Raw genomic sequence first — 61,133 nt, 5'->3', positions numbered from 1 at the left:
ATAGCAGTTTGTGCATATTCTACTTACATGCTGTAGAGCCTTATACGCATGCATTCCAGTTTAGTACTATATGGTACAGAAGTACTTGATCTTGGGACCAGTGATGACTGTTCATGCTCTGAGACTGGAGGGCTAAAACCTAATATGTATTAAAAGCTTGACAAAGCAACTATTAGGGTTGAGGAATGCATTATATAATTAGTTCCTGGTGGCAAACTAATACACACACACACACACACACACACACACACATATACACACGCACACACACATTTAAAGACAGACAAAGCTGGTAATGTTCTACTAGGTTCATGTCGTGTTTACACCGAATACCAAATATGGTAAACAGGAAAGTTGTCACCATTCCTTCAAACCAAAACCACTAAACCTACAGTTCTGTTGTCTGCCCTTTTGTGTAAGTTGTATTTGTACTTAACTGGACAATTTGTACTTAGTCTATCTATTTTTAGCTTCTCCCCTAAAAGCATTTTAGGGAGAAACAGGATGAAAGAGTAAATAATTCACCTCATTTGTGTTCATTACACCAATTACTGTGTTTCACATGCATCTTCTCAATCAGATCAAATCTAGAGTGTCTTTTACGCTGTGTAATCACCTGACAACACTGTCAGACATTGCATGAATCTAAGGTCTGTGCTATAGAAAAAAAATTAGCCTCAGCCTAACTTCTTCCTGCCATGTACAGTACAGTTTCGGTGTATTTCTTCTTAAAACCATTGGCGGTACTGCTGCGCTTGGTTCCGCAAAGGCCCAAAATAATCTGCTTTGTGACATTTGTTTTAGATAAATATCCTATGGTGTTTGTGACACAGCTGCATATGGCAAATTATATAAACAATTAAAAATTATCTACGTTTAATTCATATTCTTTCTTATAGAGCATGTCTGATTTAGTTTACCCTAACATATTTATTAATACATCAACTAACAAACATGTACTAGCATGTGCTTAAGGTGGACGTTATTCACGCATGAATTCACAAGACTCACGTCTTATGAATGCAAGCACTTAAAGTGTAACCATATACTGTACTAATGTTTTATATAAATACTTAAAGTCCAGTTTTGAACTATATAGTCTTATATGTAGACATTCAAATTAGTCTTAGATATCTACTAGTAGTCTATTATACTAACATACTTCCTAAGGTATGTAAAATATAGACATATGCAAGTGAACTAGTTTGGTACTATATAGTCCTAAATGCATACTAATAGTCTAGTATTGTAGCATAATATCTTTTATCCATGGTAGTCTAGTGTGTTGCCATGTAGTCATATACTGTATGCATATATTTATCATTTTGCACTGTAATATATAGTGTTATATATAGTGTCTTATATAGTCGTATCGCTCTCTCTCCCTCTCTTTCATACATGGTTGGCATTAGACTAGGTATACAAAATGCACTGAAAAGTAAACCAGGAGAAATAAACCACTTGGAAAGGGAAGAAGTTTATGAGAGTTGAAGTACTCTTTATATCCAAACATTTCCAGTGATATGTGCCATTATGAACAAACTGGGACAACAGTGTGTATCCACCATACTCTATTTTCTAATAATAGACCATGCACACAAACAAAAAGATGTCATCTGCCCTGAATCCTCTTAAACAGTATTAAATATCATGCACGTGGACTTACTCTGCCTCTGATGGATGCATCAAGCCTTACACAGGCGTACGTCCAAGCACAGCTGGCTAGGGGGAAGAAGGAGTCACTGTAATCCTTTAACATCATCATTACCATTTAAGGTGACTTATCAGCTCGAAGAGGACACGAGCCCATATTTTACTAGGAGCAGTCATTCTAGAGAAAAGGCAATGATTTTACAGCTGTACAAAAACACTATTACATTATATCATCAAGTTTGAGATAGATGGGACTGATGACAGGTCAGCACTAATGCATTATTATTCTCAGGTCAGACACAAGGTTAGAGGAGAATTGAAGTCCATTAGCCTTAAGCCTTTTTTTTTAAAGCTCAATAATAAATCGTCATCACCTCATACCATAAACCTTTTCAGATACGCTAAGAGAAGACATAAACACCAACAGCTGCACATGTAACATATGGAACTATAGCCGTAAGAGCCAGTTTAAACAGCATAATGTGTGAGTATAGACTAGAGACCACTCAGACATTTATCTTGTCAGATGTCTGGGAACTATTGTATATGCAATTATCGTAAATTAAATGTAAGATAGGGCTATGTCGGTAATGTAAAGAGGTTATCTTGTTACAGCTGTCAAATTTTAAGACTGGTTTATATACCAAGATATATGCCTGTGTGATAAAGACTGTCCTAATTGCTGTCTGCTGAAAGAGCTAAAGTGACTCATGGCGTGCAATAATTTTTGTGCTGTTTTCACCTTTTGTAAGCATGAAAAATATATTGTGTATAAATTATATACTAATTCTTTTCCCTAACATTATTTTTTAGATTGCATCCTCATATTTGGGATGTTTGTGTTTTTATAATATATGCCGTTTCAGAATGTAACATCAGGGCAAACTCTTTAAAATAAGCAGCCTATTAGATATGCCGTAATTGATTTTCATTCGGGGGGGGGCTGAGGATGCCACAGTCAACTGTGCAATGACACAACAGCATAATCGTAATTGCAGATAAACTTCTTGTGTTGTAGCTGAGGGACAACAGTGTCTGGCACGGTTTCTGCTCTCATTAAGAAAGTCTCAGCTGTTTGTAGTCACACACACACACACACACACACACACACACACACACACACACAGTGATGATTCAGCAAGGGTTGGATTAAAAAATATGTCATAATAACTGTACATTGTAATATCATTTCTTTAGCCAAATAGCCCTGTTATATATATATCCTGTGAGTTATGTGCATATTGCCTTTGTTCTGGAAACTTTTTTCAAAGTCTTCTTTCCTTCACGGTGATACATGATACAAGCCTTCATGGTGATAGATGGCAAAGGGATTTTACGTGTAACCTCATGTTTTGCATGTAACCTCAAAAGAATGTATTACTGGAGACTTATTAATGGAGTGAACTTATTTGCATGTATCATAATTATTTATGTTTGTAAATGATGTGTTTTTGAATGAAAACTTTTCTCTTACTATTTGAGTGGACAATTTCATTGTTTTCATAGTTATCATCTTCTATGCTGTATAGCATGTTAACAGTAGGCTTATAACAATTTCATTGTTGCTTATTATGATACAGTGATGCTAATATATCATCTTTCCCCCATAAACACTGCATATGAACATGCGATATTTAAAGCAGAAAAGATATCTCTGCAACAAGGACAATACCCAACTGTTGGTTCCACTTCAACCAAATTCCACCTCACTTTATCCGTACAAGTGTACTTAAGTTCTCCGTGAATAACCACATCCCTTGTAATAGGTGCAAACCTGCTCCATAAATTTGTGCATCAGGAGAAAGAGGTATAATTAGGGGATTTCCACTTCCTGCCAAGCTCTCACTGTACAAACCCTGAGGCTTTTAAATACATCCTCTCTCAGGTCACTAAAAGCTTCTCTCCTCTTTTTTTTAATTGCATCTTTGCGCTCATTATCACAGCTCCAAATTTATCATTCCCGTGGGACATGTTGTGTATAAAATTAAGAACAGCCAAGGCTAGACCAAGGTTAGCGGTCATATACAGTATATCATTCAAACACATTACAATTTTTAGGAATTTGGCATGACATTGGGTTGTTGTAGCTTTCAGACCTGCCAAAACCTCCTACCATGAAGCCTTCCCTCCTAAACATAATCCTTTACAGCTTTGTGACTAAGCTTGGGTCTGTTTTGTACAATGTATTATAGCTTAACTAAGGTCAAGCTAAAGTCTAGACATAAGCTGCAAGCAATAACTGAGAGACCAGAGCGAGCTGTTAAAAACAGAAGTGGGTGGATCTGAAATTAACGCCACACCCATAAGGCTGCACAAAATGTCAGACAATAAAAGTGTCTTCAACAGAGAATGGGTATATGGGCCTCCAGGGTCTTATAGTCATTAAAAACTACACAATCACCAGCTAACAGATCAACTGATCATCATGTATTGAACATTGTAATGGGTTCATTTCTAATTAAGCTAAAAATTTTGTCACCTGACAAATTAAAATGTTTTTCGATGTTAAATAGTAAGAAAGACGGAAAGGAAGAAATAAAGATAGAAAAAAAGAAGATACACAGCCATCAGCCTACTACAAATATATCACAGAATGTGTACTACCTAGTGACATGTATAAACCAACATTCTTCAGGAAATTCGTAAAATGATGTAACTTCCTGTTGAACATGTGACATGCAGTACTGTGCAAAAGTCTTAAGCACATGCAAAGAAATGCTGTAGAGCAAAGATGCCTTCAAAAATGATTAAATTAAATAATTCTATATTTCAAAAATACTATAAAGGGCAATAAACAGTAATAAATTAAACAAACTCAGTATTTGGTGTGACGACCCTTTGCTTTAAAAACAAATAGTAGTCTCAGGTATAATTTGTACAGTTTTATAAGGAAATTTGCTGGTAAGTTTTACTGAGCATGTTGCAGAACCAGCCACAGTTATTCTGGAGACTTTGACTATCTTCATTGTGTTTTTGTCTGAAAAGTGGTCTCTTATAAGTAATATACCGCTTTCTTTACTAACATACAAACATTTTTCTGTAACATTCAATTTTGTGCTGGAAAACTAATGTTTGGAAATCTAAAATGTTTTTGTACTGACTCGATCATGTAGAAGTCATAAAATAAAAATCCATAACAAAGTTTGTACTTAAAAAAGACTTTTCCACAGTACTGTGTATTTGAAATATTTCATAGGGGTGAATGTGAATAATGAGATAAAATGGATGACTCATGGAAAAAGTTGTTTCGAAGTTTGTTCTAATCATGTTGGATTCACAGATTAATGCAAATCGCATGATTTTGTAGTATTTTAATAATGTGTGTTTATATTTAGTTAAAGTGTAATTATACTGATCTGGTAAACCATTTTATAAGTGAAGTGTGATAGGTTTCATTAATGTTTTAAGTTATTTATCTTAAACATGCACATAGGCTGATGTGACACTTTACCTGTGGTTTAAATGTATTTTTAACTTTGTCTTACAAATATATTTGTAAATGTAATATCAATGTGACACTAATGACAGCCCAAATGTGTTTGAAGAGTTAATATGACTTTGCAGGACTACATTCAGTGTTTAAAATCCAGATGTACTGATGGCCATGTCTGGTTAATGTGGAACAAACAGACAGCAGACAGGTCTCCTTCAGTAACGAGGCCATTATGCCTCTTTCATGTGCTCCAACAAGAGTTACTATGGAAAAGATGGGACACGACAAGGTCTTCTTTTGAAACCTCTATAAAGAACAGCCAAAAAAGTCCATATGCTAGGACATTTAAACTGGCAGGTGAGATGTGGGAACTGTACTGTATGAAGTGTAAAAACAATGTTGTGCTAAAGTTACAAATAGTAAATTAATGCTTGTGGAATAAATGCAGAGTATGATTTGTTTGTTTAGGAAACTTGGAGACAGTCATGTGGTGGTCAAGACGGTGTTTGGGCAACTTGTAGAAGGGTAAGTGATGTCTAATGTGAATGGCATGCTTCTGGAAAACTCATATAGGACATTTATAAATCAACTGAGTCATCTTCTCAAGCATACAAACACAAGCTTAAACCAGTTCCCTTCTAGATGGGTAATGACTTTGTTGCAATGTAAATTATGATATGTTTGAATATTGAGTAAACAAGCAGATACAAGGAATATTAAGACTATAATGAACACATCTGACCATCTGTTGTTGAGTTTTAAACCGTTTTGTAATGCTCCATGGGGTTCAGGGGTGAGTTTTATAGAACCATGATCATGATGATGCGGATCATTGTAAGGGAAATGAAGGGGGTCGTATAATGATTTTTAATGTTTTCTTTTCCTTTAGTGTGTAATGTATCTGTTTGTGCATGTATAAGTTACAAAGCTCATAGTCTCCTACAAAAAGATTTATTCTATCTAACAGAGAACACTGCTCCAGACCTGCTTAAAATGCCAGACATTACTTAAAAAGTCAAGATATTACTTCCGCAAACATCTACATCATGATTTCAAATAGCAGCATAAGGCCGCCCAAAGGCAGTTGAGAAGAAAGAAGGTGAGGCTTCAGTGAATTGTAGTGTTGGTGCCATGTCGTGGAGATGCTGTGTGTTTGAATGCGAAAGCAAAACCCCTATGTTGGACAAAAAAATGGATGAAATTAGAAATTAGTAATTAACATTTATTTATAAAGTTGTTCCTGAGCAGTACAACCCAAAAGTTTGCTTGTGCACAGCGCATTTTACAGAAGACAGCTTCCTGAACCTGCGAGAGAACAACGCAGGCTATATACAAAGGCTATTCATGAAAAATGGGGCAGCTCCGACTTTGCTCGGACAATCTTGCGCTTCTGAATAAGAACCTGTAAGTGTTTCATTATTTTATGAAGTATCGCCTATTGACTGTTCAAATGCAGTGTTTTATGTTGTGGCCCAGGGCTCAGATAGTGTCCTAGCTAAAGTTATTGTGTTAAGTAGTTTTGATATTCAGCTGTTGGAATTTTTACCTATAAACATGCAGAGACCGAATCCACTGACGTTTCTGTTTGAATTTTTCCAATGTGAATGAAATGATGTTTTTCTATCAGCCTTTATGTGGACATTCTGAACAGGGCATAACAAGACGTAATCAAATGCTCATCTGCATATTGTTTGTCGTTCTTACAATGCTCACAAGTGATTATGACCTCGTATCTGAAAGGTAAGAGAGTTACAAAATAAAAACTTACCACTGTGAAACGTTCTGCTCAAGGTGTGCTTGCAAAGTTGTTTCTGGTTGATCTGCTCGATCATCTGCATTTTCAGAATTTGACTCGGGCTCGAACCAATACAGTAAAACCGACGACATTCTTAACTGTGTTTATAATTGCTTTAGAAACCTTGGAAGCTGAAGCTCATGATTATGGTAAGGGGTGTTACATTTCCGACACACGCTTCAGGTTTTTGGCCAATCACAACGCAATGGGTCAGCTGGCCAATCAGAGCATGCTGGGCTTTTCAGAAGGATTGGCTTTGGAGAAACCGGAACTCAATCGGAGCGTTTCAGACAGACTGGGAATAGATGTTCTGCACTAATGTACAGTATGTGAAAAATAATGTGTTTTTTGAACATTAAAGCATGTCAACCTATTCTATTACACCCAATAAACAAAATAATGAACTTTAAAAATAGCATCATATGACCCCTTTAAAGCTAAGTACCACTCTGTACACCCTCTAAAGGTGTTAATGAAGTGATTATAAATCATTCCATTTTCTTGTTTTCCCTAATCTAATATATAATACATGGTTCAAGCTGTTTATTAAGTCTTAAGTGTGTTCGAGGAGGGAAAATAAAAAATTGTGCAAAGCATTTGCTCCTCAGGACATCAATTGAGAACCATTACGCACATAGACTCGCTAGGAACCTTTTAGTTCCCCCTGATCTCACCCTTATAAAAATTAACCATGTTTTTTGTTGTTGTTGTTGCTAGGATTACTATTGTTAAGTTGGCATATTTTACAATTAATAGCATTTAACATAAACACAAGAACCACAATGATAATGTCATGGTCTAACAACCATAGTTATCATTAGCTACTACAGTAAACAGTGTTATAGTTTAAATACTATATAATTAACATAGCACAGGAGTAAATACATAGTAGTATTAAGGCTTATCGCATACTAACTGTATTAAAATTACAGTTACATACAACAATGCAGTAGAAAAGAACAATCACAGTACACAATAGTACGGTATAAAAATGCAGTGGACATGTTTAAAATTTAATAACCATATAAAACACCATATTAAAAATAATTGTGTTTTGTAGTAAATCTATGGAAACTATAGTCAGATTTGATAAAGATTTGCTTATGTTCCCATCTGTAAATCTGAACACTATTTACAATACTTAGCTCATTGTTTCTAGCCCTAGTCTTGATTCTAGCTTTGCTGTTATACATGAATTTGCCTGGGCTATCCATGTTTGCCATCACACCACACTGCAACTGCCTTTGACCTTGTTTCGATTCTGTGGCCCTGTTGCTATGGAGACGGTCGTGGGAGATTGTTTTCAATTTCACTACTGCTGACCTCTGAACTTGGTCTTGATGGAACACTGACATTCATGATGCAGTGGAGTTCTTATCATTTTGTGTGCGTGTGTGTGTTTGTGTGCATTCACATGAGGGCAGTGGTGGCTCAATGGTTAAAGGATTACTGCTCAGAAGGTTGGGTTTCAAGCCCCAGCACTGCGAAGGTGCCAGTGTTGGGCCCTTGAGCAAGGCCCTTAACCCTCTCTGCTCCAGGAGCTGACCCTGCACTGGGATATGTGAAGTGAAGTGAAGAATTTTACTGTGCTGTAATGTATATGTGACAAAAAAATTTAAAGGATGAAGAGTGTATCGGTGTGATGTAGCAGAATGTACAAAAATGTGTGTCTGTTGAACAATATGTATCCATGAAATCACAAAAAAATGCACATATACCCACACAATTATTGTTACACTAACTATTATTATACGCTTAAGTTTGCCTCAGAGATGACCGAATCCACTGACGTTTCTGCTTGAATTTTTCCAATGTGAATGAAATTATGTTTTTTTTATCAGCCTTTATGTGGACATTCTGAACAGGGCATAACAAGACGTAATCAAATGCACATCTGCTGAACAATCGGTGTCATAAAGAGACTGTAACATAACAGATTTGCCAGGCACATCCCATCCACGGTGTTTTCCCGCCTCTCACTCAGTGTTCCTGGGATAGGCTCCGGATACACCTCCACCCGGATCATGATAAAGCAGTTACTGAAGATGAATAAATGAATTATCACTCCCCCAGGCATAATTCAATTCAAGTTTTTCTCATATGATAATCTCCTATTTCAGGCTCCACCATAATCTGAGAAGCTTTAAAAGGTCTATCAGAAATGGGGTGACATAATGTGTATAATCTAGGACTCTTGAGTTTTTCCAATCAGGACATTAAAGGTAACGCTCTGCCACAGTGACCCATTTTAGACTCTATATGTCTCTGTCCTTCTATGCCCAACCCCATCCTTCGCTCCACCCCCATTTCAGCTGTCAGTCATTCCATAGTTGGATATAAGTAATGTTTGTATCACATTTTCTATGCTGAATTTGATAAACATCATCAATAGAACACAGAATTAATAAAGATTGCACTCAAATCAAAAAATATACTTTTATATTAACTTACTAATGACATACAAATAACATACTTTTTTAGCTTGTAGAATGTTTGCTTGTAAAATGCTTAAAAGTGGCATAGTTGCTTGCTGGGTATCCAAAATAATTTAGGAGATGTTTGGAGCACCTACAAGACTTTTTCCCCTTCTGGTTCAATACACTTTCCTTTTCTCTAAATCGCAATCTCCTCACCACACACACACACACACACACACACAAAGAGAGAGAGAGAGAGAGAGAGAGACAAACAGCTGCTCCTGGGTTCCCCAGACGTCTTTGTTTTTGTTTAGTAAGCCGCATCATTGGAGGAGGCCTTGGTCTGGGGGGGAACAGGGAGTGACAAACACACAAAGAGACGATGGAGATGGTTGGAGGGGGAGGGAATGGCACATGGGCCACATGCCATGGGGCCAAAGCACCCCAAAACCCATCAACCCCAAAGCCTGCCTCCCACTAACACCATTCTGTGTTATAATGGACCTGTCAGTCTTAGAGATACTAAATACAGAGCGACATTTGTCTGTGTACAGTGTATTCATTTTGTTAGCGAATTTAAATCTGAATTAGTGTAGTTATGTTTCCACAAGATGTTTTTATGCAAATAATGGCAGATTTTAATGCTGAATGAAAAGGCAGTTAAAAAAAATTGCATAATGTTGAAATGGATGTAAGCTGAGTAAGACAACCAGTGCTGAAGAATGTCTCCATGTTATTCACCAATGCAAGCTGCCTTTATATGACATGATTTTTTTTTTAAAAAAAAAGCAAAACTTTTCAATTTTTTTTTTTTTACCGTCATTTACAATAGGTATTTTACTAATTATTCATTCACACACATAAGATATATATTTTCATGATTTCTTCCTGACTGTGTAAGTGCTTGCCTAAATTGATATCAATATATAGATGGAATCCATAATAACTTTGAGTAGCAGCAGCTTGCCATAGAATTTAGCAGGGCAGAATAACATTAATCTATATAGTTAGTGAATTTTTAGAGTAGCCCTGTAAGAGGCAGGTGACAGTCATCCAGCAAACAGTCTATAGCGGCTCATTTTGTGCGGTTTTTGGTGTACCACTGTTCAATTGTTATTGATACAGCAGGTGTGCTTTCTGAATATCATTAACCAGGGTTGCCAGGTTTCAGAAAAAATATCCAGCCCAACTACATTTCATAAACCACTCAAAAGACCTGAAAACAAACCAGAATTTGGGGAGACACATTTTTCTTCTTTTTGTTAACCACTGCGAACACATTTCTGATTTACGGACATTATCCACACCATAATCTGACCACGGATTATTTTTAAACTAGTCTAATTTCAGGTAACAAACCACAACACTGGCAACCCTGTCATTAAGCACCCTTTCCACCGCTCCTCCTCCAATGAAAATGTTCATAGAGAGCAAGTATGGGGCAGCCTGATTCCTGCCCCAATAGAGTGCTGCAAAAATGATGTAATTTTGTAGGCCAACCCGGAAGTTTGCATCACCCTGGCAAAAAGCCAATAGGATTTTCCCACTGTCGTTTGGATTACTGCAGAAAATAATCTCTGTGACCAAAGAAAACGTCTTACATGTTTTCTTCATCAAGATAATCTTCACAAATGAACACAACATTTATGAATTTTGAAGCCTAAATACAATCGGCAGAAGTAAAAAGCTAAAGTAAGGCTGTAAACTAACTAAACCACATGACTTCACATGACTTCAACGTCACCACCACTAAGTTTTTTAGCACTAATTTTTTTTTAATCCACTACAATTGGAAAATACTATTAATTGATAAACTGCATGAGTGCGAGTACAAACACAACAAGGCTGTAGTAGATGAGTTTTTCTGTTCGACTTGATGACGTTTAATGTCCCTGACAACCTCTGTAGTCCCATTTAGCCACTTTTTAGCAACCGCCTTTTTCAAGAAATATAAAAGCTTTAAAAAATCACAAGTGTGTTATTACTGGTGTATTTTATGTCGTGGAATAAAACGTGAAAATATTTTGAGCCTGCGTTAACCACAGACCTTATGTCAGGCATTTAACCAAAAACCCATTCAAAACACCTATGGACCTCGATGAAACCGTAAGTGCTAAAATGCTAACTCATTTCCGGGTGTTAGGACTCATTTTTGCAGCACTATATGGACCTCTATCAGTGCTTGTTGCAGTTCCTATTTTGACCACTAGGTCAAAAATAACAAAATAACTCTTTGGAAACTAAAACTAAGTCGTCGTCATCGTCGTCGTTGTCGTCCCCACCCCCCACTGCACAGTATTTAGAAAGGTGACCAAACCAATGGAATATGACATAATGTCAATATAACATTTTTTTTTAAATTATTGTTCTCTCAAAAGGGGCAATGAGAATTTCAACAGAATTTAAAATGTATGTAGTGGTGAATGAGGACTTTATAAGGTTAACATGTTGATATGGGGGGACTATGCTCTATAGACAATCTGCCACTGTAAACAACAATAAAATCTGTGGTGCTTTTTGCTGCTCATGCAAAGGTGTTGTTTTAAACATTCTTTTAAACCTGAGTGCTCAACTGCAGCAGAAGATTCTCAAGCACAAGACACTCATTGCCCACTCATTGCTTTGGGAGGATTCCACTGACATGACGATTACTTTAGTTTATTAATGCTATGCCTAAACTTAAACCTCACTCTAACCTTAAACTTAACCTCAGTACCCAAAAAGGTTTGCCCTTTTTTGTAAAACTTTTTTGTGAGGAGCAGGTGATTGTGAGGACATTTCATTTAATACTATCCTATCATTTGAGGTCCTCTTAGGCTATACACACACACACACACACACACACACACACACACACACACCAGTCATCATTGACCTTAAAGCCTCCCAACAAGTTGCAATATCTCTCTATTAAACAAGAAGCCTGACTCTTACTCTCTCGTGAAATTATTATGGTTGTTAAGTTTAAATCCCCTGATCCTATCCCATAATCCTTTTGGACCAGATTTGCAAGGGTGGAGTCACATCATGACATCAAAAAAATGGGCATGTCTAAACTCCCAATACTAGCTGAAGGGAGTATTTCAAAATTAATAAATAAATAAATAAAACCTCAGACATGCATGGTTCTGCACCATTTACCTTCTAGAAATTCTAGAAATTCTGCCTTGATTGGTTGAAAATGCATTTATTCAGCTATGTTAATGACAACCATGTGTTTGCTGCTTAGAAGGAAAGCATGTCAGATGAAAAAGATGAAAAGATCTGGCATTACACTCTCCCAACTGCTACTCAGACAGCAAGCATTGAATAAATAAACGGACACTCTTTCGGAATTTTTTCGTGTCATCACTCATAAAAAAACAACATCCATACAGAATAATATTCAGCAATTATCTGGTCTGAATGATAAGCCTTTCGTAAGAGAATGTTTGTCCATAGAGCAATAGACTTACTCAAGTAGAAGGCTACATGGGCAGTAATTAATAATTATAAACCACTGTGCAGTAAAGAAAAAAACAATACACAAATTAAAAGGCATTATATGCTTCACTGCACAAGGACAGAACCTCACACATCACAGTTTTCCACTCAGCCATGTAAACCTTAGCCACTCTGAACAGAGAAATACTGAGGCAGCAACTCTTTTACGCTAATGAAGATGCTAATGAAGGATCAGCTTTTCGCATCAATATCTTTCCTTTAAAGGAATATTTCAGCAATTGTTTGTGCTTCTTTTTGTTTTCTATTTTGCATTGTACAAAAGTTTGGTAGATAAAGTAAAGCAAGTCATTTTTTGCAGCACAATGTTAAGGATGCTAACAAATAGCAAAAGTGGATAGCTAGCTGGGGGGCACGGTGGCTTAGTGGTTAGCATGTTTGCCTCACACGTTGGGGGTTCGATTCCCACCTCAGCTCTGTATGATGGATGGATGGATACCCAGCTAACAGAAACTTTTATCTGAACATTTAATAATGTATTTGACAAGTTCTAACACAGCGCCACTTCAGTGTTACCAAATAACCTTCTGACAGTGTTCTGAAAACGTTACAAGGTTCACCTTAATGTTCAACAGTCAAAAGCTCTAACACAATACAAACATGCTGATGTTCTCATAAATGCCCAGAAATCTAATTCCCAGATATCCCAACCAAAAAAAACACCAATATTAGCATTCAGTGAACATTTTGCTAACCTAAAATTAGCCACCATTTAGCATGATGCAAGTTGCAATTCCAAAGTTATGATGTAATTGCTTCACAGCAAAAAGTGAAGTACAGTAACTCTATTTAATATGCAAATCAGCAAAAGTAACATAAAGAACATAAAGATATAGTATGTTGACCTTTTTTTGGAAAGAAACTATTATTCTGAAACTACTATTATATTCTCTGTTCAAAATAATAGTCATATTATGTAACTTTCCAAAAGACACTGTTTTAGGATGAAAGGAACTGCAGTGTCCCTGGGAATTGATATTGACACCATCAATAATAATATATCTTAGTATAACTTTCTACTGCTTGGCAGTATGTCCTCAGCCTAGCTTTCACAGACTGGAAAACGAATGCCTACAGCTTCTGTTTTATAGCACCGTTGCTCCACTGTTCCTGAGGTAACAGCAGGGATACTTTGGCAAGCATCATGTACAAGATAGCGGTCCCAAATATGGAGCAAAATTCTTTTGCAGCCATCGTGATTCTGTGTGCGTTTAATGCTAGGCATCGAGGCGAGATGATGCAGTGTGAGTGAGAGAACGCGTGGGTGAACTGTTGCTAAGAAACTGACGCGGCAAAGGAGCTAAGTGGAAAGTCACATGGCTCTCAGTGGCAATAAGAGCGGCCCTGGGGTGAAGGCGCTGTCCGCGTTTGTACGGTGGTTCAGAAGCAACTCTCAATCCCCGAGTTCTAATCCTAGCTAGAATGCAAAGCTGATCTCAGCTCAGCAAAGAAAGAGTGTTTATGTTACATTTGAATAGAAAGCGAACCAGTTATGAGATTTCCAACTGGTAAATATCACATGGAAACTGGAACAGTCTGGTTCAACCCAATCCGTATGCATTCCAGATTTCAGTAGCTTTCTTCTTGTATAGTCTTTTATAATTAGATTAAACCTGTTGAGTTCAATCTAATTTAATGGTCAGTGAAAACAAAACATATGCACAGAATATTTTTTTTTCCTCCCCCAGAGAGAGTGAAAAGAGCAAAAGAGAAGGCGAAGCCCAACATGAGGACAACCCTTGGTCTTAACATTTGAAAAGAGTAGATGGAGATCTCCATGGAGAGTTCAGGACATAATCCAATTTGAGTTGTATCTTAAATCGCTTGGCCCACGTGGGTATTATGTAAGATCCTGGACTGGGCGTTTCTTAAGATGGTTAATGGGATGTCACCTGCCACCATGGTAAGTAAGTTAAACGCTGTAGGAACAGCTGGAGGAATGTCTTCAGTCTCACCCTTAAATCAAGCAAGGACCTTTAGCTTTCACCTAAGAGACAGTTCATTTATACTTTAAGATAAAGCAGGTTTCTTCTTACACACTTTGCACTTTCTTTTCCAGTGAAGTATGACATATTGTCGTTAGGATATACTAAACCCAAATGTGAGATCGATCAATCCTCGCTGCAAAAGTGCTGGTGTCAGGTTAGCACAGCCAGCAGCCATAAAGTCTCGATGTGTATCTGTGTATAGAGCGCTGGCTGAGGGTGGATGGTGGGAAAGTTATCATTCCAAAGACACAGTGAGAACAAATGAGGCGAGGAATTCTTTCCCATGAATCTGCTCCATTTAATGTGATTAGGGCCAGCAGCACACTTAAGGACACACACACACACACACACACACACACACACACCACCATAGTAATGTTATTAGCACATGAAGAGAATACATAATGCATAGGTTTCTCAATGGCTGATACAAAAAAAAATGCATGAATCATATGTCAGTTCTATGTAGTCCACATCTTATTAAGGATTTGAATGAAGGAGACATTGGGAAGCTAATGTGCGTCACAAGTTAAACATACAAATGCAACAAGCAATTACAAAATCCATTCACAGGGAGCCTTAATCCTAACAAACAAGCTTTTGAATTATTTAGTCAAACCCAAATACTCACTGGAAGGAATGTAGGAAAAAGTGAATCAGTTATGCAGCCAAGTAGCCAACAAATACATTGCGATTCCACTATGCTTCATAAATAATACTGGATTATGCAGAGCCACGTCGTTTAAAAGGCTTTATGAAAGGACAGAACTTCAGATTGATGATCTTTAAATATGAAAGAACTTACCCATGGTATTAAGTTCGCAGGAGTCTGGGAAGCCGGTGCTTTAGTGAAGCGAGTGGAGGTCCTGCACAACAAAACAAAAAGTGCTGCTCCAGTTTGTGCCCACTGTCCCGACTCGGGTCACTTCAGTGACGTCGGTGCTTGGGGGGGACCCACATGGGGCCTCTTTAGGCACAAAGGAGTGTGGTGGGGAGCTTGGGTATTGCAACAAGTGCTATCCTGAAGTGCTTTTGAGCCTTAAAAGTGCATTCCATCAGTACATGTGATAACTAGATGTGATATCTTGATGTGATGTGATGTGATATCTTGGTTCTGGTATGCTGCCCTTTTTGTGATGAGATGCACGCTATTGCTGAAAACTTGTAAGGATTTACACTTATCATGACAGAAACAGTATATTCATGAACTTGGTAAAGGAGATCAAATCCTAATCATATTCAATGCATTGTTTCTAGATGGAGCTCAAATGCAACCCACTTTACAGCCTGAAACACTCAGGACAAACGAAAGTCCCCTCTCTTAGTAGCCAAACACCACCCCAAGTAAATTTGGGTTGTGAACACACACGAGATTGTACGGGGTAAGAATGACTGCTCAGGGAGTGCAAGGGAATATAAATTGCCGGATGCTCAGGAAAAAAAGTAGCCATGGAAACCAGAATCCGGGCAGGCTGGGAACTCTATTCAAGTTTGGGCCGTCTGGCATAATGCCGAAGGTTCCCCAAGTGGGCAAACACACTGATGAGCCAAGGCTCCTAAATACTGCAGTTTGAGGAGCAAATCTCCACATTTCTATGTGCCTAAACACTGTTTTTACTCACTACACAATTAACAATCACTTATCTCCCAGACTTACAGCTTTGCAAAAGCTTTCATTTTGAATGAAAAACCATTACGTGTTAATGTTAGCACCATTAATCATCCAATTGTAATAAAGCATTATACTGAACTTCCAAAATTTCTAAAAGATCCTTGTTGGGTTTTTTTTGGACTGGCATTCCATTATTAAACACACCCAATCCATTTTCAAATCAACAGTCATACTCAAACTAGAATCCAATGAATTTTATTACAAAACTCACCATCCAAACATATACAAAAAGTGCTTTATCATACAATAACAACATGCCAAATAAACCACCAAAGAGCATCCCAAGCACAGGAAATGTGGAGAAGAGGCACAGACAGGATGGACTGGAAATGTTAGGGTGGTTCAGACCTAGTTAGTGGGAATCAGCTCTGTGGGGGGAAAAAGGAGTTGTGGCTCGATGTATACAATATCTACATAATTCATTGTCTTGGGGGAAGGAGGAAAAAAACATAGAAGAGTGATCTATAGCAATGTGTGAAATTTAAAAAAGAAAGAAAAAAATGAGCAGGACAGAACTGTTCCATCAGTGGGAAAAAAAGAGGAGGATTAGCAAAGTGAGAGATCAGGAACAACAAAGACTAATTTTTTAATGGGACCAAAAATCTGACTATTATAAATACAAAAGGATTTACACAATAAGGCAGAACATTTTGATGAGCCCCTTAGCATGTTGTGTTTATGTAAAAGTGGTTTGCATTCTAACTAGTGAGCATTATTAGAGCTTTAATGGTATTACAGGCCAGTATTTGGGCTGCTTGCGGTCACAGTTGCGGTCAAAGGTGAGCTGCATGGCTGTTTCCATGCCCTGGATCTTGGCCGCGTCTTTTCCGTAGAGCCGCTTCATCTCCGCACTCCTCCTCTCTCCTGGGCGCTCAGCTGGAGCTTCGGCGCTCCGCCGCCAAGAATGGTGCAGGTCCTGGTCGGCTGGTACGTAGGCTTCCTGTCGCTCTGCTTCCATCTGCTGTTGCCTCTCTGTAAAACAACGAGAAATAAAAAGTCTGACACTGTAACAAGTGCTGGTGTTATGACCACATCGATCAAATTTGTTATATTTTGCCAAATTATATAGGAATATGATAGAAATGATAGAGAAATATGTATGATTTATGGTAGTGTTTAAAGTCAAAGTAAAAGGTTGGCAAAGAATCAGATTGACATAACTGTTACCAACACAGAGATATAGTGTCCACAGTGTACAGTTTCCCACCCACCAGCCAGATCTCCTCTATCATACATCTGCTACCAACTTGGGAGGCTGAAGGCAAACATGTGACACGTGAAGCCAGTCAACCGGATCTTCTCAAATTGCTGCTAATGCTGTGTCACAGGGCAGAGTAACAGTGCAACTTGGATTGAGCTTACAGACGACCACGACTGGTTAATGTCACTGTGAATGACAGGGGAGAGAGAGTACGCCAGCCCTCCCACCCAGAACGCACAGCTAATTTTGTTTTCAAACGTGTGATCTTTGGGATCTAACTTGTAATGATGTAACCTAAACAACATTAGCAAGCTTGTGGGACTGTTACTTGATGCAGTGTGTGGCATATCTACAGCTTCATTACTCTAGTACCTAATGTGCTAAACTTTATTTAAAAAAAAAAGTTTAAAAAGGACATTCTTGCTATTTCATGCACACACATACTCAGTTCTTCTTTGTGGCGCTCCGTCTGAGCGAAGTATTGCCGCAGCTCGGCCGTGATGTCCATTTTGCTGACGTCATATTCAAGCTCACTTTCCTCCGAGCTCTCAGACTCTTCTTCAGGCTCCGTGTTGTCTTCCTCTTCCTCCCTCCGTCTCCTTGTTTGTGTAGGGATTCTGTCCACCGTCTCTTCATCCTGCCAGTCAGCGTAGCGACATGAGGAGGTGGGAAACACAGGGTACAGAGCAGGGTCATATGCAGCCTGTATGGCCTTGCTGTATGCCCAGTGGTGCCTCTGGTACCAGCTCATAGCCTGCTGGTAATGCTGCCAGTAACGGGCGTAGACTGGATGGGTGTACCACACGTCTGTGTCCTCCCGACTGTCCTGTTCGGGGAAAAATGACCAACAAGGATTATATATAAGTAAACCCAAAGAACTACTTTATTATTCCTTTAGGAGTAAGAACAAAACATAACACTTAATTAAAGTGGGTTGTATTAATATTAAAACATGTCTTATTTCATATTCACACCATTTACTACAGAAGTATAAATAAATAAATTGAGTTTTTACTCAAACACACAACTAGACTACCTATTCTATAGCTATTTTTGCCTATATGCTGGCTGCATCCCAATTGCCTCCTTCTGGACCCTGTAGTGCACTACATAGAGTGTGGAAGTCGTTATATCATAGCCAGACTAGTGCACTCACTCTATAGGGAGTGTGGAGACTTATGAAATGCGGCCATGTTTCTCCAGGCTAGGCTACTCTGGTTAACAAAACGAGTAAAGCAGTTCTTACCATAATGCCGGTGTGTTTATTTGCTTAGTAAACTGGGAGGAACTGAAGATAAATAAATACGTGTTTATAAGAGGAACGTGGCGCAATAAGTTTTGTTTTGTTTTTTTTTCCCCGCCGAAGGTAAATATATCGCTCTCTCAGCGCTGTAAACTTGTGTGTTTCCGGTACGCTGGAATTATGGGAAAATAACCGACATATTAAAAGACTAGTCGCTGAATCTCCGTTGCAAGATGTTTTTTTTTTTTGGGGGGGGTGTTAGTAAAAATGAAAATATATTTATTGCTAGTATCTCGTCTTAGTGTGATATAAAATGTGTATAATGTGGTCGGTTTCACGCAAACAGATATTAACGCAAACAGAAGTTTACGCAAGCTGGTGGTTTTTGTACCAGAGGAGCGCCCCTTGGCGGTCAGATTAATACATAACATCTACCACAGACAATAGAATTAAACCAAAAATTGTATTCGGATAAAAATATCTAAATCTTTAAATCGCTCGGTGTTGAGAGGTGTGCTAGAATCACTCATCTGTCTCTGCAGACTGACTTTACTAATTCAGTAATCATTACTAGGGTAAAATTAGGCATGAACACGAACATGGTCACAAAATGTGTACAGCAGCCATAAGGCTAGGAGCCACCGACACATATTATGAAGAAATACAGGGATCTGCTTTTTATTCGTTTCTTATTAAAAAAAAAAAACATGAAATAGGCTAAAGAACCCAAACAATATTTATTATACGGCATGGAACTAAATATGCAATACGTACAGGCCTATTAAATGGTTTTAACAGCTTTTAAACTCCAGTAATATAAAAGCGCATAATATAAAAGTTGCGAGCAGATTTAACTGAAATTTACAACATATTTATTACAATTTTCTACATATATTCATTTGATAATACTTTCCCACCCGTATTCATACGAATCCCGCTAGAAGGGCGTACTCACACGCAGCACTCTGATTGGTCATTTCAGCGCTGCCGATGAAAGTTTAGCCAATAAAGTACAGGAGGCGGGCTTTATCCGAATAAGATTAGTGAAGGAAATTAACTTCCCCACCCGTATTCATTTGAATCCCGCTAGAAGTTCGTACCCACACGCAGCGTTCTGATTGGTCAGTTCACTGCTGCCTGTGAAAATGTATCCAATACAATGCAGGAGGCGGGCTTTGTCGGAATAAGGATAGGGGGGGGGAAAATAACGCGCGAGGCGTGGAATCAACGCAGATACGCACTATTGTGTGACGACAGGCGCGTAACTTGATGACGAAGAACACAAGTGACCCGACGACGGGAAGATGGCGGAGTACCTAGCGTCCATTTTTGGTACAGAGAAAGACAAGTGAGTGAAAAAAAGAACCAAATTCTTGGTTAATGTCGCGCCGCTTGCTGGAAAAGCGAATCCCGTTAAATAAATTGTAATATTACCAATGAGAAGTGAGTGTACAGTGAAGCAGTAGGCAGAGAGGCGGATGTTTTAATTGTTCGTGTGTGGAGAGCGATGCTAATGTAGCGCTAGCTAGGGAGCAGGCGGAGAAGCGGTGCAGGGGCGCGTGCATTTCATTAACCAGGACTATATTATAATTTAACGCTCACAGGGTGTTCTGGCTTTTATTAAGCGATACGAGATGATAATTTGATGAAAGTCGACTAGAACGCTGTTTTTTTTGTTGTATTTTAATTCAGTCTAGACCTCTCTCTCGCTCACACACACACACACCCGGTTAGCTATGCTATGCTATGCTATGTTAGCCCACTCTTAGCTCGTTATGCTTTTAATTTGCTAGGAGTCAAATATGCTAGCGGTCTTATTCTAAAAACGTGTTAATGCACTGCAACTTATTTTAGTTTGTATAACTGTTAATTTAATTTAACCCCCGTTTGTATAATGTATCACAAAGCTTCCTTTATTGAATGAAACAAAAACGAGTGAAGTGAGATTTAGATGTTGGAAAATAACATCTGGTAAAGTGTTTTTGTTTTGTTTTTGCATCTCATGTTTCTCCATCACCCAGGGTCAACTGCTCCTTCTACTTTAAGATTGGAGCTTGTCGACATGGAGACCGCTGCTCCAGACTCCATAATAAACCAACTTTCAGCCAGGTATACTGTTGTTTCTGTCAGTGTGAAGTGAAATGAAATCTGTTGTTGTTCATCTTTACCACCGCCTTCTCCAGGGTCTGTAGATATCTATCATGTTTCCTGATTACAACTGCAAACGCACTGGTCACACTTATTTCAAATTTATTTCAGTAGAGAATTGATCCAGGTTTGTCCAGATTTCTATCCTGTATGGACGTCGTCGTCTTCGAGCAATTAATACCACCGATTCATCCAAACCAGAGCCAAACCCAAAACACAGTGTGATTAGTTCACTTCCTGCAGTTGGGTCGAGTCATTTTCTTCCTGCAGGCAGACTGTGCTAGGGTTAGACTGGAACTGAATCAAAACCGTCTCGCTCTGCCCATCTCGGACCAGGTTTAGTGCGATTGCTTTATTCTCACTTGCCTGAACGAGCCATATAGAGGAGGATACGCAGATCTAATTCACATAGACGAAACACAGCATATGTGAAAACTCGCTCAGGCAGCGTTGACATCACCGGGTTGTGGTACGAGTGACACACATGCCATTTTATTTTTTTTGCCTTATTGTGAGACAAATCAGATTTTTCAGGATTGTGTGAACACGAAATTAAAAAGATTTCATAACAGAATTGCCCCAGTTTACGTGGTGCCTGGATGTGTTGGATGCGTATCCGAGATGTGGTCATGTGTCCAGGCGTAACCTATCCTGGGAATTCAGGGCTGTAGTCACAAAGATTTTTTCTTTAGCCCTGAATAATTCTCCACTTGGAGCAGTTCATCACTACGTAACTGAACGTCAGTAAAAGAAGACGATGGTGATGTAATTTTAAATCTTCGGTGAACGGAGGTGAGACCAATCAGACAGGTTTACAGGAAAATATGTGGAAACACTGGTGTCTTATTTGCTGACAGTCTCTCAATTCTGCCAAATGCTCATAGTCAGTGTGAGGAAAATAGATAAATGCCTTTTTTTAACCAGTAAGAGGGTTGAAACTGAAACACTAACATCCTCTGATGCTGAGTAGGAAAACAAGGTGTGTAAATGTCTGAGTTCCAGTTTATGTGAACACGATATGAGCAGAGCATAAGGAAAGATAATATGCTTTGCATGGCACTGTAGCAGCTAAACCCATACAATGATACCTTAACTGTGCCTCCCCTTGGCTAGTGACACCAAACAAGCCTAATTAGAGAAGTTCTATAGTTTAGCGGTCTGGTAGTCCTACAAACAGTGACAACACCTGAGTCAAGTTTTATGATAAATCCAACTTTTTCTGATCATGTCATACATTGACAGCTACGTTACCTCAGCTTCCATAAAACAAAACTTAGGCGACTATCTGAGCTCAAAAAAAAAATGCATGGAGAAGAATCTGGGCTCAGCCCCAGATGATTAACAGTCCAGCTAACCCCCCCTGGTCAGGAGTGACAACCATCAGATTCATAATTCGAACAAAATTGAAAGGAACCTGTCAGAACCGAGTAAAGTGTCCAAAACAAAAGACAGCTATCGGTCAGTTGTGTGGTACGAATGCGAACCGGTAAGATCCGATGAAGGAAGCTCATAATGTGAATGCTTGCTCTTGCTCTTCACAGGTTCTAACAGTATAAAGTACATTAGATCAGAAATAAGGTCCAATTTAATCCTATACCGAGCTAATAGTTCAGGCTTTTGGCACATCTTTACTTTTAGTTTCTTATTTGAATGTAAACTTACCCAGTGCCTTTCTTCTTGTTACACGTGTTTTATGGGTTAGGGGTCTTTACTCATCTCTTGTGACTAACCAGTGACTCCGTCCTATAAATCCAAACAAACTACATGCGCCCAACTGCAAGTTTATTAGGCACAACTGGATTACCCATACAATATAAGCTTCTTCTTTTTTGCAGGTAAACCTACCATACAGTTACTGACTGTCAATCCGCACACGCTATGTCCGTCACAGATCAGTGACCACACTAAGACTAGAAATCAATTGCCAGGTGGATCATTCTTAGTATCCAAATAACACTAACATGGTTTTACCATGGTGTGTATCCTTACTGTCTGCTTTAATAAATACTTCTGTCTTGTGACCTTGTAGATCAGCAATAGGCTATATCGGGTGTTTTTGACGATGCACGATTTGTTAATCGTGCTCTAGTGCACCATCAGCATCTGGTCTTATGACGTACCACTGACTGGCAATTTCGGATGAGGGACTTTTTGCAGTCTTGCAGTGACGTGATAACACTTGCACCATTAAGATGACACAACCACCTCAACTGAATGATTCACCACCCAGATAGTATTTGGACAGAGTTAATGTCCTGGCTACATCTGCTAGGCATTTAAGCTACACGCCAAGCCCTCGACTGCTCGGCTCTCTTATAAGTCACTTCAGGTCAAAGCTAAGTGTCGTACATGAAGTGGATTTTATAATAAGATAAGATAATCTTTATTGATCCCACACTGGGGAAATTCCCTCGTTACAGCAGCTCAATTACACAAAAAACAGATAGGAAAGAATACACATTAAATAGAAATAGAATTGAAATAAAGTATCTAAAAATATATATATATATATATATATATATATATATATATACATACAATAGGAATAGAAAAAAATAAGAATTAGTAAAAATGAGTGTACCTATTAAACTGACAGCTGTGCATATGTATGTATGACATGGAAACACTGCTAGTAGAATCATCCTTTATATCCAAAACCAAGCTCTGTATATTAATCATTAATTGTGTTTTTCCCAATTTCACAAGAAATGGAAAAAGGCCACATAAAAATAACGTAAGCATTTTTTTAAACAAGCAGCAGTAATTATATATCTAAATCATTAAGAACCAACATGGGGGTGGACAATGAGTAAATAAAAAATTGTCATAAATAGTTTGAAAGAAAAAAAATGGAACAGAAGAAATCATTAGAAAATAGTCTGTAAAATATCTTTAGCTGCTTTTAAAAATTGAGTACCGTTTTAAAACTCTATTGTCTGACTGCTTTGCATTTTTATTGTTGCAGTGATCACTTGTAGCGCTAACGTAACATTGTTTTTTTTCCTTCTTTCTACAGACCATCTTGATCCAAAACATCTACCGTAACCCTCAAAACAGTGCTCAGACAGCCGACGCCTCTCGCTGTAAGTCCCGTTATTGCACAATCGGTTATTCTCGCATTACTCAGACAAACTCATGTTCAGCTGCAACTGTGTGAATAATACGAGTCGCCTCATCGGTCCGTTAAATATCTCCAGTTCCTTTTCTTTTTTTTGTTGTTGCTGATGTGTATGGGAAAAGGTGCAATGCTAGTGTATGTTTTGCAATATTTACAGGTTCTCACACCGGTCCAGCTGCAGCTCATTACATTATACAACAGGAGACAATTTGAACATGTAGAGATCAGGAGATGTTTAGAGTAGAGCTGCAACAACTAATCGATAATAATCGGTTATGGAAATCATTGTCAACGAATCTCATTATCAACTCGTTGGTCTGTGAATGACACGGGGCACGTTTAATCATTGCGTTACTTCTGTTTCGAAAAATAGCTGTCCCAAATGACTTACTACACACTGTGCACTTACACTGTGTTCTCTACCGTCTAATGTATGAAGTTTAGAAAGGTAATATCGTCTCAATTCGAACAAGAGCGTTTTTTTACTAACCGGAAGTATAAACTGTTTCCCAGTCGATGGCGCATGACATCAAACGCACGTAATACGCTGCTACTAGCTTTAGCAGATACCCAGAGTCAACGAAAATGACCTTCTTCAGTTTACTGTTTGTCAAAGTTACCTTTTATACCCACTATAACCTCAGTCGCCATCAGACGAAGGCGTAATCAAGTGACAGCGGACAAAAAGTGTGCGACTTCCGAGTCCTCTAAGGCAGGGTAGCATTTTATATTAAATGTACTGTGGAAGATTGTAACCTGTAAATTTTACAAAGCAGAATTTGTGTAGCATGGAAGCACGACAGTGATCCACGAGCACAAACTTGTTTATATTTACAAACTGGTGCGAGTTGGCTAAAATGTTTTGTTTAATTCTGTCATTTATTATAATGGGAGCGATCTGTTTGTAACGAGGCCACGTCGCTTCTCACTCCCAGTGTAGAGGTGGTGATAAACAGTGTAGCGCAAGTAGGATCTTTAACGTCAGATTAAAACGCTACGATCAAAGTAAACGTATTTAAAATGTTATGCCTAAAGGCAGTGAGTAAGAGAAACCGTAAAGTGCAGTCAAAGCGAGTCTTTTATTATTAATCTAGTTTAATTATCAGTGCTTTTGGGTTCATGTCACGTTTTAGTCTGAAGTTTAGATTTGTGACACTCAGTTTGTGGATTTTATTTTAAATAAATGAAAAAAATGGTATTGAAAATTTGGCTTTAATAAAAAAAACCAATTAATTGGAGGGGAAAAAAAAACAACAACTAATCGGCCGATTAATCGCTTATGAAAATTATGGTTAGTCGCAGCCCTGGTCTAGAGATTGAATGGTGGGTTGTTTTTTTTGTATGTGTGTGTTTATTGCTTTAATAACATCTTTACAATAGGAAATGTTTTAGATTCATATAATTGATTCATTTTTAGGTTTGGCAGTGCAGGCAGTTTAGCATTAAATATGTAGACGTTCTCTGAAAGGTCAGTGAGGGTTTGTGGTGGTATGGAGGGATTAAGTTGTACTGAACAGTCTATGACTGGAACCCAGCTCTTTCTGGTCACCAGTGCAGAACCTGAACCACTGAGCTACTCCAGTCCCCAGTATTCCTTCACTTTACAGTTAGTTAAGACTTTCACAGGTTTACTACAGTCTCAGATTCTGTAACCTGAGATAGATGCTTATTAAATGGGCAGGTCGTAGTCTTGCATTGTTGCTGATGTCTTTCCCAGTTATAGAGGCTACAGCTGCTGTTTTTGATGGCGTTCACAATAAGAAAGGATAGTCTCCAAAACCTTTACAGTCCAAAATATGATTTACAAATGTCTGAGGTCCCTCACCTTTTTCTTGTAGACGCTCAAGTTTGAAACTCCATCCTAAATGCAAATTAATAAAGCGCTTTTTCCCAGGTGCCGTGAGCGATGTGGAAATGCAGGAGCATTATGATGAGTTTTTCGAGGTGAGCCTCAAACATGCACACAACTGCACTTCTTTTTTTTTTTTTTGCGCCACATCCTTTTTAATGACATCAAACCTCGTTTTTAGGAAGTCTTCACGGAAATGGAGGAGAAGTACGGCGAGGTGGAGGAGATGAACGTGTGTGATAATCTGGGCGATCACCTCGTCGGCAATGTTTATGTGAAGGTAAGAGACACCTCAGATCCAGGAAACCGTGTACTGATGTAGCTGTTAGAAGAACATGCTGCATATTTCAGTCATATTTTCTCGCTGCAGCAAAGTAACTTAAGCCCAAAGTGTAAGTCACTTTATTACGCGCTCGCTAGGAACAGCGTACAGTACGCGTGACACAAACTTTGTCATCAGCAGAGTACGCACATACTGTATGCGCGCTGCCAAAGTTAGGTACGAGCAGGTCATATGTGCGCATTTAATTCTTTTGCTTATACCACGGCGATTTTCCCATGATCACGTCTTTAAATTTCTTCCCAGCAGAGACGTTTAACTTATAGTTGCGTTCAATGTTGTGAAACATCCATGAGGCAAGTTAGTTCCTGTTCTCACTTACCTTACAGTAGCTATAAAGTCACTCCCTCACCAGCCTCTCTTTTTCTTTTCTTTTGTCTTTAAACATTACGATTTTCCTTTACTGATTTGTTACTTGAGGCGCCTTCCATAAGTTATAGAAATGTCTCCTTAGAGAAAACTTAAGCATACTTAATTAAATTAAAACGTGTTTTTCTTTGTTAAATAGCTTATTTTTTTTATAATTTATTATTAGGCTTGGACTATGTCCCTGTGAAAAACTTGCGCATACTAGAAAGAGCGCATTAATATAAACTTTTCAAATGATCAGAGCTGCTGTTATAGAAACTTCATCAACACCTCAGATCTGAGAATTCAACAGTGTTGTGGTATAATTGACAATGAGCTGCTGTAGTCCAATTTCCCTACAATTTACACTTTATTGTTTTAATTACATTCTCAAAACCGCTTCAGTGTTTGTATTTAAAAGCTGTATTTTCACTAGTGATGCACTGAAAGGAAAATTCTGGGTCGAAACCCGAAAATTCGGGACGCACTTGGCCGAGTACCAAAAATGTATGTATATTTTTAAAACCCTTTTTAAAATAGTTTTGTATAATTGTATTAATATTAGACTTTTCAAAATGTCATCAATTCATCATCACTTGTACACACCCGTTTCTGTGGCACATTTTGCTCTGTGCTGCGCGTTGATCCTTCAGCAGACGCATTCATCACCTCCAGCTCTGCCTGTATCGTTTCCCGTGCACGCTGCTTTTTCTCCGCATCAAAGTACGGCTCTTTAATTCACGGCTCTAGTAATGTTGTAACGCAACGATAACCGTCGGCTAGATCGAGAGTGAAATCTGAGCGCCGAGCACTGAGGGGCGTGGCAGCATAGATTTTCGGATCATGTTTTCGGCCTTTTTTTCTCTTTTCGGCCAAAAATTTCGGTTCATCCCTGATTTTCACCCATGTGTTTGAGCAGTTCCGGCGTGAGGAGGATGCCGAGAAAGCTGTGATGGACCTGAACAACCGCTGGTTCAACAGCCAGCCCATCCATGCTGAGCTCTCCCCGGTTACTGACTTCAGAGAAGCCTGCTGCAGGCAGTATGAAATGGGGTCAGTATAACAAGCTTGCAAGAACACTGCTACACGTTTTACAGTCTCTCAATTCAAAAAAAAATAAATAAATTTGCCTGTACTGTTGACACTGGAAAACAGTAAACCTCAGTCACTTCATACAGGACCCCTGTAGTATGTTGTTCATTAAGAAATTAGTTCACGTAAGGACGCTTCATAAATAGGATTACATTAAGGTTGTGTTTAAAAGGGAAACAGCAACAGAGACCTCTGTTCCTGCTCACTGCAAGCAGTATCAGTAAAGTACAGATGGAGGGATGATCGCTTTTCTCACAGCTATGATAATTTCATACCGTCCTCACAGAAAGCAGGTGCACTCCAATCCAAATTTAGCGGCTTATACAGTTTACTGTGAAGAGTGTGTTTAGTGGAATCTGCAAAATGTTAATAATAAAAATTATAATATGAGGGTTCATAAACATTGCATTTTGTATTTTTAATACTGTCCTGAATAAGCTATTTGACACAAGATGTTTACATATAGTCCACAAGACACAATAATAACTGAATTTACACAAATGAACCAGCTCAAACGTTTACATACACTTGATTCTTAATACTGTGTGTCGTTACCTGGATGATCAGTGACTGTTTTTATGTTTTGTGATAGTTGTTCATGAGTCACTTGTTTGTCCTGAGCAGTTAAACTGCCCACTGTTCTTCAGAAAAATCCTCTAGGTCCTGCACATTCTTTACTTTTCCAGCATCTTCTGCATATTTGACCCCTTTCCAACAGCGGTTATATGATGTTGAGATCCATCTTTTCACACTGAGGACAACCAAGGGACTCGTACAGTATTACAAAAGGTGTAAACATTCACTGATGCTCATCCAAATAACAACGCACAGTATTAAGAATTAAATGTATGTAAACTTTTGAACGGGGTAATTTTTATAAATTCAGCTATTATCTTGTCTTGTGGACTATATGTAAACGTGTTATGTGAAATACCTTATTCAGGACAGAGCTAAATAAAAAAAAAAACAAAATTCTATTTTTATTATCTCAATTATTTATTTTTTTAAATTCTTAACATTTTGAATGTTATGCAAGGTGTATGTACTTATGACATGAATTGTATGCAGTGTTTGTGACTGCTGTCACCTCTGGTACTACAGTCGGGTGATTTCATTCCTGATAGGTTTTATCGATGTTGTTTTTGCAGAACTTCTAATGTCAAGAATCGCCGAATGGCACTGAATGTCTAAGCAGCTACATAAAAATGTGACTTGTATTTGACTTGAATTGCTTTTTATATATATATATATATATATATATATATATATATATATATATATATATATATATATATATATATATATATATATATATAAAACACACACACACACACACAAACACATGCATACATATACTCCCAGTCAGGGTGCAGTAGCTTTTTTCAGCGACGCGTGTTTCCACTGCATGTCGTCTCACTGCAGTATGTTGTCTCTCCACAGGGAGTGCACTCGAGGTGGCTTCTGTAACTTCATGCACCTAAAGCCGATCTCTCGCGAGCTGAGGAGGGAACTGTATGGACGCCGTAGGAAAAGGTAGAGAAAGAATTGTGGCAACTATTTTAAAATACAAATGTGGCACAAGCTGACGTGTTGAGTTTTTATTCAGTCTATGCGTATCCTCTAGGCACCGCTCTCGTTCTCGGTCTCGTGAACGTCGCTCTCGCTCGCGGGACCGCGGCCGTCGCGACCGGGAGAGGAGGAGATCAAGGGATCGTGAACGCTCCGGAAGGTTTTGAGTCATCATGTGAACCCTTTTTGGTTTTTACCCTTCGGTGTAGTGCTCTCCCCTCCCCAAACGACCAACATTTGCTTGGAACATTGGACTTTGTTCTGTACCTTACTTTTACCCAATTTTTTTCCTCTTTGTTTTTTTTAAGATCACACGAATATGACAGCTCAGTTTCTCAATAAAAATACATTGTTATTAATTCCGTCCTTGTATTTGGTTTTGTTTTTAATTGTGGTTATGACTGTGCTTATGACTTTTAATAGTAAATAATTGTGCAGGTGTCAGTTTGGCCTGCACAGTAATGTAATGTGTGAATGTACAGAAAAGTGTTTTCTTACACCTTTGTCTTATGATTCCTGACCTGGAAATGAAAACTGTTTATCAGGCATGACTTTATATGCATTTAATATGTTGCATTTCAGATTTAACTTGCTTTGTTAGACAAGTACACAGGTGCATCTCCAAAAATTAGAATGTTGTGGGGGGAAAAAATTTTTTTCCTGTAATTTATTTCAAAAAGTGCAACTTTCATATATTGTAGATTCATTACACATAAAGTGAAATATTTCAAGCTTTTTTTGTTTTAATCTCGATGATTACAGCTTACAGCGCATGGAAATCAACAAATGATTTCTCAAAATATTCAAATAAAGATTTAATAATACAGAAATGTCGACCTGCGAAGAGCTCTAATTAAGTCAAAACACCTGCAAAGGTTTCCTGAGTCTTTAATCTCTCAGTCTGGTTCAGTACACAACCACAATCATGGGGAAGATGGAAGTAAATGTTGCATTTCGTTTGGAAATCGAGGTCCCAGAGTCTAGAGGAAGGGTGGAGAGGAACAGAATCCAAGTTGCTTGAAGTTCAGTGTGAAGTTTCCACAGTCAGTGATTTGGGGTGACGTCATATGCTGGTGTTGGTCCGCTGTGTTTTCTCAAGTCGACAGTCGATGCAGCATCTACCAGGAGATTTTAGAGAACTTCATGCTTCCATCTGCTGACGAGCTTTATGGAGATGCTGATTTCCTTTTCCAGCAGGACTCACACCTGCCCACAGTGCCAAAACTACTAGTAACTGGTTTTCTGTCCATGGGTAACCATGAGTAACCACCATTGAGTAACACTACTGTGCTTGATTGGCCAACCAACTCGCCTGACCTGAACCCCATAGAGAATCTATGAGAGACACCAGACCCGACAATACAGACGAGCTGAAGGCTGCTATCAAAGCAACCTGGGCTTCCAGCACAAACACCTCAGCAGTGCCACAGGCTGATCGCCTCCATGCCATGCCTCATTGATGCAGCAATTTGTGTAAAAGGATTAAAGCCCAGACCGAGTACTGAGTGCATAAATTAACATAATTTTCAGGTCACCATTTCTGTATTATAAATTCTTTATCATAATATTTTGAGGTACTGGATTTTTGATTTCCATGAGCTGTAAGCTGTAATCATCAAGATTAAAACAAAAAAGCTTTAAAATATTTCACTTAGTGGCACTAGGAATATTATATCATAATAGAAATAATTAAATTATGGGAACAAATGAACTTTTCCACGATATTCTAATTGAGATCATCTGTGTTTTGTGGCTTACACAAACAAGAAGTTACAACAAGAAAAATCTGACTTCACCAAAGGTCTGTTATTGAATGTGGATTTGGGTAGAAAATATCAAATCCTATCTGAGATACATGCTAAGCATGGTTAGATTTTATATGATTTTCCCACAAATTCCCACAAATTAGCTGATGTGTAACAGCAACCCATTATGTGACACCATCACAACATCTTAAAAGATGCAGTCACTTATTTTGCTCAGCTTGGCAAATTTCATTATGTTGTTAAGGTTTATACACAGCTTTGTGTCATTGCTGGGTTGAGAACAGTCTACCAACCAAATGGATCCATCCAGCAGAAAACCTGTGGGTTGAAACTGACCACTGATAAAGGGCAATCTGGTGGTTCTTTAACATTAACAGATGTGGATGACAAATTGTGTATAGCAAAATATGTGCTACACTTAATAATTGTGTACCAAAAATGTGCACCTACAGTATATGGCCAAAAGTTATAGGGACACCTGACCATAACACCCATATGTGTGTTTTTAACATCACATTCCAGATTTAGTCCCCCTTTACTCTTACAATAACTTCCACCTTCAGGGAAGGCTTTCCACTAGATTTTGGAGTGTGGCTGTGGGGATTTGTGTTCATTACTGAGGTCACACACTGATGGTGGGTGAGGAGGTCTGGAGTGCAGTCAGCGTTCCAGTTCCTCCCAAAGGTGTTCAGTGGGGAACGGTTGAGGTCAAGGCTCTGTGCAGACCACTCAAGTTTTTCCACTCCAACCTTGGCAAACTTCTTAGTTCTAGTGAAGGGAATTTGTAAAGCTACAGCATACCAAGTCGTTCTATACAACTGTGTGCTTTCAACTTTGTAAGAACAGTTTAGGGAAGACTCACATATGGGTGAGATGGTCGGGTGTCCACATAGGTTTGGCCATATAGTGTATGTAGTAGGTATACTTACTAAAGTGGTCAGTGAGTGTAGCTGGAAAATAAGCATAGTATATGTATACATAATGTATCTAAAAATATTATTAGTGGTGCTTGAAAAGCACTACTATTGTTCTTGTGCATACTTATTATTATTATTATTATTATTATTATTATTATTATTATTTTTAAATCTTTCAAACTGTTTTGCCCCTTTCCCAACTGTTAGTTAATACCCTGTGTAATGAACACGGCTCTACATTTGGGTTCTGTTCTTTTTTTGGCTCCATATTTGTCTTCATTTGCACATGTGGGCGTGGCCCGATCGTCATTTACACGCCTTCATTTCAGCCAATCACAGCACGGCTAAAATTTTCCGCTGGAAAACAGTCAGTAAAATGTAACAAATTTGTGATGCACTTTGAACGTTTGAATAGGTGACAAACGTTAATTTACTTCAAATTATTTTAGATAGATGATTATAAAGCGAAAAAATTATAATTTTGGAGGAACTTTGCTTCCGGTTTGAGCGTGACGTCACCGCTCGTTTCCCCCCCCCCCCCCCCCCACCCTCTTCCTTCCCTTTAAATGTGAAGACTCGCGTTTACTCTGCTCATTCTGGTCAAATCTGTGCGACTCGGCTTTTTCTTATCACTTTAACCTCCAATCTCTGCACTTCAAGGTAAACCAGCTTTTTCTTCATTGATGGAGTGAGGAAATTAAATATGTAGGACATTACTGAAAATGAGATTTGTATATAATTGAATGAGAGATAAAATAAAATGTTATTAAGGCTAATATTTGACTGCATGCAGTACGTTTCATTCCCTATTGCGATTTGTTGCTATTCAGTAACTATTTCTGTCTTCGACTATATAAAATCTTACTGATGGCAGGGTGTACATCAGTGATTTTTAAAATGCATATATAAATATGATTTGTTGCTGAGGCTGTAAGATAACCTAGTGGAAAATTACAGTCTTGAAGCCTGATAGTTTCAGCAGCTTTGCACTGAGCACATGATGAGGATGATGAGGAGGATGATGAGGAGGATGAAAATGGTGATGATGAAAATGAAGACTATGACTGATGGTGATGTTAAATGAGCATTTACTGCACGTGCCCGCGGTCACTGGGCTGCTCTCGGACATATTCCGGAAAGTCTTTCTTTTTTTCACACCTACAGGAATATTTTGAGTGAATGAGTTGAATAGCTTTATGGAAACGAGAGTGTAAAAGGATTTTACAGATTTGGAGGATTTCGTTGTTTCCTCGGACGCACATGGCTATTGTCCCTGTTCTTCCCGGGTCCTAAAGCCCGTCCGGTTCAGGATCTGGGAATGTGTGGGGGTTATGTGACTCCTGTGTCCATGCCATGGCTGGATTACTAAATTTAGTACTGTTTTAATCAGTAATATAATAGGAAATGTAGTAAGCAGTGGATGGCTGCCTCGATTGGACGCTGTCTGTAGCTTTGGTAGGTTTTGTGCATTACTCTAGTCATATACACCAGAGCACTGGACTGTTCTGAGTGATTTTCTTGCCACACGTTATACAAATCAATGAGTATTTTGATCATCTACTCTGAAGGAACTGAGGGGAGAGTTGAGAGGCTGTGTGTGTGTGAGAGAGAGAGAGAGAGAGAGAGCGCGCGCGTGAATGTGTTTGATTGCTATATGAGTGTGTGTGTGTGTGTGTGTGTGTTTGAAAGAATGTGTGTGAGACTGTGTGTGTGTGTCTGAGTCTGACAAACAGTGTGCGTGCGCAAGCCGCACTCCTGTGTTTACATCTCCTCACAACAAAATGGACAAGCTGCAGCTCCTCAACTGAACAAATGAAGACACTCCAAAGTCTTGTGTTTTACTGAAACCCGTCGTGGTTTCTTCTGGTAAATATTTACATCCTGCTTCAAGCCTGTGTGAACACTATGTACAAATAGACCTGTGAGGCAAAACTGGAGCTTCAGCACTGGTTTCTTCACAGTGACTGGAGTGACTGGAACTTTCCGCCACCGTGTCCTCATACTTTCACCGTGTCCTCATACTCCGCAGAAGAGGAGGTCCTGTACAGCTGGAATTGGAACACGATGCCTAAGGAACTGCGAGTAGCTAAAGGGAACCAATCCAAAAAGCAAGTTATTATCCAACAAATATGAGGCAGTTTGGAAAGTCCTTCAATACCTAAGGAGACTTCCATCTCACTCAGTTGGAAATCAACAACTGGCTGATGACCTGAATGAGTAGAGCAACCATCATAGAGCCATCATACTAGCAAGGATGCAGGAACCTGGGGTGCTGAGGGTGCTGTTACAGAAATTTAATCAACACCTTCTGATTCAATCACTTTACAGTGCTGTGGTATATATTATTGTAATCAACATGCATTGTCTGTAGAAAGAAAATGATTTGGGTGTGATGTCATAGCACATACCGCGCATACACTGATCAGCCATAACATTAAAACCATGTACAGGTGATGTGAATAACATTTGATTATCTCATAGGCATTAGGGGTGGAATATATATTGGGCAACAAGTGAACAGTCAGTTCTTGAAGTTGATGTGTTGGCAACAGGAAAAATGGGTAAGTGTAAGAATCGGAGTGACCCTTTCAAAGGCCAAATTCTAATGGCTAGATGGCTGGGTCAGAGCATCTCAAGAACTGCAGGTCTTGTGGGGTGTTCCCGGTATGCAGTGGGTAGTACCTACCAAAGTGGTCCAAGGAAGGACAACAGGTGAACCACCAGCAGCAGGGTCATGGGTGCCCAAGGGCCATTGATGCAGATGAAGAGCGAAGGCTAGCCCGTCTGGTCCGATCCCACAGCATATTGTACCACCTACCTAAACACTTTTGCAGACCAAGTACACACCTTCATAGGAGCTGTATTCCCTAACGGCAGTGGCCTCTTTCAGCAGGATAATGCGCCCTGCCACTGCAAAAATTGTTCAGGAATGGTTTGAGGAACACGACAAACAATTCAAGGTGTTGACTTGTCCTCCAAATTCCCCAGATCTCTATCTGATCAAGCATCTGTGGAATGTGCTAGACAAAAAGTCTGCTCCATGGAGGCCCTACCTCACAACTTACAGGACTTAAATGATCTGCTGCTAACGTCTTGGTGCCAGATTCCACAGCATACTTTCAGCAATCTGGTGGAGTCCATGCCTCAGCGGGTCAGGGCTGTTTTGGTGGCACAAGGTGGACCTACAAAACATTCTGGGTGATCAGTGTATGCTGATTAAAATACCACCATCCTCTTGAAGTCTTCGAGAGAATGGTGTTTGTCAACCTGAAGGACCTCACAGCCCCGCTTCACTTTGCTAGTTGATTACCAACTTCCTGACCGCCAGGAAGCAGCAGGTGAGGCTAGAAACATTCACGTCCAGCATCAGCATGCTTGGCACTGGTGCTTCACAGGGGTGTATGCTCTCACAACTGCTTTTTCCATTTACACTCCTGCTAATTAAGACAAATTATTCAAATATCTAATCTCATACAAACGACCTTCTCGAACCTCCTCAGGAAAACTAACCGTAGCTTAAATATCGTGATTTATTTATAAGCACAAAAACTTAGTTTTTACATGAGGACCTTGGTTAAATAAGTCCTTTATAGCTGCCACACATTTATTTTTCTGTTCGGATGTTTATCTTCCTCCACGTGTAAGAAAAATTCCACGTTAAAATGCCTAATGTTTTATGATCAAGCTTATAATTTTCACACCTGGATAGACATCTGTGCAATTTCACAAGCAGTCTCTAACCTGTGGTGTTGGATTTTTATTTTTTTAGCATTTCCAGTTGTCCACAATGACTGACACTTTGGAAGAGTCTCAAAAATGATTGGCTGTTAATGGGGTGTCATTAAGTAGACCGTGATCCTGTATGCTGGTTAAATTCCATAGTGTGAAATGTTATTTTATTTTCGAATGTAGCTGATTCGGTTAATTCCCTTCAGTTATACTGCATTCGGGCTAACTACACACAATGTACAACTTCATAATATTGTGATCAGTTTTCTTGGCCTGCACTTTGTATGACTGTGTGTACTGTCCTGCAGTTTGTGTGTTTGCTTTGGGTCTCGATCAAGGCCAGCAGTGACGTGTGTGTCAGTCTACAATTTAGACCTTTTAAAGGCCTATATTTTGTAAGACAACAGCTTATGCAAGGTGTTTATGCCATGACGCAGTACCCATGAACACACATTAGCTATATGAGACACACTTTATTTATTTATTTATTTATTTATTTATTTATTTATTTTTTATTTATTTTTATTTTTATTTTTTTGCGGTCTTGTCTTGAACTTCCTCTCCTTTCCAATGTCTGTTCCTGTACAGTATTTAGTTGCTGTGACCAAGAAGTGCTAGAAGTGGGGTGGGGGGCACACTAGATGTGCTTTTAACCTTAAAGGAAAAGTGCACTCTGTAACAGATGTAAAATGTCTATGTTGAAATGCGTTAATACGTGCGAAGTGATGGAGCTTATTTATTTATTGATTGATTTATTTATTATTGAGAAATGAGCAGTTGTCAGGCATAATAAAGTCACAGGGTGACTTCAGTGATGTCGTTTCTTTCACCTCCATTTTAACAACAGTTTTAAAAATCAAAAATAATGGCCTGGTTTTGTGGTAAACTTTTTATAAATAAATAAATAAATAAATAAATAAAAGGGAAAAAAAAATATGAATTAATAAGAATAGCAAGAGCTTATTTTCTTACTCATCATTTTCCAGCAATACTCAATGCCCTATTAATGAGAAATCCAATGCAGAAATGATGTGTACAGCAAACACTGAACTCCAAATTACAGAAAACACTGTAGCTACCGTGTGTGTGTGTGTGGCAGTTATACTGTACTATAGCAGTTAAAATTTTCTAATCAAATTGGCATGCCATAAACATCCTTTATATTTCTTCTCCACACATTAATGATACTTAAGGGTTAGAACTATATTCCTACTGCCCCACTGACTCTCAAAATGGGCACTGGCATGTGTTATTTCTAAGGAGACGGAGGCATGAACAAAGTGAGACGTGTTTTTTCAAAGCTGTCTAACCAGCTGCTGTGTGCTACTCTCAGCACGTTACTCATAGTTCGCTTCCATGCAGTCCCTTTGTGTTCACAAGCCAATGAAGACGATACAGTGATATTAATGGTGTAGTACGATGATACTGTATTAATCACATACAGTATTCTCATGCTTAAATAGATTCCCTTATGTTTCATTTGGAAAGTAACTGTTTAGGTAGGCAGAGACACCGATGTGCTGACCTTGCCCTCTGGTCAGTTTGTGTCAAGGCAGTCGAGTGAGACGTGTTTTCTCAGAGCTGGGCGCGGGGAGCTAAGTTTGCACAGCTGTAACAGTGCGTTAAATACAGATCATTTCCATTCAGTTAGCTTCTATCTAGTAAAGTTATCCCAGCCAAGGCAAGAATTAAAATGTTTCACCAGTCACTGATAAAAAAAAAAAATCCACAGGTGGAGAATTAGCCAGGTTGTATGGCTATGTAAACATTCACAGTGCTGAATGTCCTTGTTGGATTTAATTATTACCTGTATGGCAATATTTATATATAAAAAGAGAGAGAGAAATAAAGCAAATGTAAGCAGATTGTTAAAATGTTATGGCTAGATTCAAAATTTTTTTTATTTTTTTTTTTTGATCAGAGGCTTGCTCTCTAAAAATGACCCCCCCCCCCCCCCATTATAAACCAGAGTTCATAGATCAGCACACTGTGACCTAAAACCAGGGAAAGGGTGTGATGTAATTTTCCTTGTAAAACCATTATGCAATATGGGAATGATGTGAAATAACTTCCTTTGTTTCCAAACTTTCAGTGTGTAATATGTCTGTAGCTAGAGTGAGTAATGTAATTAGTAAAAAGAAGCTGGCTCCAAACCACAATTTTGGGGGGAAAAAAAAATTTATATATAAATTTTTTTAAAACAAGTTTGTTTTTCTTTAGCATCTTTCAATCTGTAGATTCCAAGTAACTGAAACGACCCTCTTGCTTTCTACAGTGAATCATGCCTTCAGTGCCTTCCACTAAAGAGAACGATCTCTCCAAACCTGTCTGCCCCTTTGCTGGCAAAAAGACCAGCACTAGCACCAGTGATGGACTGTTCCAAACAAATGGGAATGAAAGTACCGAGAATGACATTGAGAAATGGATCCGTCCTGACCTTCCCAGCAAGTGCACATGGAGCCTGGGAGCACCGCACACTGATTCCCCACACATACATGCAATCAGGTGAGCAACATTCAGATTCCTACAGATTTGGTTCAGTAGCGGACAGTTTTAGGATTTTAAGAAAGTTAGTAAGAAGTCCAGGAACTGTAGTTTTCTAGACTAATTGACTATTCCGTATAATTCGTAAGCATAAAATTCTTAATTATACGCTGACTGCACCCCATGTCGTGCAATTGTGGCTGAATGGGCAGAAATTCCGACAGCCACGCTTCAGAATCTAGCGCAAAGCTTTCTCAAAACAGTGGCTGTTACTGCAACAAAGGGGGACCAATTATTTTATTTTTTTTTTATTATTTTTTTTCAAGAAGGGCTTGCATGCCTAGCCAATCTATGACTTGTATCCCATTGACATCCATAGCCATCAGTGGGATCCTCGTAACTAATTTTGAAGTGGATATGTGCACTGAAAGTTTATTAAATGACAAACACAAAAGTGTCCGAATACTTAATTCCCCTCACTGTAATTGATTAATATAGTGAGTATTAATAAACTTCATTTTTTTTCCCTTTCTAAGGACTCTTGCACAACATATTGAAAGGCTGCAGTGTGACTATCAGAGTCCATTTAAAGGCTTTTCTTTAATTCCCAACTCAGCCTCACGCCTCTGTCTGTTAATTATTTATTTATTTTTTTCCTTTGGCCAGTATATCCTTGGCCAGAAAAATGGAAATGGAGCCCTGAAATGAGAGAACTCTGTGCATGCCAATTTTTCCAATCAGTTTTTCCTCAAGCAGCTTTACATTGTGGTTTTTAAATTTAAAAAAAATTACATGTCTAAAACTGGCTTTAGAAATTATACATGTTTACTCCTTTAATGTTTTACTGCTGTTTCCCTGTTACTGTTTCCATTTATCTATGATGTTGACCAGTCAAGCCTGTTGAACTAGATGGAACATGCTCCTGCTAAGTTTTTATTTTCATTAAGCCATGAAAGTAACTTGAGCGTTTGCAGGTTTCAACAAGCCAGTCGTCTGGTTTGAAAGCTAAGTTTCTCAGCCTGCAGTAGTTTATACAGTGTGTCATTGTTTTTGTTTGACCCCATAGTGTACCAGCAAAGTCCTTTTATTTTGCCTTATGTTCTCAGTGAACACTTTTATTTATTGATTTATTTTTACCATTTTAAAGGACAAATAGTCCGAGTATCTTGCCCAACATCCTCAGAAAAATTGGGGATACGCCGATGGTACGCATCAACAAGATCACCAAGACCTATGGACTCAAGTGTGAGCTTTGTGAGTAGGAAGTCAAGACTACTTGCTGTAAAATGGCACATTTCAATGTTACTTAGTTCAGCAGTTTAGAGTGTGTGTGTGTGTGTGTGTGTGTGTGTGTGTGTGTGTGTGTGTGTAGTGGCAAAGTGCGAGTTCTTCAATGCTGGCGGCAGTGTTAAAGACCGGATCAGTCTTCGCATGGTTGAGGATGCAGAGAGAGCAGGCATCCTCAAACCTGGAGATACCATCATAGAGCCTACTTCTGGAAACACTGGTAATCAGTGTGCGTGTGTTTGCGCGAGAGAGAGCATGCGTGTGTCTACTGACTGCTGAAATCGAATATTTTACTATTTGGTTTGACCTGTGCACCCTGTTCGGTCAGGTATTGGTCTTGCTCTGGCTGCCGCTGTGAAGGGCTACCGCTGCATCATCGTCATGCCTGAAAAAATGAGTATGGAAAAGGTACAGCCATCTACAGATGTTCAATAGTTGATATGAAGCGTATTAACAGATGTTATTATAATAAAATAAACATTGTGTGTTTAGGTGGACGTGTTGAGAGCTCTGGGAGCGGAGATAGTCCGCACACCCACCAGCGCCCGTTTTGATTCCCCAGAGTCTCATGTTGGTGTGGCTTGGCGCCTGAAGAACGAAATCCCTAATTCTCACATCCTGGATCAGTACCGCAATCCCAGCAACCCCCTGGCTCACTACGACACCACGGCCGAGGAAATCTTAGAGCAGTGCGATGGTTAGCATCACTTTCCTACACCAAGCCAGTGCACTTCTCAAAGTGTTCCTCACCTCGCACTACACCTAGAAATTTCCCCTTTGTTTGTGTTTACACTTATTTACTCCTAGACTTCACAACTTTGTGTTAAAGGCACTTCTAAGATCTGTCTCTTTGCATAGGACAAGTGGACATGCTGGTAGCAGGAGCTGGCACTGGGGGCACCATCACTGGCGTAGCCCGCAAGCTGAAGGAGAAATGCCCCAACATTAAGGTAAATGCTAACACCTCGTATGTGTAATCTGGGACACCAGATTTCAGGAGAGCTGTAGAATGCTTAATTTGCTATTTGTTCATTTTTATATATTTGCAGTTATATAATGCATACAGTCATACTTTTTTTTTTTTTGTTTGTTTGTTTGTTTTTATATTTATTTATACATTGTACTAAGATGATGACGCTTGTTATTTACAACTGAGACATACAGTGCCCTCCACTAATATTGGCACCCTTGGTAAATATGAGCAAAGAAGGCTGTGAAAAATTGTCTTTATTGTTTAACCTTTTGATCTTTTTGTTTAAAAAAAAAAAATCACAAAAGTACTCCCATGGATATCAAACGATTGCAAACACAACACAGGTTTAAAAATCTTTGTTAAATATAGGTGTGCAACAATTATTGGCACCCTTTTAGTCAGTACTTTGTGCTACCTCCCTTTACCAAGATAACAGCTCTGATTCTTCTCCTATGAGGTTGGCGAATACATAGCAAGGGATCTGAGACCGTTCCTCCATACAGAATCTCTCCAGATCCTTCAAGTTTCGAGGTCCATGCTGGTGGACTCTCCTATTCAATTCACCCCACAGGTTTTCTATTTGGTTGAAATCAGGGGACTGGGATGGCCATGACAGGATCTTGATTTTGTGGTCAGTAAACCATTTCTGTGTTGATTTTAATGTGCGTGTTGGATCATTGTTCTGCTGGAAGATCCAACCACGGCCCATTTTACGCTTTCTAGCAGAGGCAGTCAGGTTTTCATTTAATATCTGTTGATATTTGATAGTCCATAATGCCATGTATCTTAACAAAATGTCCAGGTCCTCTGGCAGAAAAACAGCCCCAAAACATTAGTCACCACCATATTTAACCGTGTACCTGAGGAACTTTTCCATATGGCTACCTCTCTGTGTGCGCCAAAACCACCTCTGGTGTTTATTGCCAAAAAGCTGTATTTTGGTTTCATCTGACCATAGAACGCGATTCCATTTGAAGTTCCAGTAGTGTCTGCCAACCTGAAGATGCATGAGTTTGTTTTTTGGATGAGCGTAGAGGTGCTTTTTTTTTTTTTTTTTTTTTTTTTTTGGCCTGCTCGAACCATCTTCACAGTGCGTTGAGACAATATAGACACGAGTCCGTTTCCAGGTTAATTCATAACATTTCAATTTGACTGAAACTTCACAATTATTGCCCTTCAGATGAATTAAAAATGCAGCAGCATGCCTCGTCTTCCACCAGCCCAAAATAACCCATATCACACCCGTCTTTATCTCCCTCCACTGGCTTCCTGTAGCTGCCTGCATCAAATTCAAGGCCTTGAAGCTCACGTACAAGAACTTGTCTGGAACAGCACCCCCCTACGTCAAAACTCTCCTTGAGGTTTATGTTCCTTCACGCAATCTGCAATCAGTTAACGACAGACGCCTGGTAGTGCCTACTCAATGTGGCACAAGGTCCCTTTCCAGAACCTTTAAACTGACTGTCCCTCAGTGGTAGAATGAACGTCCAACCTCAATCCGTCACTATCTTTTTTAAAAAAAAAAAAAAAAAAAAAAACTCCTAAAGACCCACCTCTTCCATGGACGCTTAACTAACCCTGAACTTGCTTCCACCCCCTCTCAATTATTTAAAAAAAATATAATAAAATTACACTGGCTCTTACACCTCTACTCTGTGCACTTTGCCTCTCTTGAACTCAATTACAAATCTTGTATAGTAGAACTACTTGTATTCTCTGCTTGATGTATCGCTTTGCTTGCATTTCCTCATTTGTAAGTCCCTTTTTTGATCAAAATCATCTGCTAAATGAATAAATGTAAGTGTATTGCCCTGATGGTGGAAATGGGCATTTTCAATGCTTGTGCTATTTTCTTATCGCCATTTCACATTTTGTGAAGCTCAACAACCTTTCGCCGCACATCACAGCTGTATTCCTTGGTCTTACCCATTGTTATGAATGACTAAGGGAATTTGACCGACATGTTATCTCATCTCATTTATACCCCTGTGAAACAGCAAGTCATGGTTGAACAATTTCCTGTTCCTAGTCACCCAGGTGTACTAAACAAATTTAAAATATCAATGGGTATTTACGTCAAATATATTTCTCATATGAATTCATAGGGGTGCCAATAATTGTTGCACACCTATATTTAACAAGGTAAAGATTGTTTGCTCTCCATGAGAGCAGAGTATTTTTATGAATTTCTTTTAAACAAAAGATCAGAAGGTTAAACAATAAAGACAAATTTTCATAGCCTTCTTTGCTCATATTTACCAAGGGTGCCAATATTAGTGGAGGACACTGTAGCTGTTAACATTTCTGTTCAAACTGTATTTGTTTTCCTTATACCACAGCGGTGTTGAATTCAGAGAGGGTGTGTGTGGTTTTTGTAAGCATGACTCTACTATAATTTAGATCACAGGTTTATATTGACATTGTCATTCTAAGGTTGATTGTTTCTATAGTAACATCTAATTCACACAGACTTGTAAGGCAAACACTCCACATAATCTAAAACTAGTGTACTACTAATGTAAGTGATGGCATGAAATTAAATGTTTACAATATTGTTCCTTACATAACTGTGTGTGTACATGTATAGTATTACCTACCCACTATAGATAAGCAATTTGCTTTATAAACCAAGGGCATGTTTATGTCTGGTGGGGAAACACAGCCTTAGCATTCTTCTAAAATGACTGTTTTATGACTAATTCAGTTAAAAGGATCAAGAAAAGGATTGATGTTTTGATGCCATACCGATGTGATTTCGCTATCCTTCAGGGGGTCTTGGTTATCATTTAGAATGATAAAAAGGGGGAAAATGAGAGACATTCTCTTTTGTCATGCAGTAAGTTGTGTTCTATGCCTGTGCAAGGATACACACCTAAGGTCATGTCATGTCATGTCATTTAGATTAGTACAGGATGATTATCTGCTTACGGAGACACAAACATGTTTTTCTGTTAAGGGTTTGTCTCCACATTTGCCGAGACTTTGAAACCAAGCCTCAAACTTCTCCTTATTGGTACATAGAAGTGTATCGTGCCTATAATATGATATATAATGTGTGTATATGTTCAGCACAAGTGCCCCAGAGCGCTCTCGTCTTCTATCCTGTAGTCATCCTTCTGTAATATACTTCTTCACCTGAGAGGACGAGTCTACGAGTGTTTGTCTAATTTCCACGATGCTATGAATACTACAGTATACAGCCCTTCAACCTCTAAACCCATAAATGAATCTAACAGGAAAAGAATGGTGTCGAAATTAGTTAAATATATGAAGTTGACCAAAAATAATCCAACGCCTCCTTTTATCAGATTATTGCTGTGGACCCAGAGGGATCGATTCTGGCTGAACCGGAGGAGCTAAACCAGACGGATAAGACTCAGTACGAGGTGGAGGGCATTGGATATGACTTCATTCCAACTGTGCTTGACAGATCCGTGAGTGAATGCTTGCAGAAGTGCGCACACCCATATGCAAACACACACCCACTTTCACAGATACCTCTAGATAACGGTATTGGATAAGATCCCAAAAGGTAGGGTGACTTTGCAAACAACGTAATGTTGTCTCCTGAATGGTAGGAAGTATGAATAGGCTACAAATTTACAGTAGCGGGAGAGAGGAAAAGTAGATTTGGAGCGGTCAGAGTGAGGATGATTCAGCACGAAAGCTCATTAAAAGAACTACAAACTGCTGTCAAAGTGCCTGTGTGCTTTTTAGGAAATTATTTCTAGATCACGTTCTCCTTTCGCTCTCCAACCAACTTAATAGCTTAGGTGACACATTGTCATCAAACCTTTCAGTAAATACCAGATAAACAACAAATTGAACTAGTATCAATTTCGTTACAATTGTGCTTTATATTTTTTAGGTATTTTACCTTTTAATCTTTTAGTTCATTTCTTATGTTAACTGTGCTTTGTTGAACTTTCAGTATTTTTTTTGTTATTTAATCTCTGAGCCAGATTGTGGATTCAAACCTGTGGAGGTAGTTTCCTCATATTGACTTTTCTTGATATGTCTGTGTCCCTATGGTTTAAAAAAAAAAAAAAAGTGATCCCTGCTAGCTTATTAATTCCTCTGGCAATTAAACACCAGATCCACCAAATACCATGTGATTGTGTTTGTATTGTTTTTGTTCAGTCACTGGTTTGTTGCCCTATTGAGTTCACCTGTTTTGTTTTTTAGTTTTTGACTAGTTTGTCTTTTTATATGCCCTGTCTTAATTGTTTTAAAGTAGAGTTCTGTGATTTTTAGTGAGTTATCATTCTAACTATTTTTCTGTAAATAAGTTCCCTTGTTTGTTTCACTGCAGTTTAATTGACTGTTTCCTAAAAATATAAATAAAATTTTATAAGCACCTTCAGTAAGGTGCTTTTTATTATTAATAATAATATGGGGGTTTTTATGTAATTTCTTTTTTTAAGCCGGGAATCCTTCAGTAGGTACTTGTAGATTATTTGTAATATAAATTGCAATATTACTGTTAATTATTTAGAAAATATTACTATGTAAAATTGTGGACATCAACCACTATAGTGCTGTGTGTTACTGGGAAGCTTAAATTTTTTACAGTTGCACCCAAGATTATTAGGTAGCGATTCATAACCCTGTGTTCGTGTATTTCTTTGTAAGGTGGTGGACAGCTGGTACAAGTCCAATGATGAGGAGTCGTTCACTTTGGCTCGGATGCTTATAAGAGATGAGGGCCTGCTTTGTGGTACAGTACACTTTTTTTAAAAAAAACACATCAAGAAGACACTCGGTGAAAATCAATTCAGCCTCAACCTCCTGCTTTTATTTGTAATTTTGCACCTGATGTCGCTAGGTGGCAGTTCAGGCACGGCCATGGCAGCAGCGGTGAAGATGGCTAAAGAGCTGAAGGAAGGGCAGCGCTGTGTGGTCATCCTTCCTGACTCCATCCGCAACTACATGTGAGTAGAGAAATTCGAAGGTATCGTAGAGAAAACGAGGTGTGATGGAGGATTTTTTAAAAAGGGAGATTAAAGGATAAAGAGTTAAGTGTGTCAAGGCAAAAGCTACAGTTTTCCTTCATTGCTAGGGGAAAGCGTGTTCCATTTCCCCCCCCCCCCCCCCCTCCATTTCTCTTTGATTTGGTCCTCTGCCGATTCCAACACGCCAGTCAGCTCTCCTCTACAACATACTACGTCAACCATTAACCCAACTTCCACTCAAGTTCTATTGTGTAATGGAAAACATCAGATTGTCCTAATGGAAGGGTTTAATTTTTTAAAAACATGTCATCCCAGAGTTAACGAAATGCAAATATAGTTGTACATGTATCTAACTAATGAATGTAGTGCTTTAGAGATTTTCTAGAGATGAGAGATTTAGTTTTCCAGTTATTTATGTTCAGTATGTGTGTCCATAGTTGTGCTCAAAAGAATCATTTTATTTAGGTCCAAGTTCCTAAATGACAACTGGATGTTCCAAAAGGGTTTCCTCACTGCAGAAGACTTCATGGTTAGCAAGCCCTGGTAAGGACTGCATGCTTTATAATTTGACACATAAGTGATGTGTTATTGTATGGGTGTTTGCTTTAGCTTTAGAAGATTTTGAACAAGGTTCTCTCTCTCTCTCTCTCTCTCTCTCAGGTGGTGGAATCTCAGGTTACAGAATTTGAACCTTTCGGCTCCTCTCACTGTGTTGCCCACAGTCACCTGTCAAAAAACCATCAAGGTTCTGAAAGAAAGGGCATTTGACCAGGCGCCAGTCGTAGATGAGGCTGGGTGGGTGTCTTACTTGCTCATACACACACATTCACACCAGGGGTGCAAAATGTTCTTTTAAATACTGCATTTGACAAAGAATTTTCATATTCAAACAGTACAATTCATTCTGATAAGCCGAATACATACATACACACACACACACACACACACACACACACACACACACACACACTAATGCTACACTACAAGGTTTGGAATCTTCTCTTGTAGCATTGAGAAGTTTCTTGTGAAACTGACTGTTCTGTCTTTTGCATGCTACATTTGTTCAGATCATTTAGTAAAAAGGGAAAGGTGATGTAAAGCACAAACTTTTCAACTTGGTGCTTGGAAGTGTACAAGTGCCACCTGTTGGTTCACTCAGTGTTTTTCCTCTCTGTGTTTTAGGGTCATTCTTGGTATGGTCACCCTGGGGAACATGTTAGCCTCTGTGCTCGCTGGAAAAATCAAACCATCCGATCCAGTCAGCAAAGTGCTCTACAAACAGTTCAAACAGGTTTATCACACGGACATCTTTATTGGCTTAGTACCCAGTGCTATGCAAAAAAAAAAAAAAAAAAAGAATTAACACTAAACCTCCTTTTCTCAGATTTGTCTAACTGATAACCTCGGAAAACTCTCTCGGATTCTGGAGACGGATCACTTCGCCCTGGTGGTGCATGAGCAGATTCAGTGTAAGTGCTCAGTCTTTTAAAAATGTCATGACTTCATTTCCACTCCAGCATCAGTGTAACAGTGTAAAATGCTCCCCAGATAAGGATGTTCAAGGGTAGGAGAAGTTTGTCTGTGTCTAGCACAGCACGTATTATTTTAGTTGGAAAGTAATTGTTGCATGTTGCTCCAAGCCATTGTGACCTCGTGAGGGTTTGTTTTTTTTGGTTTTGTTTGTTTTGTTTTTTTAACCATGAATAAAGTTAATGTCATCTCTGGACGTACCATCCAAAACAAATGGGCTTTGTTCCCTGGCTCTCAAACTTGTACTAATAATCGGAAGACGACTGCTATTGAGACTTATGTGTCCAGTTTGATGCTGAAAAATCTATTTAATGATGATGAGTCTTTATTGGTCACATGTACATTACAGCACAGTGATTCTTTTCTTCGCATACCCCAGCATGTTAGGGTGTTTGGGTCAGAGCTCAGGGTCAGTCATGATGCAGCACCCCAGGAGCAGAGAGGAATAAGGGCCTTGCTCAATGGCCCAACAGTGGCAGCTTGGCAGTGCTGGGGCTTGAACCCCCAACCTTCTGATCAGAAACCCAGAGACTCAAGCCACCACTACCCCACCACTATTTAGCACTCATAACCCTCCATGTAGCATGTTTCGATACTACCGAATGTGTGTTTCAAACATGTTTTGTTTTGCAAAAAGAACTAACCCTGTTATTGACAGGCACCCATTCAATAAAGCTCTTTTGTTGAGCCATCTAAAACACCAATGAACATAGAATTGTGTATTGTAATTGAAACCCCATCTAAAACATCCCAGATCTGTGCCTCAACACAGTCCAGTCTCTGAGCTCTGCAGGCAGTTCCTTTGACCTCGTGGCTTGGCTTTTACTCTGACATGCATTTAAATTTTGAAAACCACACAAAAAAAACCCTGAAACTAGCCACAATGTTTTGAGCATTGGAAAAGCCAAGGCAATTTTTATTTTTTATTTTTTCTTAATGTAGGGACATTATCCACCCCCAAAATTCCATTGACTTCTCCCAATCTTTGCAATATATCTTGCAATACAAATGGTTCTGTACATCATAGACACTGTATACACTTACAAACTGCCTTTTGTCATAAAAATGTATTGGATTTAATTCTGATCATGAGCTGTAAAACAAGATTTAATGGATGTGGAATAATAGCTTATATTTATCAAATGACAACATTTACTTAAAAAAAAAAAAGGTTATTCAAGAGGTACATGCATGGAGTTGTGAATGGAGACTTTTTATTTATTTATTTTTTTAAATAAAGATTAACATTTGTTAAATAGCTGATGTGGCGCTTTGATAATATTGCTAAACTATTTTATTATTATTCCTTTTTTTTTTTTTTTTTTTTTGCGTAATCTCTTTATTTATTTAAATATCCAAAGTCCATGCCTGCTTATCTGGAAATAATGTAGCCTAACCTTGTCCTTTCCTTTCAGATTTAACAGACGGGTCCACCATAATGAAGCACATGGTGTTTGGGGTAGTGACCGCCATTGACCTGCTTAACTTTGTTACGGCCCGTGAGAAACGTGAGCGATCCATGTCTGAATGTACAGATGACCAGTGAGGAAAGAAATGAGTGTCAGCCATCGCTCATCTCTAAGAGTTTTGGGGAGTTGGTGGAAAATATTTTCTGAACTGAGGATGTTTAAACATTATGCAATGGTTGTTTTGCCACTTGTGTAATTTGATGGTTTTGCTCTACCAAAAGATTTAAAAGAATTGAGAAACTGAAAAGTCAAGGTAAATTCACATTTTGGTTATAATTTAATTATTGCTCACATGTACAATTATTAACTTTTTTTTTTTAAGATAATAAATTTAGATAAGCTAAATTGAATGCTAAATCTTTTTTTTTTTTTTTCTAGAAACTTTCTTTTGCTGGTTTGTGTGTTTGTATTACATTGTATTTGTATCATGAATGCTATTAAATGTTGCTGTTTGCAGTAAGTGTACAATGTTGTGTAAGAGAATATAAGAGCTCTTAAGCTAAATATTTTTCTTCTGGATAGGTGCTTTTCATGCAGAATCTTGTGTTCCATCTCAATAAAAATGTCTTCATTTTCTAGATAACTATTTTTATTTGTAAAGAAATTTCTCTAAACTGATTACCACTAGAGGGCGATGTGCTTCATGTTTTGTTTTTTTGGTTTTTTTTTTTCTAATGCTGCCTAGAGTCCGAGGGCTTGGTTGGCACAGCTGCACATTGCAGTGGAGGTAATTGTGTAAGAATATTAATGTGCTAATAAAAGAGCAAATGGGAAGTATTGGAAGTCATTACTATTGCTTGCACTATGCTGTACTGTTGCTAGTAGCAACAGATTTGGGAGGTTCATTCGGTCATTTTCAGTATCTGCTTTTGCCTGGAGCTTATCACACGAACTGTGGGTGTGAGGTGGCAGTACGTCCTGAATGGCATATCGGTCAATTCAAGAGCACCATGCACACACACTCATACCTAAGGGGCAATTTAGCATAGTCAATGATTCCAACATGTTTTTGGGTGGTGGAAGTAAACCCATGGGAAAATCTGCATAAACAGTAAACTGATTTTAACAATTTGTTTTTATTTACTACTGATGGCCTGATTAAAACTGAGGTCACTAATAAAGATAGCTTTAATGATATTAGATTTAGCTAATACTGGTGTTATTCATTTCATAATTCTGCATTTTTCCAGACTTTTAGAAAAGCACAAACATGCATGACTTACTATTAAGCCTTATCAAGCACTGGCTCTATGGATGCAGACTCTTTATTGGAACCAGGTCAGAATGGCATTCTTATAACTGTTGTGGTTTATCCTCTCACTGTTCAGCCCATTGAGAAAAAGCCATGAGCAATCAAAAGCTGCTGAGCAAGATGAAAATGTGTCCAGGGCTTAAAGGCCAGTAATATCCAGCCCCTGACTGTGCTGCTGGAAAACACCCAAGCACTCAAGCTGGCTTGTGTTTGTTGCAGCCATAGGGCTTAGCTGGAAAAAGACCTCACTGGTGCATTTTGGTTAAGCCTTCACGGGGGTGAGGCAAATGCCCCCAGGCTTACCTAAATATCACCATCAGATCTGGGATCAGGGCAAAAGTTTACAATGATCCTGACCTGAGTGTAGACACACAGAATGTATGTTTGTTGAGGCCAGTCACAGCCAGTTATTTAACTAAACTTATTTACTTAGTTCACTGATAATGACACACTGCTCCCTTTGCTTGCTGTAAGCATCATTATTGGATTGTGTTACTGGAATAGAGACCTATATTTGCTTTAGTTCTTTTTGCTGAATGCAACTAAAAGATATACAATATAATGAATTAGGGATAAAGCATTGTTTATTATTGAGTCAATGATCAAGTTACTGAGACAGCTTTTTACTTTGGTAGTTCTCATTGATTCATATTTTCATCTTCATTAACCTCCTTATCCTGGTCAGGTGACCTGGTGGAGCCAGAGACTATTCCAGACACAGTAGGCATAAGACAGGAATACACTATGGAGGAGACACCAGTCCACCACAGGGCACCAAACACGTACTCTTACCTAGGGTGAATTTACTGTATTCAGTCTATCTACTGCCATGCTTTTTCAAGGTGTGAGGAAACCAGAGGACCCTGGAGGAAACCCAAACAGACACAAAGAGCACATGCAACACTCTGCACAGTAACTTGACACCAGGATGCGGCTGTAGTCAACTCCAGGACTACTATAGGAAGAGGCCCAAGGTGCTTCACTTGCCAAACCATGACCTATTCTAATTTTCCCCAGCCATTCAACTTCCATCCCTCTACTCTAGTTTTTTTTTGTAAGCTAGGGCCAGATTGTGATCACTGCCATTCTGCTGACACTACCAATCCCACCATGAGCTCATGCCATTCCAGACAGATCCGATTGTAAGCCCCCTTTTTTGGCTCTTTCTGTATATAAAGGCATGTTGTGGCCACATTCGAGGGTAGTACACACCCTTAGACAACCCCTGTCTACTCTTGGATCCTTGCACAGCCTCCTCTCAGCTCCCTCCACTGCACTTATTCTCTTCAAGCACACGCTTTTAAAGGGTGTCCAAAGCAAAGGCTCAAAATTGGACCAAGATTGACCAAGTAACAGGAAGCTGAGAAGTTATGGATATTGCCATCCAGTACCCGTGGTTCAGACGTGCCCTGAGCTACCCATCTCGCCTCTTTGATCAGTTCTTTGGAGAAGGTCTGTTTGATCATGACCTCTTCCCCTTCACTTCCTCCACCATCAGCCCTTACTACCGCCACTCCCTCTTCCGCAGTTTCCTGGACTCCTCCAACACTGGCATCTCTGAGGTAAGGGGCTGATTGTCTGTGGATTGAGAGTAGAGGTCTCAGAGATGTCTCAGGGATCCATAACTCCAGTCCTGAAGGAATTCACTACTCCTAACATGCCTGATCCAACTTATGAAGGACTTGATAATTAGCTCATGAGCTGTATCGGGTGTGTTTGGAGCAGGAAAAAGTTTAAATTATGCAAAATATTTGGCCTACATGTAAAGGTGATGAAGTATCTATCAGAAGGTCTGAAGCTACTGATCTTGCTTTTTGAGTTGGTTTTTTTTCTACAAGTTGTCATGTAGAAGACAAATGTGCTTTATGTAACAGAACATGCAGTAGGATATGAAGGGATGGCAAAAAATATCCAAAAGGAAACGTGATTAGCATAATCCTATCGTCCTATCAGCATGTAGCACTGGACTATCATCTAAAATTTCAAGAGGTAGAAGTTGAATTGATAGTGTAAGACTCATTTTAATGTAATCTTACGAGTTACCATTCACTCAGGCCACAGACTACATGGTCTGCTAGAGATTTGCATGAGACCTACATTTGATTATTTTAATCCACTGCATCGTTTCTTTCTTCCCCAGGTGAGGTCTGACAGGGACAGGTTCTTGGTTTACCTGGATGTGAAGCACTTCTGCCCTGAGGAACTCAACGTAAAGGTGGTAGATGACTATGTGGAGATTCAGGGCAAGCATGGGGAGAGACAGGTGAGCTGACTTCTGAGCTGTGCTTCAAGTGCACATGCTAGTATACAGTATGTTCTCCTTTTATTTGTAGAACAAATCGTTTGTCCAAATTGTTACCCAGTTATCTTGGAGTGGTTTTTATCTGGCTTTTTGAGCAGGGTTCTTTCAGTGGTGTGTCCAGGTTTTTGCATGTGGGCTGGTAAAGGGAACCAAAAGAACACTAAGGGGTGGCACCATTTAATTCTTAAGGATATATGGCCAAGAATCTAATTGGTTGTATAACTTGGTGTAATATAAACGGACAGTGTATTGGCTTCATAGTGGCTTTGATGATCAAGGGATTTGGTCAAAAGACCTACAACAGTACAATCATCATTAGTTAGATATAATTAATAAGGTCTGAATGTACTGCATAGTAATAGACCTCTCATGGAAGTGCTTTAAAGGCATAGTTGGATTGGAAATCGGGGTGACAAGGTTAATGGCCCTGCATTCGATTACTGTGGAATGCCCCTCAGGTTATTTCTGAACACCGACTTTTTACGATGAGTTGTTTGGGCACAATTTACACGTATGAATAAAAAGATAAGCAACTGGGGTTATTTAAATGCATCCACCATAATTCATATTCATTCCTAGACATCAATATGCAGCTCATGGTGGAGGAATGTATCTAAAAGTACTTAGCATGAAAAATGGTATTGCAATGACGGTGTCTCTTTCCTGTGGCCTAAAAACCACTCCTAACTCTTAACACACTGACTGGGTGGGATGAGATATGGTGTAGTTGGTATAGTATTGATGCCTGAGTCTTAGCAAATGTGTTAATTAAAACAGAGCAAATTAACACGATGAATAACATGCAGTTGTAGTCATGAGATAATCATTCCTGAATAAAGGCTTGGCAATAACTCAGTTTCAGTGTGGATGCACGAATTGTGCTGTAGACATATTTAAAATTTGAAAACGTTAAAATGAATTAAAATATGTTTAACTTAAGTATTCTCCAGCGTGTGAGAGACAGAGGTCTGGCAGCCTACAGAAAGCGTCTTGCCATGTCTTCTTTTCCTGCACCATGGTCTGTTTTCTTTTCCACATCATTCCTTTTCTAATTTGTTCTCACCCTTTCAACTCATACCATCAGCATTTTATGTATGTTTTAAGGAGTGCACTGATTAGGGGAAACAGCTTGGAATGTTTTCACCAGATGGACGTAGTCTCTGCGTCATGGGTGAATGTCCCTATGGGAGTTGGTGAAGCCTTGCGGGTAATGTTTTATAGGTTAAACCACCCTTTACTGTAAATCTGGTTCAGCGTGTGAACGTGCATATTTGTGCATGTGCTGTTTGTCTGGAAATTGTGGTAATTGCCTGCATCTTATTAGACAACAGTCATTGTAATGGACTGTGCTTCATTTATGAAATTGTCTTCAGCTAGGATTATGGTATGATAAAACAGTATTGTAGAGATACAGTGCATATACTTGATAAAACCTACAAAGACACGTCTAGATGACCCAATTAATATGTTTGTGTCACTGCATTACATGCCAATACATTATGCCTGCAATGTTATATTGTGTAAACTTCTTAAATATTTGTGATCCTTTTATAAAAAGACCAGTCTTTCCTCATCTTAAACCTCACAAAGCAAATATGAGGTCCTGAGGTTATGTTTCTTACCATCATTATCTTTTAATGTTTTCTCCAACCTTCCGTCATTACGTCCTCCTCACGCCTCTCCTCTCCTTTCTTCTCCACCTTCTCCCACAGGACGACCATGGCTACATCTCACGGGAGTTCCACCGCCGCTACCGTCTACCCTCAAATGTTGATCAGTCAGCCATCACCTGTACGCTTTCAGGTGATGGCCTGCTCACTCTCTGCGGCCCAAAAACAGGTGGCTCAGAATACGGGCGTGGAGATCGCACCATTCCTGTCACCCACGATGACAAACCCAATCCTGCCCCTTCCTCTTAGATAAGTGCATGATCGGGCATGAGCGTGGCTCAGCAGGGGCTCTAATTGTTGACATTATTATAATCTAGTATAATGGGGAGAAACAGATTAAGAGGAAAGGATGGCCACTGTTTGGAAAGTTCTTTCAAGTATAGCCACTCCAGAACAAAACCAAATTAAGGAAGTTGATTTACTTTTCTTTGAAGAAGTCAAACAAGAAAAAATGAATTTGGTTTTACAAAATTAATTTCTGTTAAGTAGGGCTGTGATTTGCAAGATGGTTCTATATACAACCATCCAGCCTCCTAACTGTTCCTCCTTACCTGTGTCTGTTTTTTTTTCTCTTTAGCTTGTATGTCACCTGATTTTTTTCTCTGCTCTCTCTCTTCTAACCTTGCTCTACTGAAACGCCCCTCACCTGAGGCATGTACTAAGAATATTATCTCAATAAAGTTGTATTATTAACCAAAGCAAAAAAAATGCTGCCTGGTCTTTTTCTAATTTTAAGATGTAAAGTTTGGGTGAGCCTGTGCTCACTGTAGCCTCAGATTCCTGTTCTTGGGTGACAGGGGTGAAACCCAATGTGGTCTTCAACTGTTGTAGCCCATCTAACTCAAAGGTTTATTTGCGCACCAAAGTTGTAAAGAGTGGTTATTTGATTTACTGAAGCCTTCTGACAGCTGGAACCAATCTGACCTCATCTAGCTACCAGCTCATCTGGCACAAACAACCATACCACAGTCACGTTCACTGAGGTCATATTAGTTTTTTACCCATTCTGATGTTTAATGTGACCATTAACTGAAGCTTTTGACCTGTATTTGTATGATTTTATGCATTACGCTCCTGCCACATGATCGGCTGACTGGATAATTGCATGAATGAGTACAGGTGTTCCTAATAAAGTGGTCAATGAGTGTATGTTCAGCATGGTGCCTATTTATATCTGAGAAAGCTAGCACATTTAGAATTCATTTGAGGGTTAAGAAAGAAATTTGCCAACAACTAGAACATGCACATCATTCATCCTTGTATATTTACAACGAATGAATAAATACTTCTTTGGTTTGGCATCAAAATATGAACAGAGATAAGCATAGGGTGAATAAATACAGATTATACACAATACAAAGCACACACAATGTGATCATTGATGCCACAGATTAACTATCTATTATCATCCATCTACTCCAATTGCAGTCAGATTGTATTGTACATATCAAGCAATACAAGGAACATAAAGAATAATTATTGCTCATTTAAATACAGGGTTGGGGGGTTCGATTACTGCTGCAGTGCTGTTTGTGTGGAGTTTGCATGTTCTCCCCGTGCTTTGGGAGTTTCCTCCGGGTACTCCGGTTTCCTCCCCCAGTCCAATGACATGCTTTGTACGTTGATTGGCATGTACAAAATGTGTCCATAGTGTATGAAGGGTTGTGTGAATGTGTGTGTGAGTGTGCCCTGTGATGGATTGGCACCCAGTCCTGGGGTAGGCTCCAGGTTCTCCGCAACCCAGTAAGGATAAGCGGTAGAGAAAATGGATGGATGGAAATACATGAGAAAAAACACCCCTAAAGGACCCTGGATAAGGTGCTTGGGAATAAAAATAGGATATTTTTGCTCCTCCATTAGTATTTTTGCACACTTAATAGCAGTCAATAACATTTTAAACAGCAGCCCAGAAATATGTGTGTTCCCATTATTTTGTGGAGGTAAAAGTGACTCAATATTAAATGAATTTTACATTTACATGTACAGTAGTCATTTTGCAGATGTTCTTATGCAGAGGGACTTATAAACCCTTGTGTTTTCGCCAGGTCAAAATGATAGATTTGTCAATTCTGCTGTAAGTGGAACAGCTCTAGAATTTGTTGCTACATTGCTATAAAATCAAAAGAGGTGACCAGGAACAATGGAACCTCCATTACTACTAATGAACATCAGCGTGAGCTTGGTTTTATCTGCAGCTGTGCCTCCAGGAGCAGTCTGGTGGAATCCACCATGTTTGAGGAAGAACAGCTAGAAGTGGAGCACATATAGGTTGCTGGCACACAGGAAGAGTGAGACGGTGGATATTGTTGAGGACAGAGAAGTCTCTGCGGTGTGTGAAGGAGGGATGAAGGGTTGCAGTGGAATTTGCGGTAACCTGAAGTGGATAAAGAAGTTAAGTGACTCTCAAAGTGTAGTGCTGGATGGATGGAGTGATTCTGGATAGCCGCAGTAGGAGGAGGAGGAGGAGGAGAAGGCTTTTGTGGCAGATGGGGATGCGGAGAACGAATATTAGATGTCCTGCAAAAAGACAAGACAATAAAAACTTGCTCAGAGCGTTAAAAACACTAAGTATATAGTGTAAAACCAATAAAAACTACTTAAGCATAATATTTTCATATCTTTGCATATCAAACCAAAAATTATTATTATTATTTTTTTTAAATATATACATAAAATTTGATTCACTGACTGAAATGTAAACATAAAATTTGTATTTTCATTAACTAATTACAGTACGGTGCACCAGTGCACTAATGTATTGGAAATGCATTCAAGTCCATAAATATAGCATGTTAAAATATGTTGTATAAACAAAGTATGTTTGAATGTGCAGGAAAAACAGATTGTAACAGGCCAATGAGAATTTTCTACAAGTCCAAGTCTATTTTTTAACCCTTTTTTATTCCATGGGATGTTAGCTGACAAAAAGAATTGTGTCTAGATTCTTACCATTGATGGTGCTGAAGGCCCTCAGTCTGGCCATGGAGATGCTCCCATGATTGTGCTGGAGATTTATTAGTGTGTTCTGGGTTGGGTATTGGGGGCCATGTGTACTGCACAGGAACTTTGTTCAAACCAAACTTGCCTGTTGTGTGAACATTCTTGCTCAAATGCTCATGAAAAGCCCACAGACCTGTAAGAGTGTTAATGTAGAACACCGAGTTTATTCTGTTCAACAGACCTGAGGTTACTTTAAAGGACTAAAACGATAGCTATCATTTCTAACCTTATATAAAATAATAGATAGGGTTAGAGTTACAGTTTGTTGCACTTCCAATTTGTTGGCATGCCATTACAAGGAAAGCTACAAACTCTCCTAGCCTGAAGCTTAATCTTTCATGACACTGTATATGAACTGGACTCTGCAAATTACTTTTGTATATGTTCCCAATTACCATGACACGCTGTGTATTTGTTTTTCTTGTCTTATTAACTGTAAGAGGGAAAAATGGAGGCTGATGTTGGAATGACTGTTTATAGCTGATATAATGTAAGTAATAACAGCATGTAACTTGCTTTGTCATACATTCCACAACATTACACTATAAACTGATGAAAAGTATGACGTGTCATAAGAAGTATAATGTGTCATTCTTTAATTAATAAAACAATGTAAGGGGAATAAAACACCCTGACACGCCTAAATATTAGTTTTATGATTAATTTTAGACCATATTTTTGCAATGACCTGGACAAAGGTATTTTTGTAATAGTAAAGACTAAACACTATGTTAAATTTACAGTCTAACTGTTTACATGTTTTTAGTATAGTAGATACTAAGTGGATAGTATTTTCTGGGTTTTTTTTATTTATTTTTTTTTATTTCCACTTCCCTCTGAAATGTTTGTGTTTGTTTTTCATTTAAATTTGATTGGTTACTATATCACATTGAAGGTTGAAAAAGATATGACGTGATTTACCTTCATTTCTTTCTTTTTTTTTTTTTTTTTTTTTTTTTTACATCGCACATGCAGTGATGTGTATTTATATTTACTGAATATCAGGGTATACATTTAGAATTTTTAGCATTATTCCCAACATTAAATGACATGTAATATGTGCACTTCTGCTGCATTATTATCTAGTGAGGGAAAACGGGAAAACAGAATTTGTTTAAATAGACTTGTTTAACAGAATTTGGTAGCAAACAACATTAATGGTATAACTATTTCCTTCATGTCATGAGTATATCTCCAACTTCTTCTGTCTCCACACTCTTGTACTAGAACCCACGCTAATCTTACCTTGGGGCAGTGACGTGTCTGAGGCTCTTCTGCCCTCCTGGAAATTGGGAACTTGCAGACTTGTCTGGAACCTCAGGACAGATGAATGAGTGCAAGGGCTTCTTTCTGATTTCAGTGAAAAAGGAAACTCTCCAGGAAATTGGTTCATACGATTTTGTGGGTCTAAAAGAGCACCAGGGGAAGTGAAAGAGCTGCTGGAGACAGTGAAGGAAGAGGTGGGAGAGATGTCTGCAGTGGCACTGTCCACTAGATCCACCACAATATCTGCAGATAATGACAGACAGATAAGTCACATGTTGAATATTTATAAAACTGTTCTTTAAAAAAAAAATACTGTAATAAATTGTTTTTCGAGTAGCCGAAGACACTTATTACACAAGATTCTTATTACATAACTTCTTACAATTTTTTTTCTGTATATAAAGAGAAAAAAATGTCTTTTATTGTGTATTAACGTTGACATTATTGCTCAAAGTCATTTTTAAAAACAAATATTATTGTGTATTTATACTCTGTGGTGTTACTGTATGTAACGGCTGTTGCATTCTGTTATATGTAAAACGAATTAAACCAACATTCATTCATATTTAAGAATACATTGTTTTACACCTGAACTGAACACATTCACTGGCCTTATATTAGGGAAGATGTCCACTCTGAACTATTTGGCAAAATTGGGTTAACTTTTCATTACTACTGAATTAAAAGCACTGCAATAGCCAGGTGTCCCTTCAAAGGATGTGCCCCTGCTTCCCTCCCACTGATCCCGGGATAGGCTCAGGATGTGCACCGAATAGGGACCAGGATAATGAACAAACTTTTAATAGTTGAAATTTGGCCTGAAAAATAGTGTTCATCCGCAATTACTAAATAGCTCATAACTCCTTATTTTGCGATGTTCTTGTAACATTAACACACAATTCCAGTGTACTTACTTGGTGGGTGACACCAGCTTTTAAAGGATGACACCTCAGTGTGAGGGTCAGTGTGTCTGTGCATGGTGCTCCTGTCCTGTACTCGTATCGCTCTGCTTAATCCACCTTGTAAGTTGCTGGGAGAGGGAGTGTTTCTGTACGGTAACATGGGTCGGCTTGCAGGGAATGAATTTCTCAACACTGGTGGGGTGTAACAATCTGGAGCGTTTTTGATTTGTTCTTGTCCGTTCGTCAGTCTCTCCAGCAAGAGCCAGTAAATGGCCGAGAAGTGGTTGTAGCTGTCATTCTGTAAAGACTAGAGAAATAAATACAGATGTGAAGTGGTATAGTGGGCAAAAAATATCACAATGGCATCCTAACTTTTTGATGTTGAACTTTTAAGTAAGCAAATTTTAAATAAATAAATATAATGTTTAAAAATATAATTTCTTTTAACACAGAATGCTTTTGCTCACTTGCAGCTCATTTTTATTTCGACAATTTTCTTACAAATGTTACACTGACAAGTTAGATACTTGAAGCACCTACAAAATGACCCGAGCTCAGCTTACTTCAACGGTTCTCCGCTTGTCAATGCCCAGAGTCTGCATGAGACTGAGCACTCGCTCGTTGTAACTCTTTGCCTGGCCGTGCCTCTCAGGCTCAGGAACATTAAATAAAGCCTGGCACACTGCTATCGGCTCAGCTTTCATCCAGCAGTGCTGCTTGATTTGCGCCAGACTGATACGTTTGGTTGGATCCACCACCAGCATCCTCCGTATCAGGTTCTCACACTCTGGATGAGAGCAGAGCAAGATGAAGAACGCTGAAGACTGACTAGCTCAACATGACACACATATCAATTAGTCATGGCTCGAGAGTGTATAGAATTGTTACCCTGTGACATGAAGTAAGGAATCCTAAAGCGTCCCTCTATGACACACTGTTTCAGGGCTGGAAGTGAGGCAGCTTCGAAGGGCAGCGATCCACACACTAGCACATAGAGAACCACACCTAGACTCTGAAAATCAAATAAGGTTTAATGTCGCATAATGTTCATATTAAACATCAGAATAGGAGAAATATGATGTCAGTGACATTGAGTATGGTTTATTGGTCGTTTGAGTATTTAAGAAACTGCTGATCTCCTGGGATTTTCACAAACAACTCTCTAGAGTTGACACAGAATGGTGCAAAAACAAAACAGTGAGCTTTGATGGGCCCAAACTAAAAATCCACATTCCAACTGTCTAGTTATGGACGATGGGACTGAAGTTCATCCAATAAATTTACCCAGATGTCTAGCTGCGGTCCCTCATATTCCTTTCCCTTGAAGATCTCCGGTGCTGCATAAGGCGGACTTCCACACCAGGTATTCAGAGGCTTTCCAGGTACAAAGAAATTTCCAAAACCAAAGTCTGAGGAACACATTGAGAAAATACATCTTAGTATATGCAAATGTCCTGTGATTCCAATCACACATATAGCCATGACCCCCAAAAAACAAATATCACCACTTATGATGTCACTGATGAACCCCTGCCTCTGGGATTTTCTGGGACTAACTCTGACATTTAAATTGATTACTAGCAAACACCTCTTCTGAAATAGTACATAGAAGTAGACATAATAATTAAAAATATACACCACGTATTGGTCGAGAAGATCAGAGAGCACATTGAACATACTTTTAACATATTTTTAAGAGGGTTCATGCTAGATTGAGTTTAGTGGTACTAATTAAACCATTGGTGTTTTCTGTACTACAGTGGGAACCAACCCTGTCCTTGGAGATCTATCGTCCTGAAGACTTAGCTCCAACTATAATCGTGCCCACCTGACCATTCCTTGACCGAATCATTGCCTTAAGAAGTTCTTGATCAACTAAAGCAGGTGTGTTAGATTTTGGTTGGGTATGAAACCTGCAGGAAGGTAGATCTCAAGGAAGAGGGTTGGTGAGTACAGACAATGTGTATTTCTCATTTTGTCATCGGTAGCCATGTTGGTTCCGACTATTACTTACTACAAGCTCAGTGTTTCTCTTTCCATGGTGCTCTCACCATGCTTCTCAAGGCAGTTATGTATGCTCAAATATGAACTATGACAGATATGAGATTTGAGTCACAACTACTGAGTCTCAGTGCCATTACCAAGCCTGTATTCTGGTAATCTACTTTTTGGTATCTTTTTGGACTTCAGTATGAATTTGTTTGTACTGGGGTTCAGACTAATTCAGGATTCAAGCTAACATTCCTGAATAACGATTTATTGATTTA

General features: G+C 38.9%; 5 protein-coding genes across 8 annotated transcripts in view; 3 read left to right on the top strand and 2 right to left on the bottom strand.

Moving 5' to 3' along the window:
* Window positions 1-16,229: 16,229 nt before the first annotated feature.
* gemin8 (gem (nuclear organelle) associated protein 8) lies at window positions 16,230-19,063 on the bottom strand. The gene is made up of 3 exons (XM_053615777.1): window positions 18,907-19,063; window positions 18,105-18,486; window positions 16,230-17,431 (listed from the first exon to the last, which is right to left on the bottom strand). The coding sequence occupies exons 1-3, from the start codon at window positions 18,907-18,909 to the stop codon at window positions 17,175-17,177; spliced, it is 642 nt and encodes a 213-aa protein (XP_053471752.1). The 5' UTR covers window positions 18,910-19,063; the 3' UTR covers window positions 16,230-17,174.
* A 1,081-nt stretch (window positions 19,064-20,144) lies between these two features.
* Window positions 20,145-29,729, top strand: u2af1 (U2 small nuclear RNA auxiliary factor 1). Of its 2 annotated transcripts, none has more exons than XM_053615774.1 (8): window positions 20,145-20,251; window positions 20,925-21,012; window positions 24,068-24,134; window positions 26,064-26,113; window positions 26,200-26,298; window positions 27,626-27,759; window positions 29,239-29,331; window positions 29,405-29,729. In XM_053615774.1, exons 1-8 carry the CDS (start codon window positions 20,208-20,210, stop codon window positions 29,532-29,534), a joined length of 705 nt encoding a protein of 234 aa, XP_053471749.1. In that variant the 5' UTR covers window positions 20,145-20,207; the 3' UTR covers window positions 29,535-29,729. The 2 variants fall into 2 exon arrangements, with proteins under 2 accessions (XP_053471749.1, XP_053471750.1); XM_053615775.1 differs by having other exon boundaries at window positions 20,146-20,251; window positions 29,423-29,729.
* A 2,896-nt stretch (window positions 29,730-32,625) lies between these two features.
* cbsa (cystathionine beta-synthase a) lies at window positions 32,626-48,930 on the top strand. 2 transcript variants are annotated; one of them, XM_053615473.1, is made up of 15 exons: window positions 32,626-32,710; window positions 38,055-38,284; window positions 39,411-39,517; window positions 39,636-39,770; window positions 39,879-39,958; window positions 40,043-40,247; window positions 40,409-40,500; window positions 43,832-43,957; window positions 45,156-45,240; window positions 45,349-45,454; window positions 45,941-46,018; window positions 46,136-46,270; window positions 46,658-46,766; window positions 46,860-46,944; window positions 48,421-48,930. In XM_053615473.1, exons 2-15 carry the CDS (start codon window positions 38,061-38,063, stop codon window positions 48,549-48,551), a joined length of 1,698 nt encoding a protein of 565 aa, XP_053471448.1. In that variant the 5' UTR covers window positions 32,626-32,710; window positions 38,055-38,060; the 3' UTR covers window positions 48,552-48,930. The 2 variants fall into 2 exon arrangements, with proteins under 2 accessions (XP_053471448.1, XP_053471447.1); XM_053615472.1 differs by lacking the exon at window positions 32,626-32,710 and adding an exon at window positions 34,359-35,388.
* Window positions 48,931-49,164: 234 nt separating this feature from the next.
* On the top strand, window positions 49,165-54,406 carry cryaa (crystallin, alpha A). The gene is made up of 3 exons (XM_053615474.1): window positions 49,165-51,288; window positions 51,867-51,989; window positions 53,741-54,406. The coding sequence occupies exons 1-3, from the start codon at window positions 51,097-51,099 to the stop codon at window positions 53,945-53,947; spliced, it is 522 nt and encodes a 173-aa protein (XP_053471449.1). The 5' UTR covers window positions 49,165-51,096; the 3' UTR covers window positions 53,948-54,406.
* Window positions 54,407-54,839: 433 nt separating this feature from the next.
* LOC128602354 (putative serine/threonine-protein kinase SIK1B) overlaps window positions 54,840-61,133 on the bottom strand; it is a 9,661-nt gene continuing 3,367 nt past the window's right edge. For both annotated transcript variants that reach the window (XM_053616110.1, XM_053616111.1), the window contains exons 6-12: window positions 60,151-60,275; window positions 59,755-59,878; window positions 59,430-59,653; window positions 58,879-59,173; window positions 57,944-58,207; window positions 56,648-56,831; window positions 54,840-56,215 (exon numbers count right to left, since the gene is read on the bottom strand). In XM_053616110.1, coding sequence (XP_053472085.1) covers window positions 55,867-56,215; window positions 56,648-56,831; window positions 57,944-58,207; window positions 58,879-59,173; window positions 59,430-59,653; window positions 59,755-59,878; window positions 60,151-60,275 — 1,565 coding nt within the window. In that variant the 3' untranslated portion in view covers window positions 54,840-55,866. The remainder of the gene's footprint in view (window positions 56,216-56,647; window positions 56,832-57,943; window positions 58,208-58,878; window positions 59,174-59,429; window positions 59,654-59,754; window positions 59,879-60,150; window positions 60,276-61,133) is intronic.

Source organism: Ictalurus furcatus, chromosome 26 (assembly GCF_023375685.1).
Source record: "Ictalurus furcatus strain D&B chromosome 26, Billie_1.0, whole genome shotgun sequence".
NCBI lineage: Eukaryota > Metazoa > Chordata > Actinopteri > Siluriformes > Ictaluridae > Ictalurus > Ictalurus furcatus.
Note: the sequence above shows the minus strand (reverse complement) of the source record. Positions and strands in the feature narration are given on the sequence as shown.

Excerpts from the sequence above, each read along its gene's own strand:
- gemin8 (XM_053615777.1), bottom strand. Across the intron at positions 17,432-18,104 it reads GCGCCACAAAGAAGAACTGA|AGAGGCAACAGCAGATGGAA; the intron begins GTATGTGTGTGC and ends GTTGTTTTACAG.
- u2af1 (XM_053615774.1), top strand. The coding sequence starts at position 20,208 with ATGGCGGAGTACCTAGCGTCCATTTTTGGTACAGAGAAAGACAA. Across the intron at positions 20,252-20,924 it reads TTTGGTACAGAGAAAGACAA|GGTCAACTGCTCCTTCTACT; the intron begins GTGAGTGAAAAA and ends TCCATCACCCAG. Across the intron at positions 26,299-27,625 it reads TCGGCAATGTTTATGTGAAG|TTCCGGCGTGAGGAGGATGC; the intron begins GTAAGAGACACC and ends GTGTTTGAGCAG.
- cbsa (XM_053615473.1), top strand. The coding sequence starts at position 38,061 with ATGCCTTCAGTGCCTTCCACTAAAGAGAACGATCTCTCCAAACCTGTC. Across the intron at positions 43,958-45,155 it reads CAACTGTGCTTGACAGATCC|GTGGTGGACAGCTGGTACAA; the intron begins GTGAGTGAATGC and ends TTTCTTTGTAAG. Across the intron at positions 46,945-48,420 it reads GGTGCATGAGCAGATTCAGT|ATTTAACAGACGGGTCCACC; the intron begins GTAAGTGCTCAG and ends CTTTCCTTTCAG.
- cryaa (XM_053615474.1), top strand. The coding sequence starts at position 51,097 with ATGGATATTGCCATCCAGTACCCGTGGTTCAGACGTGCCCTGAGCTAC. Across the intron at positions 51,289-51,866 it reads CCAACACTGGCATCTCTGAG|GTGAGGTCTGACAGGGACAG; the intron begins GTAAGGGGCTGA and ends TTTCTTCCCCAG. Across the intron at positions 51,990-53,740 it reads GCAAGCATGGGGAGAGACAG|GACGACCATGGCTACATCTC; the intron begins GTGAGCTGACTT and ends CTTCTCCCACAG.